General features: G+C 40.9%; 1 protein-coding gene across 1 annotated transcript; it reads right to left on the minus strand.

Moving 5' to 3' along the window:
- Positions 1-27,604: 27,604 nt before the first annotated feature.
- On the minus strand, positions 27,605-46,946 carry ASB13 (ankyrin repeat and SOCS box containing 13). The gene is made up of 6 exons (XM_075273925.1): positions 46,785-46,946; positions 43,226-43,413; positions 39,202-39,352; positions 37,619-37,753; positions 32,266-32,457; positions 27,605-28,383 (listed from the first exon to the last, which is right to left on the minus strand). Exons 1-6 carry the CDS (start codon positions 46,849-46,851, stop codon positions 28,256-28,258), a joined length of 861 nt encoding a protein of 286 aa, XP_075130026.1. The 5' UTR covers positions 46,852-46,946; the 3' UTR covers positions 27,605-28,255.
- Positions 46,947-60,948: the final 14,002 nt, after the last annotated feature.

The following is a 60,948-nucleotide window of genomic DNA, read 5'->3' on the forward strand; positions in this document are numbered from 1 at the left end:
ATTAAATCTCCCCTCAGCCTTCTCTTCTGCAAACTAAACAATCGCAGTTCTTTTAGCCGCTCCTCATAGGACATGGTTTGCAGACCTTCCACCATTTTGGTTGCTCTTCTCTGGACTTGCTCCAATATATCAATGTCTTTCTTGAATTGAGGCGCCCAGAACTGTACACAGTATTCCAGGTGTGGTCTGACCAGGGAAGAGTACAGCGGAATAATGACCTCTCTTGATCTAGATTCAATGCTTGTCTTAATACATCCCAGAATTTTATTAGCCTTTTTTGCAGCAGCACCGCACTGTTGGCTCATGTTGAATTTGTGATCTACTATTATGCCCAAGTCCTTTTCCCCTATGCTATCACTTAGTGCTATTCCTCCCATACTATATTTGTTTTTTACATTTCTGTTACCCAGATGTAGAACTTTGCATTTGTCCCTGTTAAATACCATTTTGTTTGCCTCAGCCCATTGTTCCAGTGTGTCTAAGTCCTTTTGAATACACTCTCTCTCCTCTCTAGTATTGGCTATTCCTCCTATCTTCGTATCATCTGCAAATTTTATGAGTTCCCCAATAATTCCATCGTCCAGATCATTTATAAAGATATTAAAAAGTACTGGGCCCAGAACAGAGCCCTGCGGCACCCCGCTTTTGACTTTCTTCCAGTTCGATGTGTAGCCATTTAGTATTACTCGTTGTGCCCGATCATTAAGCCAGTTGTGAATCCACCTAACTGATTTTTTGTCAAAGCCATACTTAATCATTTTTTCAATAAGAAGGTTATGTGATACTTTATCAAATGCCTTACTGAAGTCAAGATATACTATGTCCACGGCATTCCCTTGGTCCAACCATTCAGTGATTTTGTTGTAGAAGGAAATCAGGTTAGTCTGACAAGATTTATTGGTCATAAAGCCGTGCTGGCTCTGGTTAATTAATGCCTTCCCATCCAGGTACCGAAGTAAATGTTCCTTGACAATTTGCTCAAAGATTTTTCCTGCTATCGAGGTCAGACTTACCGGCCTGTAATTTCCTGGATCGTCCCTTTTCCCCTTTTTGTAGATGGGGACAACATTTGCCCTTTTCCAATCTAAAGGGACCACTCCTGTTTCCCATGACTTACCGAAGATTATAGCAAGGGGTTCTGTTATTTCCTCTGCTATCTCTTTCAGGACTCTAGGGTGTAAATCATCTGGTCCTGGGGACTTGGTTTATAATTCTTACCTCTGCTAAATCTACTCTAGACTTTGACTTGAGAAAATAATTAGAGCAAAATATGCAACAAAAAGGCAGTATTTCTTAAAGAGGCTTAAAGAAGTAGTCCATAAAAAAAAAAGTATTATAATTTAGCAATATAGAAATATCAACACTCCAGACAGACGTTCATGTTAAAATCTGCACACATTTATGCTAGATTCTTTCAGTTGATTCCATCCTTCTAATCCCTAACAGTATAAGTATGCTAGCACATGAGTATATTAATGAAAAATACTACCATAGTACATACATGAATCATGAATCCTACTGTAAGTCAATTACTATAAGAAATATTTCTATGGTAACTACAGAACCCGTATTTTATGAATGTGTTTTCAAAATAACCCAGTTTTGTTTGAGTTGACCTTTCTGTCAAAAGTGTCTAATGCTGGTTGTTATCTGTAGAATGTTTTGTCTTCATGTCAGTATTGCATATTGAGGAGATGGAACAGAGAGATGTGCAGAATGAACCGATAAGAACAGTCCTTATAGGATTGAAGACTTGTCTAAAAATGCTGTACTGTCACCACACCTCTGATAGGATCTCGGTTTCATTTTGCACAAGGCAAGTTTCAGTGAAATCATAACAGAAACAAAAGTGACAGAAAAGTCCATTAACTTGTCAAACGCAGTAGTGAACCATTTAGAGAAAACATACAACGTCTGCAATAGTCAAATATGGGTAGAAGAATAACAGGACATGAACAAAGAGGCTCTCTTCAAGGTCAATAGGAGGTTTTTCTATGTCATTCTAGGTGAAAGGGTGGGGTTGGACCCCAACATAGTTACATAGTCACACTAGCGTTCTGGTCTCTTGACATTCGGGTCCACATGTGTACCTGAGAGAAGCTTAAAAAGCTTTTAATTTTGGATTATAGTCTATGGGTTTCCGCTAGATTTATAATGAAACTGGCGGAGAGAAAAGTCCTCCTTGCAGGACTTTTCTCTCTACCAATGTTAGGTAGAATTTGTGGCAGCGTTTTCAAAGGAGACTCCAACAAAGATGTAAACCTAGGCTTATATAGTTATCATGGTTGAAAAAAGATATATGTCCATCAAGTTGAACCAAGGCATGGGAAACATCATGACAGTCTATACATTTCCATAAGAATCAATGCTATTTTGCTCTTAAAAAGCATCTAATCCTTTTTTGAAGCTGTCAGCTGTGACTACCATTGATGGTCTAACCTAACAATACAGTACTGTGTTAGACAGGTGTGAAGAATGCTGCAATGTAAGAATGCTATCAAAAATAAAAGAGTTAATATTCTATTTTTGTCAACTAGCAAAATTAAGTGAATTAACAAAAGAGAAATCTAAAGCAAATCAATATTTGGTGGGACTACCCTTTTCCTTCAAAGACATATCAATTCTTCTATATACATCTGCAGAAGGATCTCGGCAGGATGGTTGTTTCTAACATCTTTGAGAATTAACCATAGATCTTCTGAGGATGTAGACCTGTCAAATCCTTCTGTCTCAAGCAATCCCAAGCTTGATGACGTTGCAATCAAGGATCTGAGGGAGTCCAAAGGTTCTTCTGCTACATAAAATATACCAGTGCTCTAAATTGTATAAAGTAGCGACCCAACTGCAGATTTTGCATTGAGACCAAGGAGCTTCAGGTATGCCTTTGTTTTATGGGGGGCATATTATCACTTCTAGGACTCCCCCTCCAAAGGGTGGTTATTAGATATGAGTGAGTACTGTTCGGATCAGCCGATCCGAACAGCACGCTCCATAGAAATGAATGGATGCACCTGGTACTTCCGCTTTGACGGCGGCCGGCCGCTTAACCCCCCGCGTGCCGGCTACGTCCATTCATTTCTATGCGAGCATGCTGTTCGGATCGGCTGATCCGAACAGTACTCGCTCATCTCTAGTGGTTATATATTTAAATATTTTTGAAAGCATTCTTAGTCTCTATTCAGATCTTGTTTTTTACATCTGTTATATACATCCATTTAAAGGATGCAATAAAAGAACGTAAACAGAAAAAAGAACGTAAAATTCCGCTAGTGGAAAAAAAAGCTAGTGGAACCAATTGAAATCAATGGGAGGCTTTTTTTTAGCGCTGAAAATTTAGCGCCAAATAAAGTGCCACTTTCCTCCGTGTGAATGGACCCAAATTCTGATGACCTATACTTAGAATAGGTAATTATTAGATCAGCAGTGGCTTGACACTCAGGATTCCCACAGATCACCTCTTTGAAAAAGCAATGGTGATCTAGTAAGTGCCGCTTCTGCTTCACAAAGCGTGTGATGTCATTCAAAAACTGCTCAAGGCTGATTTTAATTAGAACATAATATGGCTGAATTACACTTACCCTGTAGGATTTGGAGGCCTAGACCCAGAGAGAGGTGAGTCTTTGTATTGTAGTGTCCCACCCACGGTCACCTTGTCACTGCAGATGGGCGCTCACAATTTGATTAAAATATGCATTTTCATGTATTTATGTATACAGTAATACACAATGCTCTTGGTGCTAATAGAGTCCTGTTGCAACTTTTTCTCTTTTAAGGCTAGGACACCAAGATTTTAGTTCTGGAAAACCCCTTTAAGAAATAAATGTGTTCTTCAGAGTACACACAAGAAATTACCAGCTTAAGCAGACCTTGCATCAATGTAAAGTAATGACTTTACCAACATCATAGTAAATTCATTCACAGGGTTTTATGAAACTTTTATTAACCTTGGAGCCAATGCTGGATTTAAATCCCCAGTCTATGGAGAAGCCAGAACTTTTGCTCTTGCAGATAGAATTTCAAATTCAATGGCAGACAGTCTGAAAAGGCCTTTGTTTCTCTCTAAAAAAAAACAGTCGACTGTAGTGCACTGTACAAACTAGAAAATGAAGGCAAACTAGAAACATGTGCTCATAGAAAAGAAATCTCAGGCCACAGACTGTTAGCAAGCTCGGCGGAGGTGCGAGTGATTATAAACATGTGCTGACTTGGTCTTCAAAGACAAACAGCTCAAATGTAAGGAACATAAACTTGCTCACATCAACTTGCATGTACTGGTCTGAGGATTGAGGATTACAAGGCTAGGGCTGTTCCAATTTACAATGTTTTCATTAGTAAAAAGATTAACAATTTTTTCTGAGATTTATACAACTTGTAGATTTTAAGGAAGAAGAAAATGTGCCTTTTCATATGAAGAAATAACGTCATGGTACCAACATATACTTAGTGACATAGCTGCAAGGGGATGCAGAGATTCACACATGGGCCCTGATACCCAAGAGATCTCAAAAGCCGCTTTCACATAGGAGGGCGGCAATACTAGCACTAATAAGTAACAGATAAGTGAGTCTGGGCAGATTTAAGACTCCCAGTTTCTGACTTTTGTGTAGGATTATAGTACCTGCAGAACAGGGGACAGTAACACTGTAAGTTTTTACAGTGTAATATAGTGTATCACATTGAAAGCAATAGATAAAAAAGCCTCCCATTGATTTCAATGGGGAGTGCGCGTATGCCGGCACCCATAGAAATCAATGGGATCTGGTTTTTACGCACTCATTCTGAACGAGTTTTATGTTCAGAACGAACGGAGCTTAACTCCGTGTGAAGGCTCCCTAAGGTTAAATTGACATGGAGGAATTTACCGCAGATTTGGGGCTGGATTCTGCCCATTATTCTGCGGCAGATTCCACCCAAATTTGGCCTCCCCTTGTCTTCAATGAGAGGCAGAGATCGCAGCAGGATGCTGAAAAAATAAAAATTCCACTTGAGACTCCCTGCTGATTGGGCCAATTCATCTGGGACTAATCAGTAGTGGAAAGATGCGGAAAACGGCATCGGAAAATGAAGAGGAATTCCTCCTCATTTTCCACCGTGTGAACTTACCCTAAAAGCTGGGGCCCTCGTGGCATAAACTGCAGTGGCTTACAGTTCCTAAAAAATGGATTCTAGTATATCCCTTCCACACATTGCAGAAAAATAGACGGAGCGGACGCACTCCAATTTCCAAAAAATTACAGTATGTCAATTATACCTATGGAAACATTGGCGGTTTCTCTATAGGAAACCTCTGCAGACTTCTGTGAAAAGCACTGCGGGAAAAACTGCAATGCATTGCCACCATGGTTTTTCCAGTAGCGCTTTTTGGTGGCCTTAGCCTAACGCAGTTTTTGAAACTTTTTTTTTGTAAAAGCCAGGAGTAAATCTATAGGTGTAACGGCTGCACTGGGGCTCAGTAATAAAGCGGATCTGTGTCTAATCAGACATTTGATTAAATTAATGGTGAATATGGACAATTTTACTGTGGCTACCCCTGATTTGTGCAATAACCTCGTGACTTTTTGCATTATTCCTGTACTGAAACATGATATGTGAATTACATGGGGTGTATCTACCTGAATATGAAAACTAAATTTTCCTAGAAAATTAAACTTTCTACTTTTCATTGTAATCCCCCTTGACTTCAGCACACTTATTGCACTTTGCCTCCAGTGATTGGATGCCCTCAGAATAGAAGGAGACTCTTTTTCTGCTTGCAGAAAGCTGCTACCACCTCTTTGATTGCATTATCATTACAAAATTGTTGTCCACACAGAAATTTCTTCAGGTTACAAATAAGAGAAAGTTATCTCTGGGAGCCAGGTCTGGATTGTAGTGTGGATGGTTCAACTCCATGAAACCACATTCCAATAGTAGGTTGTGATTTGTGAGACTTGTGAGCTGGTGCATTGTCATGAAGCAGCAACACACCTGCCAAAAACTTCACCTGACAGTTCACTTTGATCGTGTCACATAATGTCTTAATTGTTGAAGTTTAGGTGTCTCCAGTAATTGCTGTCATCTGTGTCATGAATTCTAGTAATAAAACACCTTCTGTGTCCCAAACCTGTTCCCATGACCTTTCCAGCTGTACAAAACAATTCTTTTGAGTTAGTGACCCCTTGTGCTTCCATTGCATGGACTCTTAGTTTGGTCTCAGAATCATGGTAGGTGACCGATGTTTCATCGCCTGTAACAACCCCCGGAATAGAAGTCTCCTGGATATTCTCTAAGCGTGTCTAAATTCTCTAGGGTAAATTGCTTGCAACATGTTTTCTGCTCAGGCACCAACATTTGTGACACCCATCAAGAACTGACCTTTGACATCATCAAGACATTATGAAAAGTACTGGATACTGGGGCAACTGAAATGCATAATTCATAAGATATAACACTGACTTTGACTTGGTGATCTTCCAAAACACATTTTGAAGATTCTTCAATCTTGCACATCAAAATGGTTTCTATAAATTTATGACAGTAGTGTGGCAAAGCAAAGGTCTTAGTATGGATTACAATGATTAGTGTATGTTAGTCTATTTGCAAAAGAAATGAATTCTTCTACTGTTTCTAATGTGTATGTAATTCCATTCTCCTACATGATCTGATGTCATGCATAGATTGGCACAGGGTGGGCACCAGATGGCATAGTAACTAAGACTAGATTATGACAAAGCCATTTCTGTATTTCAGCAACTGTACCATCCATTGTGCACCCCGCATCTCTGCACAGTGAAATCTGGTTGGTGAATTCTACTTGTTGGCAGTAAATTGTAATAAACATTATTTGACATCAATAAAAAAACAAGAGTCTGTACATCTGTTCTGAGTTTAGAGGTTAAAAGCATTACATATCTATAGTAGAGACACCCAGAAATCACATTTTAGGAACTATACCAAAGATCTGCTGACTATGACTAAGGGCAGTGTCTGCCCAATACAGATTCCCATGTGTACATGGTTTTAATTACTTCAAATAAATGCTCCGTTTTTATTGCATCAAAGGTGCGCTGGACTTTTCTCCTTTTGCCAAAGATCTGGTTATAGGCTGAAAACCTGATTCATTCATATAGATTTCGATATACCATTTGGAAAATGTTACATTCATTATAGCCAGATCTTTAACAAGCTTGGGAAAACTTTTTGTGCCATTGATATGATGTAATGCTAGGTCAGTAATGTCAATAAGAAATTAAAGAAGTATTAACTTTTTTTTTACCTTTAATGTCGAAATTATCTGCTTTAGAAAACTAATCCTGCAGTGGGTTGACAGCCAGCACCATGTGACCCCACTGTCCATGGAGCATGAGAAATTGCTTTAGTACGGTCTACAAGGGAGGTAACTGCAAAACTTAAAAAAGGTTCACAATTCAGGAAATTTTTTTCAACATGTAAAATTCTTCATTTTAGAAGAGCTGAGTGTCTCTGAAGGAAACCAACATCTGTAAGCAAAGGAGTGCTCAGAAAATTCAAGTAGAAGTGTCAATAGTAATCCACAATATAAATGTGTTTAAGGCAGCGTAATGGGGGTAAAGCATACATCTTTTGGGCACAATACTAGAGATGAGCGAACACTATTCGAAACAGCAGTTTCGAATAGCACGTTCCCATAGAAATGAATGTACATAGCTGGCACGCAGGGGGTTAAGCAGCCGGCCGCCGGCAATGTCTGCGTGAATTCATTTCTATGGGAGCGTGCTATTCGAAACGGCTGTTTCGCAAAGTGTTCGCTCATCTCTACTTACATCTCTATGGCACTTCATGAATGGTACTATAACACTCTGAGATACAGTATTGATAGCAGGTTTAAATTGTGAGTTGCTGAAGATGGCTGGGCAGCATCTTTGTAGAGAGATATTTTGGCTATGAAACAGAGCTATTATAACCTCATAATGGCCACAAATGTATGTTGCTGGATTTTACACCTTTGCCATTGTAAATGTATGACCCAGGTATATAACTCCTGATCTTGCACTCTTGCCTCTGACAGCTGGGTTCTGGAGAAGACAGAAATGGTTTATAAATGCTTTTCTTCTTCTCTTTTTCACATTAAGGCAGTGAGCACAAAGCAGCGAATACAAGAAGCTGGAGATCTGTTGCCTTTATTGGACTCGTTGACCATGTTATTACCAAGTTCCCCTCGAAATGGCAGAGTTGTGTTAGCACAACTAGGTCAGCTCTGCCAGTGACTGTTGTCACTAATGCGTATTTGTGTATACTAGTGTTTTCACCAGCAACTGGGGCTCCTATGGATTTCACAGTTAGGGCCCGTGCACACAGAGTTTACGTGTGCGCATTTTAACATAATACACGTGTATAGAATACACGTGTAAAAATAGCAGTCCCATTGACTTCGATGGAATTTTTTACACGTGTAAAAAACACGTTGCTTTTTTGGCATGTTTTTTGACGTGTTTTTACACATGTAAAAAATTCCATTGAAGTCAATGGGACTGCTATTTTTACACGTGTATTCTATACACATGTATTGTGCTAAAATGCGCGCACGTAAACTCTGTGTGCAAGGTCCCTTAGAGTGGAAAACTTCATAATAAAAAATAGTGTGAAGTTTCTCCAGAGGTCTACTATAACCCCATAGAGGAAATATATTAATAAGTCACATATAAGGTAACATATAAGGTAACACTACATGCATGAGAAGATAACTCATCCTCAGTAATGAAATCATGACTAGTTTTCTGTCAATACTACAACTTATATTGCTTAAAATATGAATTGGGTATAAGAAGGCCCAAGATACTTAATCACTTACTGTATGTATGTAGGAGCTTACTGCATAGAGTTGATACATTCAACACAAGTATAAGGGAGCCTTCACACGGAGTTTACGCTCGCTCATTCTGAACGCAAACTCGTTCAGAGTGAGCGGCGTAAAAAACAGATCCCATTGACTTCAATGGCTGCTGGCATATGCATGCTACCCATTGAAATCAATAGGAGGCATTTTTACCTATTGCCTTCAATGTGACACGCGCATATCACATTGAAACCAATAGGTAAAAAAGCCTCCCATTGATTTCAATGGGGAGCGTGCGTATGCCGGCAGCCATTGTAGTCAATGGGATCTGTTTTTTACGCCGCTCACTCTGAACGAGTTTACGTTCAGAATGAGTGGAGCGTAAACTCCATGTGAAGACTCCCTAACACAGCTTACAAAAACCTCAACACGCTTCCTAGTGGTGACAGAATTTGATCTTGTATGTCTGTGGCTATGCAAGTCTATATCACAAAGCAGACCTCTAATAACTATAAAAGTTCATTATTTATTTAATCTACACAAAATGTTGGGCATAAAATTAACAATATGCTAGACATTTATTTTAAGGAGTTGATTTCAGTGCAGTATAAGACTGTACATACCGTACTTACATAGTATTTGGGGCACTTTTCATTGTAATGCATTTCCAAAGCAAACAAGTGTCATGAATTTGTTGTATTGTTTAGGAAACACATCACAGAGCACATCCCTGTAGACATGACAGGAAATATCAGCAGAGAACAATAGGAATCATGTGACTGATTTGGCGCTTCTCGTCACACTTTGTAGCAGAAGAATAAATATCACTTTAACCTTCAGGATTTCCTACCCACCCAAAAACAGTGTCTGAGTAATGTCGGCTGTGTGCTATCGCTGCTCTAATGAAGTCCAGTCACTGTATGACAGAGGGTCACTATGGAAGAGAAATTTATATAAAATAATATGGAATAGAATTCTGCAGAGCACCACAAAAGGTGATATTAGTGGAATCATTTCAGAGGACATCTGAGACACATACGACATGATGCTGAACCTTAAGATATGCGGTGTATAGAACCGGAACAACAGAGTTGAATCCACTGTGCAGCGGAGTGGCCATGTTGGTTACTTTAACTCAGTTCCTATGCAGTTGATCAGAGAGAACAATAATTAGCATGTGCTTTATGAGTTATGTCATAGTATACTGCTTTATATTTTGGCATGATTCATCATTTTTTTGATTTTGTGGCTTGCTGTCATGTCTCTGGCTATGAGCGCCTCATTGGTTGATATCTCAGCAATTGTGAGAATGTGCTCAAGAAGTGGAATATGAACAGAAGATGAAGTGTTGGCAGTACTGGACGCATCTTATCATTTTTTAGAGTGCTTGAAAGGGTCACTTTCACACGCTGTACTAGGATCTGGGTCACCACCAAGATAAAGTCCATGCCTTCTGCCAGATGTCCATTCAAAAATATTTGAAAGGCTGCTGGATTTGCTTTGGGTTCGTAACACCCACCAGGAAATAAATACCAGATGGTCAATTTCAGCTGAGCAACATCTCGTACTTACCTTTGCGTAATTAGTGACATTTTCAACTTTCTTTATCTCCTCATTAGCAAACATATTACCTTCATCAACGTTGTGTGGTACAACGTCATATGGATTCAGAGCTATGAAAAAATGGTTCTGGGTGCTCTGAGGCAGGTGGCAATACAGCCAGTTCTCAGGAGGTATTGCCCATGTTATAGACCTGGTCTTTTCAGCATCATCATCCTCTTTATCGTCCCGAGTGTCAAGGGTGCTAGAAAGGATGAAACCAAAAGTTTGTTAATCAATTATTAAGAAAATGATAACTTGTATACAGTATTTGCACTTTTCATTATGAATTAAATCAAAATTATAATGTGTTTTATACCTAAATATTAAGCGGACAGCATTCAGTGTACATTACAAATCTAGCCTTATCAAAAATTATTAAAATGATCACACGATTTTTACAAATAAGTCACTATACTAGCAATGACACACAGTAAATACTAAGAAATACTTACAATCGAACATCCATGATGACTCTACTTCAACCCTTTTCCACTACTCAATCTTGTCTTGAGATCATTCACTGTGAATTTAAGTACCGGTAATAGAATTGAAAATAATAAAATAATAATCAAAATGTCTTAGCAACTTAAGATTATACCCAGGGAACTATTATATGTGATATTATACAGTGGTGGACACAATGTGGGTGAAATTATACCCAGGGGTACTAATATATGCAACATTATACAGTGACGGATACATTGAAGGTGACATTATGCCCAGGGGCCCCTATATCTATGATATACAGTGGTGGATACAATGAGGACGACAATATACCCAGGGGTATTAATATATGCATTATACAGTGACTGACATGATTGGGGAGACATTATATCTGTGAACCCCAATATTTGTGACATGCAGTGGCAAACACAATGGGGATGACATAAAAAATAGGGCGCCACAATGACACTGTGGAGCCACAATGAACTACATACACGTGGGTCCCTGTGGCAGGCCCTTGAGCACAGCTATGCACAGGAGGTCACAAGGGATTACCCCAATGTGCTGATCGCTGGTCACTGAACTCTAGCCACGCTCTTATTACCATCCAAGTGCATTCCATTATTTTGGGGGGCCCATTCACTTGCAATGAGTGACTAGCGCCCTGAAATCAGCCAAAGAAAATACATGTTCCATACTCTCATAGATCGGTCACACGGACTGTTAAAACAGTTCTGTTTCTAGGCTTTTAATACAATGTTTGACGCAGTTTTCAGCACAGAGAACTTTACTACTCCAGGCTGTGATGAAAACTGTAATTTACATGATAATCCTACCAGATATACCAGCTTTTCCAGTTGTAATCCAGCTACATGGAAATTTAGTCCAATAAGTGAACTAAAATGCCAAAGCTAAAAAAGTAAACAAAGATAAAAAAATTACAATTATGGGAAGAACAGGGATGTTGGTTCTCTTATGAAGAAAAAAGTGTAGGTGAGATTACAGGAAATTCAGTGGAAGTTCAGTCCCTCAAATGTGAATGTGCACATACCCAAAGAACATTATTTTAAAAATTGTGTTTTAGTAAAGCAATATGATATGACAGCTGCTATGACAGTTATAGCTAGAAAGTACTTTGGAATACGAATATCCAAGTAGTAAGAAATACACAAAACTGCATGTAATGTGAAATTCATCAGAATTGGGTATGCACTGGAATATCGTCTGCATATCCCATTAGCTTTTTATAACCAAAAGGAGAGTTAGCACGTACAGTATTTACATCAGAAAGCAAATATTAACTTCAATGCTGCGGTTAATAGGAAATTAGTATGAAAACAACAAAAAGATGTATTTCTTCTCCCATGACTAGACATACAGTCCTATGAAAAAGTTTGGGCACCCCTATTAATCTTAATCATTTTTAGTTCTAAATATTTTGGTATTTGCAACAGCCATTTCAGTTTGATATATCTAATAACTGATGGACACAGTAATATTTCAGGATTGAAATGAGGTTTATTGTACTAACAGAAAATGTGCAATATGCATTAAACCAAAATTTGACCGGTGCAAAAGTATGGGCACCTCAACAGAAAAGTGACATTAATATTTAGTAGATCCTCCTTTTGCAAAGATAACAGCCTCTAGTCGCTTCCTGTAGCTTTTAATCAGTTCCTGGATCCTGGATAAAGGTATTTTGGACAAACAATTCAAGTTCAGTTAAGTTAGATGGTCGCCGAGCATGGACAGCCCGCTTCAAATCATCCCACAGATGTTCAATGATATTCAGGTCTGGGGACTGGGATGGCCATTCCAGAACATTGTAATTGTTCCTCTGCATGAATGCCTGAGGATTTGGAGCGGTGTTTTGGATCATTGTCTTGCTGAAATATCCATCCCCGGCGTAACTTCAACTTCGTCACTGATTCTTGAACATTATTCTCAAGAATCCGCTGATACTGAGTGGAATCCATGCGACTCTCAACTTTAACAAGATTCCCGATGCCGGCATTGGCCACACAGCCCCAAAGCATGATGGAACCTCCACCAAATTTTACAGTGGGTAGCATGTGTTTTTCTTGGAATGCTGTTTCTTTTTGGACGCCATGCATAACGCCTTTTTTTTTATAACCAAACAACTCAATTTTTGTTTCCAAAATGAAGCTGCCTTGTCCAAATGTGCTTTTTCATACCTCAGGCAACTCTATTTGTGGCGTACGTGCAGAAACGGCTTCTTTCTCATCACTCTCCCATACAGCTTCTATTTGTGCAAAGTGCGCTGTATAGTTGACCGATGCACATTGACACCATCTGCAGCAAGATGATGCTGCAGCTCTTTGGAGGTGGTCTGTGGATTGTCCTTGACTGTTCTCACCATTCTTCTTCTCTGACTTTCTGATATTTTTCTTGGCCTGCCACTTCTGGGCTTAACAAGAACTGTCCCTGTGGTCTTCCATTTCCTTACTATGTTCCTCACAGTGGAAACTGACAGGTTAAATCTCTGAGACAACGTTTTGTATCCTTCCCCTGAACAACTATGTTGAACAATCTTTGTTTTCAGATCATTTGAGAGCGGGCTGTCCATGTTCGGCGACCATCAAACTTAACTGAACTTGAATTGTTTTGTAGAAAGAAATGGTCCAAAATACCTTCATCCAGGATCCAGGAACTGATTAAAAGCTACAGGAAGCGACTAGAGGCTGTTATCTTTGCAAAAGGAGGATCTACTAAATATTAATGTCACTTTTCTGTTGAGGTGCCCATATTTTTGCACCGGTCAAATTTTGGTTTAATGCATATTGCGCATTTTCTGTTAGTACAATAAACCTCATTTCAATCCTGAAATATTACTGTGTCCATCAGTTATTAGATATATCAAACTGAAATGGCTGTTGCAAACACCAAAATATTTAGAACTAAAAATGATTAAGATTAATAGGGGTGCCCAAACTTTTTCATAGGACTGTATTAGACATGGGTAGAATTAGATTACAATCTTCTCATTTCTGCTTAATGTCTGGAAATCACTCATGCTCAGTTTTATTTGTATAACTTGCTATCCACTTGAACTCATACAACTTTCTCATGATTTTTCAAGTTTTTAACCCCTTCCCGCTGACAGCATATTTCGATTTTCGTTTTTGACTCCCCTCGTTCCTAACCCCATAACTTTTTTTTATTTTTCCACTCTCAGAGCCATATGAGGTCTTACTCTTTGCGAGACAAATGGTTCTTCATGATGCTTCCATTAATTATTCTGTATAATGTACTGGAAAACTGGAAAACAATTCAGAATGGTGTGAATTTGAAGAAAAATGCATTTGTGCGACTTTCTTACGGGTTCCAGTTTTACGGTGTTCACTGTACAGCCAAAATGACGTGTCATCTGTATTCTATGTTTCGGTACGATTCCAGGGATACCAAATTTATATGGTTTTATTTACATTTTAACCCCTTAACAAAAATCCAAAACTGTGTTAAAAAAAAATTTTTTCTAAAAGTTGCCATATTCTGACACCCGCATAGAGCATCTTTTTTTGCAGGGCCGAGTGTACTTTTTAGTTATACCATTTTTGGGAATTGCTTTCGCTTTGATCACTTTTTTTTCCAATTTTTATCAGAGGCAAAACAGTGAAAAACTGCAGTTTGGCACTTTTGACTTTTTTCCTGCTACGGCGTTTACCCTATATGAAAAACATTTTTATAGATTTGTAGAGCAGGCGTTTTTGGACACAGGGATACCTAATATTTAAGTGTTTCATAGTATTTAAGTACTTTTACATATGTTCTAGAGAAAGGGGGTGATTTGAACTGTTAATATTTTTAATTTTTTATTATATTTTTTTTTTATTTTTGTACATTTGTTAGACCACCTAGGGGGTCTTGAACCCCAGGGGGTTTGATCACTAATACAATGCATTACTAATGCATTGCTAATGCATTGCAATACATTGCAAAATATTGGCGCTTCTATTGCAGGCTACCTAGCGTAGCCTGCAATAGAATGAAAGGCTGGGGACTCTTCACAAGGCTCCCAGCTGTTATAGTAATGTGACGCAGGCTCCGGAGATTAATCCAGGTGCCGGTGATCACAGCAAAAATGGTGGCGCCCACGCGCTGCCAAGGAAATGGCACCTCGGTCAGCTTTGACCGAGGCACAGGAGGGGTTAATGCCCTTGATCGGTGTGGGCACAAACCGGGGGCATTAGCGATGGGTGTCTACTGTATAAAGCACTAAAGTACTAGTACGGCAGATGTCGAAAAGAGGTTAACTCAATATCTTAAAAGGGTTTTTACAATATAAAGTCCTATCTTTTGGATTGGTCCTTAATATCAGATTGATGTAAATCCAACACTTGACACCTCCACAAATCAGGTGATATTAGAATCTGTAGCCACCCAATCTAGCAGAGTATGAGGCCAGAAGTAGACTACCTCATACTCTAGGTAGTGTTTTTTCTTGGTTACTGCAACTCTAATCCCAAGAAAGTGAATAGGAGCTGAGTTGCAGTAACCTGACCGTTTACACACAATTTATTTGTTCAAGAGAATACGTTGCCATCTGAGGTGGCTTTATGTGGCTTACTCGCTTCTCCCCAGGCACAGCATGTTCCCATTACCATCCGCCTCATCTCCACAACAGTAGGAGGATGCTCAGGGCTGATAAGCCAATTTGGAGATGTTGGATGCCAAACAACAGCACATGTTGGGGTTATGTCTGCCTAAGCATGTGACTGTGGGTCACAAAGCAAGCAACTAGGCAGAGGGTAATGTTATGTGATGTCTACACTGAGCACGCTCTGCAGTTATTTGCACATTGCCATGTTTGTATTTATGCAGAATCAACATGCAGGGAGTTGCAGATCATTCCAAGACCCCTAAGTGTACAATAACAGTTGCTATCTTCCGGTTGATATGCTGGGTGTTTCTCTTGGCATATTGTATACATACTTGGCCCAGAATCGCTAAATCCTAGAATAACAAATATTATCTGCAAAATGGACATACAGGAACTTTGTGCTCCTCCGTTTTTAAAAAGAAACTAACACTTTGCTTTATCCTACAGATATTGAGTCCACTGCTACCCCACATGACCTCCTATCTGACAGGCGATTCAGAAAGTGTATTTCTTTGAATAAAAAGTCAGGATTCTCAATGCAATGCTATAGAAGGATTGAAGCTATTAGTAATATATTTATAGGCCTGACCTCCATTTCATTATACAACACTGTATCATAGATAAGTCAGAAGAGTGACACACAGCGCAGCACCAGACTTTTCCACACATTATTAATCAACCAATTTAGGAAAAGAAATAGGCAGTGTTTTTTAATAGGATATGCTGCTAGTGTCATAGTGCTAGATACTACAGATACTACAGGACACCTTCAGAGGTCTTGTGGAGTCCATAACTTGAAGGTATTTGAGCACAATCAGATGGGCTCAACAATATTAGGCAAGTGATTTTAAAGGGGTTGTCCCATAACAAGGATCCTATCTATACTGCTAGTTTATGTGGATATAAGACTTTTCCTAAATACATTGCTTTATCAAAACTGCTTTGTTTGGCTGCTATATTAATTTATTCACTTCATTGTTGACACTGGCCTTTAGGATTATCTGCTCATTTGTCAAGTGACTTAGCTGCTTGCTCTCAGGAGGGGAGGGAGGGGCTGACAAGCAATGGAGTTCCTCATATAGGGGAGGGGGGAGGTGAGAGCTCCGGGATTACTGTGCTGTCTATCTTCAGCTTTTCCACTTAACAGCTGGTTTAATTGAATTTGGCTGATAAGAGCTGAGATAAGGAGTCAGTTACCTCTGTATGTAATGCAAGCACACTCAAAGCCAGCTCTGCTACATCAATTTCCACATCAGCGTCATACTGTGGATCATAGCAGATAGCAGAGCAAGTGAAACCCCGCCCACCAATGTGAGAGAAATCCAGGAAGTGAAGAAAGTACAGAGCCTTCAGGCTGCAGAACAAGAGTTATGGGAATACCCCTTTAAAGGGGTTGTCCCATCACAAGGATCCTATCTATACTGCTTGTTAATGTGGATGTAAGACTTTTCCTAAATACATTGCTTCAGCAAAACTGCTTTGTTTGTCCACTATCTTACTTTATTCAATTCATTTTTGACACAGCCCTTGACTTATCTGCTCAAAAGTCAAGTGATGTATCTGCCTGCTGTCAGGGGGGAGGGAGGAGGGGCTAAGTGCACGGGAGCAAGCCTGTGTTTCTAGCTATTCCTGTGTCTACACCATGCGACCTAGCTTCTTGCTATCAGATAGGGGAGAGGAACTGCTTCCATTTCTGAACTTGTTTTCTGTTCTCCCAGTTATCAGGCTAGCTAATTCAATTGTGTTCATTATGGCAGAGACAGGCAGTCTCTGTATGTAACACAGAATGGAGTTGCTCCTGCCTGTACTTCAGAGTCCAATATTGTGCATATAGTGTTGTTTAAGGACCTTTGATGACATCACAGGCCCTTCAGCCACCCCATAGGATCACGCTATGCAGTGGGCGGAGTTACACGCTAATTTGGGGGCGTAGCTAAACGGCAAGTTGCATGTGAAACCCCGCCCACCAAATGATGCAAGAAACCAGGAAGAAAGAAGATTTTACAGCAGTGAAGACTGGTGAGTATGCGACGTGGGAATACCCCTTTAATGTCACCATATACATATATACAGATAGGGCAGTTAACCATAAATATTTTGTGGATGTAGACTTGTTAAAATCCTTCTGTTTCTTCATATAATCCCAGACAGATTGGATGATAAAAGGGGTGGTCACACCAAATATTGATTTGATTTAGAGTTCTCTTGTATACACTCCCTTAATTTTGTGAATTGACATAGACTGACTATTAAAGGGTTGTCCAATCTCAAGGATCCTATCTATACTGCTAGCTTATGTGTATTTAAGACTTTTCCTAAATACATTGCTTCAGCAAAACTGCTTTGTTTGGCCATTATCTGAGATTATTCACTTAATTGTTTACACTGCGTTTCCATAACCATGGACCTGGGGATGGTCTTATCTCTCCGCCCAGGACAAATGACATAGCTCCCTGCTCTCAGGAGGGGACGGAGAGCTGAGTGCTCAGGACTCGGGAGTAGCTTGTATTTCTGAGCTATGTAACTCTGTTATCAGGTTGGCTAATTGAATTTTGCTGATAAGGGCTGAGACAGGGAGTCTGTTACCTCTGTCTGTTACACAGACCTAAAACGGAGTTTATTGCAAGCTGACTCTTGGTCCTGTAGCATGTAAATTTTGAATTCTCATCACCTATCAAATCCAGCTCTGCTACATCAGCTTCATATTGTGCATCTTCCAGTGATACTGTGCAAATTTATTTACAACCACCCCTCATTACTGACTGCAAACATAGCAGATAGCAAAGCTGGCTTTGTCTGGGAGACAGCAAGTAAAACCCCGCCCAACAATTCACAAAGAAAACCAGGAAGTGAACAGAGCACACAGCATGCAAGTTGGTGAAACACGCGAGTTGGGAATACCCCTTTAACACTTTTGAAAGAATTCTAACTCTGTAGCATTTTTGTCCAGCCTAAAACTTTTGAATTAACTTTACAGCATATGATGGTAAAACTGTTACTCTGTTAGTAAAAGTTGTCATTTTTGTAAAAATGGTAGTCATAACATAATATAAGAGTGCCATGATCTATTTTACCAGTATATGACTATAAGTTTTATCTGGAAAACTACATCAGGCTGGGGGCCCCAGTGGGACAAATCATGGTGGTTTACAGTCAGGGCAAAGTGGATGGGATTCTAATGAATCCCATGCCCACTTTGCATTAAAAAACGTGCAGCGGTCCCGTTGCGATTTCCAAAACAGGAGTGGATTGGGAAATCTCAGCATGTCAATATACCTATGGAAACGCCGGCAGTTTCCCCATAAATATAATTGAAGCAGAAATTTCACAAAGGAAACCTCTGCAAACTTTCTTTCTCAAGCACTGCGGGAAGAACCATGATGCATTTCCGCCGCGATTTTTCCTGAAGCGCTTTTTGGCTGCGGGACGCTACGTGGGACCTTAGCTTCAGGCTAAAGCCTCACATTGTGGAAATGCAGCATATTACCTATGGAAACACTGACATTTTCACATAGGTATAATATAGGCAGAAAGTCCGCAGAGGAAAACTCTGCAGACTTTCTGTGAAAAATGCTGTGGAAAAAACAAAACGTGATATGTTTTCGTTACGGTCTTTTTCTCAGCGTTTATTGGCTGTGGCTCACCAAATGAGACCTTAGCCTTAAAGTTATTTATGTCTGTTATTACTCCATTTGGTTTAAAAATGTGATCTGACGATAAGTAGTGTACAGGGTGGGACTGGCTCACCAGAGTTCAGGAAGGTCTATAGTAAGTGCAGGATCTGACATATTAAGGCCGGGCCCCACAGGCCAGAAACGCCGCAATTTGCGACGTTTTACAGTATCTGCAAAGTCGATGGAATTGCTGTGTATAGACACAACAGTTACTGTGTTGGGGCCCTAAGGGAGCACTATTTTTGTGTGGGGAACTATTGTGTTCTTGGTCACTATCTAGTAGAGACAATTTTTTGTGCATAATTATAGATATCGGGGCATTAAGTATCAATCACAGTATTCACAAAGGTAACAGGGTGGACAGATTGTGTAGGAGGTGAGAATAGGTAGGATAGGTGCTAAACAAGTTAGGTGTTAAAGAGGACCTTTCACCATCAGGGGCAGATGTGTTTTTATATACCGCTAGAAAGCTGACAGTGTGCCTAATTCGGCTTTCCCTTTCTGTGCCCCCGGTGAAGAGCTATTGGTGCCGGTACCGTAGCTCTTCACCGTCAGAAGGGCGTTTCTGACAGTCAGTAAGGAACGCCCTCCCTCACAACAGCGTCTATAGCCCTCCCTTTCCTCACAGGACTCATCCATAAATGAGTTCCTCACCAATCAGCATCATCGTTGGGCGATAAGCAATGCCCCCTCTCACAGTACAGCACAATAGACACTACTGTGAGGAAGGGCGTTCCTGACTGACTGTCAGAAACGTCCTTCTGACAGTGAAGAGCTACAGTACCAGCACAGAAAGGGAAAGCCAATAGTGCGCTGAAATCAGCACACTGTCGGCTTTCTAGTTGTGTATTTAACTGCATGTGCCCAAATGGTGAAAGGTCCTCTTTAAGGATGTCAAAAGAATGGTAAATTCTATAGACATGCAGCTGAAAGAAGTTTTTATGACAGACTCAGACGGACTGATAAAAATCCCAATCGACTGGAAAGAAAAAGTTGCTGTAGAGTCACTTGATGTAACTACTGTGTTCACTTATATATTTTACAGAATGCCTATGTAGAACTGGTATCTTCCCCTACGTGGTCACTGTATGGTGGTTATATTGATCTTAGTATAGTGGATTTTATTTACTCTCTATCTAGTGGTATCTTGCAGTCATGGTGTGGAGGTAACATTTGATAACAGTATGGTGGTATTATTACCGTATTTTTCGGACTATAAGACGCACCTAGGTTTCAGAGGAGGAAAATAGGGAAAAAAAATTTTGAAGCAAAAACTGGTAAAATATTTAATATATGGGAGTTGTAGTTTTGCAACAGCTGCAAGGCCACATTGACAGGTGACCCTGCAGCTGTACGGGGATGCATAGAGCGTTTTTTTTGCAGGGCCAGCTATACTTTTTAGTTTACCATTTTGGGGGATATCTATTGCTTAGATCACCTTGTATTGAAAAAAAAACAGGAGGTGATTTAGAACTTTTATTTATTTCATATTTTTAAAGCTTTTTTTTTTTTTTTTACTATTTTATTCCCCCCCCCGGGGGCTTGAACCTGCGGTCACTTGATCGCAAGTCCCATAGACGGCAATACAACTGTATTGCCGTCTATGGGACATTCTGTCTATTAGTATTACGGCTGGTCATAGACCCAGCCGCAATACTAATATATAGCAGTGACAGACCCGGGAGCCTCATTAGGCTCCCGGCTGTCACCCGAACAGGTCGGCTCCTGCGATATCGCCGCGCAGGAGCCGGCCTGCAACTTTACAGGTACGGGGCCGGTGGGGACCGGCCCCGGGGGAGAAGGGGCCACGGATACTGACCCGGCATCCGCTGTACTAGAGAGGCGGATGCCGGGGAGGGATAGACGCCGGGGCCTGAGACATCGCTACGATCCTCTGCCCTGCATGAAGCCAGCGGCGGGGGCACGGAGGAGCCCCTGCCGCTGCTGGCTTCATGCAGGGCAGAGGAGCGCAGCGATGTCTCAGGCCCCGGCACCTGTAATGGCGTCTATCACTTGCCGGCTTCCGCCTCTCCATTACAGAGGATGCTATTAAGTCACTATGATATGGTATTATGTGGCCCTAGTGTTGAAGTGTTATTTGCTAACAGTAAGGTGGCATTATGCAGTCACTATGTGGTGGTAATTTGTGCCCTGGTGCAAAGGTATTATATAATAAAAGTAAAGTTTTATAATTCATTTTCTATTTGGTGGTAACAAGTGGTTCTTGTGCAGGGGTATTATTTTGGCATTATTCAGCAACTATTTTGTGGCAATAGTGTGGCAGTATTATTTGTTAATAGTACAGTGCCATTCCATTATTCAGTCACTAGGTGGTGGTAATATATGGTCTTGCTATGAAAACATTTTAGGCTCTTGTATAAACTGTATTATTATAAACCTGTGTACAGTACAAAACTTTTTGCTCAGCAAAGGATGTGTCTGCCTTTTTATCTGAACGCTGGAATTCACATTTTCTACTCACACAGTTTGTTGAACTGTACAGCTTGTCCTAGCACTGGCAGAGAACATACATACACAAGATTTTTCTCTTATCCGACTTTCAACTGTAAGGGTGAATTCATTTGTGACAGATTTGTTACCAAAAGTTCTGCAAATGTCCCATTCATGTGAATGGGTCTTACAGAACTTCATGTAATTGCAACCAAAACAAACCCTTTCAGATTAATGAAACCAATCTGCAGTTGCAGATATTTCTGTACCAAATGTGTGATGTGTGAATATATCATAAGGGCATGTTCACAAGGATGATGTACCATATGGATTTCAGTGCATACTCTGCGCTACAAATACAGTATGTATTATGTCTTGCATTGTCGCATACTATAAGTGGAATATTATATTATAAGTAGCATTATGAGTGACATAGAGGCAATGTTTACAGAAAAGGTTTGTCCAGCTCATTTTTATTGATGATCAATTCATACGGTAGGTTTCAATAAGAGATTATTGAGAATCTCACAGTATGCTTGTGTAAGTAGCCACAAGAAAATGGCTGCAGACATGCGCAGTTGGCTCTGCCCAAAGCCCGATGGCAGAGGCGACTGTGCATGCCCAGGATTTAGAAGACCAGCGCCAGAAGAGTAAGTAGTGGAGAGGTATTCCAGAAGATGAGGCGGTGCTGGAGATTTTTCAAGCAGCACTGAAAACGCCCCCAACTGCTGTTTGAGCACAAGGGAAAGCCCTCATTGGTGCGAGAAAAATAATTTGCATTCTAAAGAAAACTGGGAATATCTAACGAATGGCGGCGTGGACTTCTAAACGTAGAAGAAAAATAGCATTTCTTAAGGCTATTCCTACGTGTTAGTATTTAAAAAAAGGATTCTAATGATAGAATCCCTTTAAATTGTATGCTGTCTGTTTTATAGCAGCCGTGTTATGTAATTACAGCCTCACCCATAGAAGTAAATAGGAAATGGCTGTAGTTACATTGGGGTGCATATATGGGCTTTTACTAGTTTAAGGAGGTACAGAATTGCAAAAGATAGAAAAACACCGAGCACACTTTATAGTGTAGATAGTCGATTCACCTTTTTGGATAATTGTAATGAATGTATCAGACCTGGTGGCCTCTCACCTGGTTTGGTTGTGACAGCGTTCACAACTCCGTACTAAGGTGTATATGATACCAGGTATGGGGAGCAGCACGTCTCAAAGGCACCAGTTGTGTCAACCGGGGAAACAGCAGAGGAAAAGGGCAGGACGGCGCTCACAGGTCCAATAGATTTTATTAATAAGAAGAATTGCAATTCTTCTTATTAATAAAATCTATTGGACCTGTGAGCGCCGTCCTGCCCTTTTCTTCTAAGGAGGTACAGAGGGACATTATTTAAAAATGTCATGTATTGTTCATTTCCATGGGGATATTTATATTATATACTAGCATCTGCCCACGACTTCGTCTACGGATTGGAGTTGGCGCTGAGCCGCTGATATTTCAGCATTCGCCGTTGGTTATGATCCGCTGTGTGCTGCCACGTCCACTCCTGCGCACCCCTGTCCCATTTACTCCTCGCCTGTCCCCGCGGGCTTTTTACCTACCGGCTGCTCCTGGCTCCCCGCAGCCACCCTCGTCCCCCGCGCTCATGTCCCTTCATGCCCCCTCCTCGTCCCAATCCTCTCCGTGCCCCCACAGCGCCCCGGACCCCCACTCCCTCCTGCAGCACCCCGGGTCAACCACCCCACCCCCCCCTTTTTCTGCAGACCCCCCACCCTCCTATGGCCCCCACCTGTCGGGCACCCCCAAAAAAAACCTGGTTTAGCCCCCTCCGCAAAATACCCTAACTCCCCTGCTGGCGCATGCACCGTCCCACTGCCGAATGACACAGCGTACTCACCATAGCTAAGCTGGAGGGTCGGGAAGGCGCAAAACCAGTAAGCTGAGTGCGGCGTCGTGGACTGTCGCGGGCTGCCGAGGACTTATGGCGCTGTGGCCTAGGCTACAGCCGCAAAGTGGTGGCATCCCGGAAGACATTGTGTACGTCAGCAATGTACGCATGTGCCTGTAAATACAGTGTAGTTGCTGTGGCAGGCCGGGCGGTGTCGCGGATCCTGATTGCTCTGTGTTCGGCAAAGATGCCGGGTCCGGAGAGTGGAAGAGGTAGGCCGTTGGAGTAACTTTAACGTGAGCGGGGAAGTGTGAAAGCATATGTAGATGTTATTGCCTGGGGTTAGGGGTTAGCCCGGAGGCGGCAATAGGGAGTTTGTGGCTTGCTATGCTAAGAAGTGTGTGGGATTGCAGAACTGCTGCTTTGAGTTTCAGTGGCTCCTGCCAAGAACGTATGTCTGTGATTGTTCCGAAAAGTAGCCTAGCTTTCAATCCTGCCTGTGAACTATGTTTGTGAAAAATTTCACGCAAATCGGTTGAGCGTTTTTTGCGTGATTGAGGAACAAACACACAAACCCACAAACATCCAAACACAAAACTTTCACCTTTATAATATTAGTAGGATTTTATAATTGTGGGTTGCAGCAGGGTGGAGGACTTTTTGCAGGTGAGTATAATGTGGATCGAGTACCTGGAAAAGTGAGGAGCCGAAGATGTCTGTGTCACAAACTTTACAGAAACTGCCAGCTGTGAGTCACAAAATGTTTCCAGCAGAAGCAAGTATCTACCACTATACAGTCGCCATATAGTGATAATATCAGTATACCTGAGTTGAAGGTCCACTTGGATGTGTTTAACCCCTGTGCTAAACCCATAGCTATGCCTCAAGATAGAAGGTCCTCTTTTATAGAAATTAGCAGCATAGTAAAGGGGTTTTCTGGGCATTTTTTATACAGATGAGAAATCCACTGTATAGGTCATCAGTATCTGATTTTTCAGGGTCCGACACCCGGACTCCACACTAACCAGCTGATCTAGCTGCCTCTAAGTGCTGGAGGCTAAAGCAATGGACAGAGTTGGAAGCACCTCAGCTCTTATTCTGAAAAAACAATCAGAGCTGCAGTACAACTATGCCATTACTATACGATGGAGCCTACTTCCTGCACTATCCACTATATAGTTGTATTCAGAAGGACCCCAAAAATTAACTATTCATGACCTACCCTGTGAATACGACATCAGTATGATGAATGCCTTGGGGGCAAAGACTAAGGCCCCATGTAGCGAAGCACAGCAAAAAAAAAACTGTGGAAAAATCATGGAGGAAAAGCATCACATTTTTTTTTCCACACTGTTTTTCATTGCCATTTTGCAGACTTTCCTCTGCACACTCTCTGCCCCTATTACATCTATACAGAAAACGGCAGTGTATTCGCAAGTATAATTGACATAAGCATTTTTTAAAACGCAGCTTTCCCGATGTGGATTTCTTTCTGTAATGTCGGAATGGGATTCGCTGGAATCCCATCCACTTTGCAGGTACTGTAAAACACAACGTTTTCACAATGTGGGGCTTCAACTTAATATGGTATAAATTTTCCATGCACAGATTTAAAGTTCACACTGCAGTTCCTCCTATCAGCTGATCAGTCAGAATGCCCGGTTTCAAAAAACATCAACAATCTGATTTTAATGATTGGAATGATGATTTCAGAAAACATCTTTAAGCCAAAAGTCACAGATTTCTTACATGGCTATAAAAGCAGAATCTGAACATACCATCTATTTTTTTGCTGTGAAGAATGAGTTTACTGCCTATGTATTTGTATACAACATTCATAATCTCTACCTAGTCTATTAGTGCCATCTGCTGTCAAATCTGAACAATAAAGGTGCTCACTGTTACTCCAGATGAAAGACCTACCTGCCTTCCTACTTCCATATAGAGCCAAGTATAATTTAACACATGAAAAATATGGATATAAGATACATTCTATAAGACATTGTTAATCAAGAACTGGCCCAGATCCAATGCTCCTCTGAACTTCCATGATAACAGGAACTCTAGAAATCTAAAGTATTGTTTGACAGTTGTTCATAAGTTGTCTGTGAGAGAGAGTGACCCTGGGTGGGAATTGCATACCGAGGAAAACTGTAGTCATGTTGGAATTTCTTCCTTGCATGTAGCTGTGCCATTTCTGAAAGTATGTCAAAATTCTGCACATCTTTTGCACAGGATAGCAGTAACTTTTTATTAACAATGAATGCTACTCAAAATACTCAGGGTTCTGCTTAGTGCATTAAGTGGTTGTTCGTATGTTGCAAAATTGTTGCTCCATTCACTTCTATGGGATTGCCAGGGACAGAGAGGAGTGCTAACCTCTTCAGTTCCCTAAAAGTGCACACAGTTCTTCTCCAATGACAAAGCAAACTCAGAAACCCCTGATCTCTTGATCCTCCCAGTGATCAGGCATTTATCAGCTATCCTATAACTATTATTATACTTTTAGTTATACTGCATTTGTAAAGGCACTTTATGTACTTAAGGTACAATACAATACTTAAAAATGTAGAACTTGGTGCCTGAAAGTCTTGGAAATACTCTGCCAAAGCACCATGGAAAATCAAGCTAAATTTCCATAACAGCTTTCATTTTAAGCTTCATATTACTGAGCTCTATTGGCGCAGGCTATTCCCAGCTGTTCCATTTTAATGCATTTTTCTATTTTGAGTTCACTGTTTGAGAGGGGAGAGTTAGTGCGCTTTCTTCTGTAATTTTTTTTATGTGTTTTTTAAATTAATTATAGTAAAATATTTTACTGTGATTTAAACTGGTTTTCTAGCAAGGGTATCCTCTATCCATAGGAGAGGGAATAACTTGCAGATTGGTAGGGATCCAACTGCTCAGACCCACACTGATCAGAACAGGGAAGAAAAGTTGGGGCTGCACACACTGCTGCATTAATTTCAACGGGGGCACAGGAGATAGCTGAAGTACACTGCTCATATAACTCTGGTGCTCCCAGTAAAAATAATGGAGTGGTGACTGACCACTGCTCTGAGTGGCAGACCCTCACAGATCTGCAAGTAGGAAAAATCCTATAGGGCAAAAAAGTGCAGATAAAAGAGGACCTTTCACATCCTCATCAATGTGTGGTAGAAAACCAACAGTGCCCTGAATTCAGCGGCCTGTTGGCTTTCCCGCTATTCATCCCAGTGCTAGAGATATCAGAGCCGTTAATTTTGGCACCAATATCTCCTCATTAGGGTGGGCCTTACAGCCTAGCGTCATCGCTAAGCTGTGAAGAACGCCCTCTCTGACAGTACTCTTACATAAACTTGTAATGTCTAAGGACAGCCCTTCTGACTGTGGGGAGAAATCAATGCAAATTATCAGTACCAATGTCTCCAGCACCAGGGCGCATAATGGGAAAGCTAACAGTGCGGTGAGTTCAGCACACTGTTGGCTTTCTGGTGATACATAATAATACACATCGATAAGGACATGAAAGGTCCTCTTTAAAGGGCAGGTGTCAGATACCTTTTTCAGTCCAGCTGCTGTGAAACTACAACTCACAGCCTGTTGAATTCTCTTCTATGGAGGTTCCAAGAATAGCAGAGCAAGTACACATGTTGGGAGTTATAGTTTCATAACAGCTGGCGTGCCAAAGGTCATCTACCCCTATAATAGTAAGCCCTGACCTACTGGTTCCCTGTGCAACTGCACAGATTGTACCAATGGTATATCTGACCCCGCTGACAGCTGACTCCTGTATACTGCCCATATGTTGTATCCCAATATTGATGCGAGCAGTATTTAAACATAAATACTGGATCTGATGCTGCAATGCCTCCTAGTCCTAATTTCAAGGTACTATTCTGCTCTGCCCCTTAGTCCTTTATTGTGGGTCTTGCAGGGTGAGGTTTCTAGGCCCTGGTTCTACCTGGATTCTGTAGGGTCTACGAATCACTTTTGTCACCTACATTGTGCTGAATGTTGGTCTGTTTAATAACCATTTCTTAAAACAAAAGATATTTTAGATTAATAAGACTCATTTATCTATCTCACAATTTATGTATATGATCACCTGCAATAAAAATGAAGCCGATAGTCAATAAACAGGTGAAACTAAAGAATCACAATTTATTAGAATTGGTATCCTAGTTCTGCAGTGTTGTCAAGTGTTATCAAGTGTTATCAAGATAACACAATCAATATCCAATGCACAGACCAGATTATAGAAACTATCAGTAGATCTGCCATATTTGCCATGTTATGCATGAAACTACTGAGATTTAAAATATTACCCAGGTAGTTCATTTTGTCTAGAAAACCTCTGGAGCAAAATGGTTAAAATAATTTTGAAACTTTTAGCACCATGTACCAAACAGGATCAATAATTCACATAATTCACAGCTGTAGAGTAAGAGCTGTACAGAAGGATATGCTTATTTTAGTTTAGGCTCATATTAATATTTCTCCCAATAAGTTACATATTTTACCAAAATAAATATACAAGAAAAAAGACTTAACAACAAAATTACTCATGGAAAAATAAGGATCACCATCAAGCAATGGATGCTTTTAAGAAACAAATGACATCTGTAATTTCTTTGCCACTTGAAGAATCTGCAACAGATCATATTTCCAAAACATTCTTATAGGCTATAAAAATTGTGTTTATTTACTGTAGAGTCTAAATTGTATGCAGGATATTACATTATGTACAATATTAGTTGTAGGTTAGCATGCATGTACAGTAGGCCTGTTTGAGTCATTGAAACGTGAGATATTCTATAAGTCTTTGTGGAATATCTAATTTAGAAACCTTCTCTACTGCTCCTTGGCCGAGTGATTTTCTGAGCTGGAGTCTGCAGAGTTGTGACAAAGTTCTAGGAGTCTCTGAAATAAAGACAAAGCAAAATATAATCTGCAGTTTGTTCACAAATGCCAGTGATACTAGGTGTTAACTGCACAGAACTGCGTAGCTAAGGATAGGTTCACATCTATGTTCACTCAGTGTTCAGGGATTCCGTCCACCATTCCACTTGAAAAATACAGAGAAACTTTTCTCTCCGCATTTTTTGGGCGGAAACCTGGTGGACCCCATTATATCCTATAAGAACAAAAACGTTGATACAGGTGTGAACCTAGCGTATGAATCTATTCACATTTGCTCTATGCTCTTTTCGTCGGGGTTGTTTTTTTTTGTGACAAGAAAAACACAGTCCGCAGTTATTTTTTTTTTTTTCTCTGAGACATAAAGGAACATGAATATAAACTTTTATGACCCCATGGGGCAAATGGGGTTTTACAGAATTTGTGGGGATCTGTTTTGGTCTTGCTTCCAAAATGAAAAAGGAGCCATAAAGCTAAGGACTCACTTTTGAGATCTGTGTGATATAAATCAAGAAAAAGGTCAAATTGCTTTTCTAATGATGCATAATACTTACCAAATGTAAAGTTTACATAAAGATAAAAAACGCTGTTTCAGTGTATCTACAGAACTATATGATGTACACAAAATTGTTCTATATTGTCCTGTAATCCCTAATGCATATGGTTATGGACATAAAGCTTATAGTGGTCATTTAGTTTGCGCAATTTGATTTTCCCATTCCTGAGTTTTATTTATCTACAAGGTGTAAATAACAGCAATAAGGTGTGCAAAAAACGTGATTAACTCACCAGGTAAAGGGTAGAGAACCACTATCACCAGAAAAAAATATATAACCCCAGCACTGATGAAATATATCACACTTAAAACTTAACATTTAATATGTAAACCCCTTATAGATGTAAGTTAATGGGACCAACGCGGTTTACTCCTGAAAGGTCTATGTGCTAGAGGGCGGAGTTATACCCTTTTTAAGGGTGACAAAGTATTTGTTTCCATGCCACTGCTGTTTAACAAGACAAGCGTGATGCTATCTTTTGGTTGAGAGGAGATATTTTGACTAAACCAACTCCCCACACTCCTATTAACTGGAGTTTGTTATACCTATGCACCACTGTGCTATGGTTACTTACATATTTGAGAGGTGTTATTTTCCCTCATATTTTGAGACATATTTTTGAACACTATAATAGAAAGGTCCCCTGATGAGAGGTACCTATGTACCTTCAAATGCGTAGGGTTTTATAGAGTCAAGTGATTTGCAAGATATCAGCTTGGTACTGCCCTTGTAAGGGCCAGAGTTTTGGGGGTTCGCAGGGAAAGTTTCCCAGGGCAAGCTCTGGTGACGTTGGGGTAAGACTGAAACATATTGTACTTATATCCTGTGACGTTTAATACCAGCTGCGACCTTGTATGGGTATTGTATTGTACCATTGTGGTTTCCTCACATATGTTTTTTTATCTAAAGCAGTCCTGTTTTTTAGGGGTTTATATATTAAATGTTAAGTTTTAAGTGTGATATATTTTATCAGTTCTGTGGTTATCTACAAGGTGTGAAAGACATTGCTTAGAGAAGAAAAGCAGAAGTAGACTACTTTTTTACCCTCAAGTCTTCTAATTCTTGCAAACCAAGAATTAGAGGCATCTTACATTGAAACCAGAAAATATATAGGCTTTCTATCCTATCTATCTATCTATCTATCTATCTATCTATCTATCTATCTATCTATCTTTTAATTGAAGGGGCTGACTGCAGCAGCCACGTGAAGATGAACAGGACATTATCACTACAGGACAGTATGTAAGGACAGTATGAGTTTATTTTACAGCATTTCATACTCATAGACTAGTTTTGAACGATCTCAGGTAAACTCTTTAACCCTGTAGACATAACCTAGTTTGCACTCAAAGGGGTATTCCCATGAACATAACTATTTCTAAATTTGTAGATAATTAATAGATTAACCATTTTTGCCAATATAAGTAATTAAACATTTTGCAGAGTTTAAAAGATTTTCTCTAAATATCTTGTGGTCACAGTCTTGTGGTCTTGATCGGTTGCCAGTGGACACAACCATGAATGTATGAACTTTCTAAGGTGAGAAAATCCACCTTGATTTCCTTATTGTGGCTGGGATATCTTCTGAGACATGTAGTGTCCCTGCCTGATATCCCAGCTACAATAAGAAAATCATGGCTGGGTTGCTGACAAGTCCCAGACTATAGAAAGTTTCTGCATTTGTGGTCATATCCATTGGTAACCGATCAAGACAACAGACTGTCACCACTAAGATAGTTAGAGAAAATCTTTAAAACTCTTCAAAATTTTTTAACTACTTAAATATGGAAAAATACTTAACTTTTAATTATCTACAATAATAATGTGGAAAAGTTTTAGTTTTTCTGTGTCTTCATTGCAAAAAAACAATAACTTTACTATTTTTTCCACTGACATATACAAATCAGGGTTTATTTTTTAGCATGATCAGTTGTATTTACAGATGGCACCTTTTTGGGGTACATATAATGTTTTGTTCACACGGGCAAAGAGGGGGCGGATTATGGCACGGAATCCACGTCATAATCCACCCCCTCACAATGGTGGTTTATGGAGACTGCTAGCGTTCTTTTTTCCGCTAGCGGCATGTTGCCACTAGCAGAAAAAAGAAGCGACAGGACCTTTCTACAGGCAGATTCCGCCTCAGGAAGTCAATAGAAGTGAATGGGAGGCAAAAAACCGCGACCAAAAACCATGATGCGTTTTTTTAAGGTCCATTCACTGACTGGGAGGGAAAAACTGCCTGGCATTTTCTGAAGCGTTTTTACCAAAAACCGCCTCAAGGTCCAAAAATTCCTAATTAGGAAGCAGTTTTTTTCCAGACCAAATTACACCACACGGTATTCACGTGTGAACTTAGCCTTAATGATTATGCATTTCATTATCTGTTGGGTTTAGTTTTTATAATGTTCAAAATTGAACAAATGACATATTTCATGATGATTACAGAGATACCAAACTTATATCAAACCTTTTTATTCTTAGGCACCCCTCTAACTATGGGTCATGACATTTAAGAGGTTAATCTACCAGAACTGGAGTTACCTCCAACTGAGGCAGTAACTGCTGGATGCCTTGCTTTATATTACATGGTAGTGATGATGTAGAAACAGCTTCTGTGCCAAATCCAATGTAACAATGTACTTTTATGGCACTTAGCATTACTTAAACACAACATAATAGTACAGTGCTAAGTGGAAAATGGTTACATTTTGCCTTTAATAAAAGCCAATGGTTGCAAAATAGTACAAAGAGAAAATGGAAATATTGCACAGAGTAATTATTATTTAAGTTCTAAGTATTATTTTAAAAAATAAATAGCATAAGTGAAGATGATAAACTATGTAATGCATATCATTTGAGGAAAAATGCTTCTATTTTCACTTGTCTTCTTCTCTTTCTACCCCATGCACTGATCACCCTCTCAGTTTGCTCCGGATGAAATCTGTACACACAGAGATCAGGTTACAGCTGTGGGCCTATAGACTTCTATTGAGAGGGAAGTAGAGGCGTGAGCCACTGGAAGTAGGAAGAGAGACACACACAGTGGTAGTGGCTGCAGCATCTTGTAACTGTTTTATCTCACTCCAATGCTGGATTCACAACTATGCTGTGCTATAGAAAGCCCACTACTGCTTCTAATGGTGAAAATGATCTCTTCTCTATGTGCTGTGTATGAGAGACATTATAGCAGCTAGTCTACATCTAAAAGCTTCGAAACAACAGAGAGGTGAAACTTGTTGATAAATGCACAATAACATTCGTATCATTGGCTAAATATAGTCTGAAATGTTATTAAATAAACCAGGAAGTACTTTAGAGAACCTACTTTCATGATATTCAAAGCATTTTGCAGTAGGACTGTTTGGCCAGGAATAGTCTGAAGGTCTTTTCCCACGATTGTCCCTTGCATATACATTTCCTCCAAATTCTACTAGCATTTCAATAAGATCTTTATTCTTCACCTTGGCAGCATGATGTAAGGCTGTTTCATGAAGCTTTGCTGCATTCACATTTGCTCCTTTAAAAAAATAATCCAACATTTAACATTGAATGTACAGTACAGTTTCTAAATCTAATGGGTCCAATCAGTCATGTACCATTCGTGCAAAGGACACAGCTGGGACCTGTCAATGGCTGCAGCAGTTACCTGACACAAACAGACTGATGTCAGCCATGACCTGTAAACAGAAGAGAAGGAGCAGCCAGCACTAAAAATGGAGGACCTGTGAGACAGGTAAACTTTTATAAATTATAAATTTTATGTGTACATCCTTCTCCAAACACTCTAAAGTGGTGTTCACACTGTCTGCTGTCCGGGGAAACCGGACAGCAGACGGCTTGCAAGTGGTCGGCTTTAAAACCCATTCATTTGAATTTTTACGCGGACACAAAATCTTACATGGAGGACTTTGTGTCTGTGGAAAATAAACAGACACCAGGCAGAGAGGCTGAAAACGCTCACGGGCGGTCACCTTTGAAAACCCATTCAAATGAATGAGATTTAAAGCCGACCGCTCGCAAGCCGTTTGCTTTCCGGTTTCCCCGGGGTTTACCACGGACACCCCGTGCGGACAGCAGCGGCAGTGTGAACACCGCTTAAATGACAAGTTAAAATTATTGAAGAACAGCAGCAAAAGTTCGGCTCACCAGAAGAACAAATTTCCAATCCGAAGTTATATAAAAATCATTTCCATCTTTATTCAATATTCATGATAAAAAATGTGAAGTAGTCCCAAAGCATTGGCTAATGCTTTGGGACTACTTCACATTTTTTATCATGAATATTGAATAAAGATGGAAATGATTTTTATATAACTTCGGATTGGAAATTTGTTCTTCTGGTGAGCCGAACTTTTGCTGCTGTTCTCTATATATTCCAGTACAAGTCCGTCCGTGTTCTGGTCTCCCAGATGAACTCTGATATGGATTGGTGAGCTGAATATTTTTGTATTTTAAAATTATTGAAGTTTTAAATACTAATGGTACATATTCATTTTTTTTTTTAACTACATATAGATGAAAACATAAGTCACAGTGTAACAGCACCAAACATACTGGGAGAACTAGCAACTTGTTAATCCATTGAAAACTTTATTAGACAACAGCAATACACCACATATCAACTCACACAGGAGTCTCTCTCATATTGTATGCGCAATAGCCCTCTACACACGCTGTGAAGAGCAGTACTGGAGTGCCACTGCTTTCTTCTTTTGTGTGGATTTCTGGACATGTGTTACAGCATGCCGCCAGACTTAAGCCTGGTTTTCATCTACTTTCGGTATTCCGTGTGGGGAGTCCACATGGGGAGCCCCCGAACGGAATACCGAACGCATTGACAAGCAGTGAGCAGTGAAAGCACACGGATTCCATAGACTATAATGGCGTCCATGTGCTTTCCACGCGGAGTCCGCACGAGTCATGCGGACAGGAAAATAGTTCATGAAGTACTTTTCTGTCCGTATGTTCCATGCAGACACTGTGTAGAAAATACACAGACCCCATTATAGTCTATGGGGGCCATGTGCATTCATAAGCACTCTGCTTGCCTATGTGTCCGGTATTCCATTCGGGGGTTCCCATGTGGTCTCTCTGAATGGAATACCGAACGCAGATGTGAACCAGGCCTTACTTCTTCAGCATCTGTCAGATAAGTATCCCATCCTTATGTTATATTCTACATTGGCTATATACATATGGCACTTTGTTTATTACATGTGATGTTTTAGCATATCAGGTGAATACTAATCAGCACATTTTAATATGTTATATGATTGGTCTGCACTAATATATATTGTTCAGAGGTAGATTTTGTTACTAGTACTTGAGACAGACTCCTGTGTATGTTGATACGTGGTGTATTGCTGTTTCCTAATAAAGGAGTTTTCCATGGATTAACAAGTTGCTGACGGATCAATTTATATACAGTCCTATGAAAAAGTTTGGGCACCCCTATTAATCTTAATCATTTTTAGTTCTAAATATTTTGGTGTTTGCAACAGCCATTTCAGTTTGATATATCTAATAACTGATGGACACAGTAATATTTCAGGATTGAAATGAGGTTTATTGTACTAACAGAAAATGCGCAATATGCATTAAACCAAAATTTGACCGGTGCAAAAGTATGGGCACCCTTATCATTTTATTGATTTGAATACTCCTAACTACTTTTTACTGACTTACTGAAGCACAAAATTGGTTTTGTAACCTCAGTGAGCTTTGAACTTCATAGCCAGGTGTATCCAATCATGAGAAAAGGTATTTAAGGTGGCCAATTGCAAGTTGTTCTACTATTTGAATCTCCTCTGAAGAGTGGCATCATGGGCTACTCAAAACAACTCTCAAATGATCTGAAAACAAAGATTGTTCAACATGGTTGTTCAGGGGAAGGATACAAAATGTTGTCTCAGAGATTTAACCTGTCAGTTTCCACTGTGAGGAACATAGTAAGGAAATGGAAGACCACAGGGACAGTTCTTGTTAAGCCCAGAAGTGGCAGGCCAAGAAAAATTTCAGAAAGGCAGAGAAGAAGAATGGTGAGAACAGTCAAGGACAATCCACAGACCACCTCCAAAGAGCTGCAGCATCATCTTGCTGCAGATGGTGTCACTGTGCATCGGTCAACTATACAGCGCACTTTGCACAAATAGAAGCTGTATGGGAGAGTGATGAAAAAAGAAGCCGTTTCTGCACGTACGCCACAAATAGAGTTGCCTGAGGTATGAAAAAGCACATTTGGACAAGGCAGCTTCATTTTGGAAACAAAAATTGAGTTGTTTGGTTATAAAAAAAAGGCTTTATGCATGTCGTCCAAAAAGAAACAGCATTCCAAGAAAAACACATGCTACCCACTGTAAAATTTGGTGGAGGTTCCATCATGCTTTGGGGCTGTGTGGCCAATGCCGGCATCGGGAATCTTGTTAAAGTTGAGGGTCGCATGGATTCCACTCAGTATCAGCAGATTCTTGAGAATAATGTTCAAGAATCAGTGACGAAGTTGAAGTTACGCCGGGGATGGATATTTCAGCAAGACAATGATCCAAAACACCGCTCCAAATCCTCAGGCATTCATGCAGAGGAACAATTACAATGTTCTGGAATGGCCATCCCAGTCCCCAGACCTGAATATCATTGAACATCTGTGGGATGATTTGAAGCGGGCTGTCCATGCTCGGCGACCATCTAACTTAACTGAACTTGAATTGTTTGTCCAAAATACCTTTATCCAGGATCCAGGAACTGATTAAAAGCTACAGGAAGCGACTAGAGGCTGTTATCTTTGCAAAAGGAGGATCTACTAAATATTAATGTCACTTTTCTGTTGAGGTGCCCATACTTTTGCACCGGTCAAATTTTGGTTTAATGCATATTGCGCATTTTCTGTTAGTACAATAAACCTCATTTCAATCCTGAAATATTACTGTGTCCATCAGTTATTAGATATATGAAACTGAAATGGCTGTTGCAAATACCAAAATATTTAGAACTAAAAATGATTAAGATTAATAGGGGTGCCCAAACTTTTTCATAGGACTGTATGTGTTTTTGCTTTTTTTTTTTTTTTTTTTTTTTTTACTTTTAATTTCTGAATTCTAATACATTGTTATATCTCTGTGTTTAATCACATTGTTTCTGGTATGCCTTAATAGACTTTAGCCCAAGACACACTTGATCACATAGGTACTGCTGTGTTATCAAAATGATTTAAATGTATAGCACTGGGTGTTAAAAGTCACCAGCACTGAATATTTAGGTCTTGGAGGGGGAGAGGTTATCCAGCTTCCAAAAAGTATCTGCAAATGCACCCACAGCAGTGCTAAATACTCACTGTTCCTTTGTGAACCCTTTAATTGGCTTTAATTTACTTGCCACTCCTTGTATCACTGCTATTAAAGGGATCCTATCATTCAAACTCATTGTTTTCTCACCAACACGTCGGAATAGCCTTAAGAAAAGCTATTTTTCTCCTACTTTTCGATGTCTTCTCCGCGACACCATTCGCTTGAAATCCCGATTTTTGTTACTATGCAAATGGATTCTCTCTTAAAACTGGGGGCGTCCCCAATGCTGCGAGAGAACTCTCTCCAGTGCCGCCTCCATCTTCTTCAGCAACAGCCACTGCTGCGAGAGAACTCATTTGCATACCGACAAAAAAAACAGGATTTCAAGCGAAGAGCATTGTGGAGAAGACATTTAAAGATAGGAGAAGTAGCCTTTCTTAAAGGGGCTCTATCAGCAAAATCATGCTGCTAGAGCCCCACATATGCGTGCATAGCCTTTAAAAAGGCTATTCAGGCATCGGTAATGTTATATTAAAACTACCCCCCCCCCTCTCCCCCCCCCGTTTTAAAAAAATAACCTAAAAAAGAATGTGCTCTACTTACGGATCGTGCACGCTGGGCGGGCATTCAGGGTGTGTCTTCATCTTCTTCCCCGCCTCTTCTTCCTCCGATGTCCTCCAGTTCCGTCTTCTTCCAGCGCTCGCTCGCGGACACTGATATGAAAAAAAGGCCTGGGCGCATGCGCAGTAGCATGTGGCTTCTACTACGGCTACTGCGCATGCGCCCCAGCTATCACTGTCCATTTGCGAGCACTGGAGGAAGACGGGACCGGAGGACATCGGAGGAAGAAGAGGCAGGGATGCAGAAGAAGACATACCCTGAATGCCTGCCCAGGGTGCACGTTCGGTAAGTAGATCATATTCTTTTTTAGGTTATTATTTTAAAACGGGGAAGAAGTTTAATATAACATTTACGGTGCCTGAATAGCCTTTTTAAAGGCTATTCACGCATATGTGGGGCTCTAGCAGCATGATTTTGCTGATAGAGCCCCTTTAAGGCTATTCCAATGTGTTAGTGAGAAAAAAAATAGTTTGAATGATAAGATCCCTTTAACATGTAGTGAATCTGTGGCTAAACTAAATTTCTCATGGTTCATCTGCCTGCTCTCACTCTGGGTACTCCTCCCTTCTCCACTGCAATATAATCACTTCCACATCTGAAGTCACATGCTGCTGTGATGTTAATTTTCGTTCGCATGGGGTATTGACCTTTTCAAACGAAACATCAAAGCTGAGATCTATGACCTAAAACACATATTTTTAAAAAACTACATAACCCCTTTAAACCAATTTTGCTGATATCATCTGGATATCAAAACTATTGATATAAACCTACCTGCAGAGAGTAACACTTTAGCACAGTCCAAGTGCTCTCTTGCACAAGCTACATGTAAAGGGGTACCAAAATGACAATCATGAGCTTCTAGATTTGCCCCCACGTCTATTAGGAGTTTAACACATTCTTGGTTACCTATTACAAAAATACACAAATCAAGAAGACATAAAGTAAAGATTTAGAAACAAATCCAAACAATCGTAAAAGTGAACTTGTCAACAGATTTTAGTTACTAAAACAAAGCAAAGTACCCAGTGGCATTCATGGTAAGTTTAACATTTGAGGAAGGCAAAACACTTGAAGGTATTCCAAGAGATGAACTGCAAGAGTATCTAGTCTAGTAGAAAATAAATTAATAACGGATTACAAGCATAGAGAACAAGTTGTGTGTTTTACTAACAATCTTAGTTTCTTTGAAGACATTTTGTGCCAATCTAGATGTTAGTTATGTAGCTGATGTGATACAACTTGATTTTGTAATGGCATGTGATAACGGGACACACAAAAGCCTTGTTCTAAATCTACAGATTCAATAAACTGGGGACAAAGTATGCAAATGGTCAAAGAACTGATTAGAAGTCAGAAAACAAAGCCATTGAAAATGGTACAAATATAAACTGGGGTATAGTCAATCGTACCACAAGGGTATGTGTTAGGCCCAGTTCTCTTTATTAATAACGTTATGGGTTAGATTAGCAGTAAAGTGCCTTTGGTAATGATACTTAAACTAAGCTAACCTGTAAAATATTAAATAAAGAGCTTGATAAGCAAGCAGCATGGGTAAGAATGTCAAAAAATGTCAAAAAATGCAAAGTAATGCACCTAGGCTTCAGTAACTGTATTACTGTGGCTATATTACTGCAGAAATGCTAAACGAAACACCACTAGGGAATAACAGAACAAAAAAAGGATTTGGATATTTTGATTTCAAGTAAGCTAAACAGCAGCACTCAGTGTCAAGCAGCAGCTGCAAAAGCTGTTAAGATTTTAGGGTGTATAAAGAGAGCGATAAAACCCCACGATCCTATCGTAATATTATCCCTCTATATATTCCTTGTAAGAACACACCGGAAATATGACCAAGAAAAAAAACTAATGACATTACACTTGGAGGTCCCTCTAGTTATTTAAGTACACTAGACTAGTGTATCATTTCATTGTGGAATCACCAATCAGGAAAAATCAATGGTGCTCTGCCATCCAACAATGTGCAAGCAATCCTAAGAAGGATTCCTTCTAAGAAGCAAATAGGAAAATTAGAGAGAGTTCAACGGAGGGTGACTAGATCATATAAAGGGATGGAACATTTCACTTATAATTAGGGCTGGGGTGTGAGACAAAACAAAGTTATTAATTATACAATCATGAATATTATTTAATAAATTAGATACATTTTAGATGTAGATGCATAATGGAATTGGATGTGAAAAAGCATGAAACAAATGTAAATGATATGATAACTGAATTTGTAATTCCTACTTTGAAAGTTGTTCCCATAAAGTCTTTCCTACGAAAAACCCCAAGAAAATGAGGATAAATGTACCACTAGAGACTATTGATCCATATACTAAAGATACACTCACCACTCATGCATGCCTCATGAAGAGGAGATGCAGTAAAAAGTGGAGGGTTCACTTTAGCTCCATAGTCCAGGAGCACCTTTATACAATCCACACTGCCTGCAGCAGAGGCATCACAGAGGGGAGTACTGCCGTCAATATTTCTGGCATCCACCTATGTGAACAAGACAAAACACATCCGTAGAGACAATGATATTAACGTAAGGCTGGAAGGTTCTATACTTACTGTGTTTAGGGCATTGGTTTCACATATAATGGGGGAATGCTCCTAATTTATGCCTCTACCAAATGCATCAGCTCTACTGCATACATTTAAATAGGTTGTCAATAGACCACTATTGTTAATTACACATATACCGATTAATACTTTTTTATTTTTTAAGTATCTAGCTGCATAGGAAATCACAACTGGTTAGTCTTAGTAAAGGACAATACAAATTATTATACATATATATATATATATTTACTTTGCGCGTCATAAAAGCTTCCATTGATTTCAATGGGAGCCTGGATCGTATACGGTGCGTTATTTTGCGGCCGCAAAATAACGCAGCGTATACGATCCAGGCTCCCATTGAAATCAATGGGAGCTTTTACGGCGCGCAAAGTCTCACACGCCGTATACGTGCCACATCACGCGGCACGTTACTCCGTGTGAATGGACCCTAAGTCGTCACAATATTAGTCTAAAGGGTTAAATTTATTGAAAGCAGGATCTAGTACATGCCTTTAGCCTGGATACAAGATGAGATATGGATGGGCATGGAAGCACACAGGAGCCCACATATGTTGCAGATGGGACTATAGATCCTTCACACTCATAGGTTGCTGAAGTTAGTGCCCTAGCTGGTCATGGACAGACGGAGGTTTAACAAAAGGTACTACTTCTTTAAAATTCAATTGTTATACTGTATAATGATTATAATGAAAGTCAAAGAACAGATGCAAAAACTAATGCAACTGAAGGCTATCTGTTTACACAAAGATCAAAGTTTTTAAAAAAAATTATTTATAGATCCTTTTCTGACCATTTTTTTTAGATGGACACAAAAGTATGGTATGCGGTCTAGGGTTTGGAAAAAAAATAAAGAATAATCAGGATCTGTGACAACTGGTTGAAATCAGGGCTGTGGAGTCTGAGTCATTGAGTCGGAGTCTAGGCCAGTTTTACGGACTGTGACTAACTTCAAATAAAATTATTATTTTTAATTATATCACACAATCATTTATATAATATAATTAATTAGATACAGATATTGTTGCATATTTACTTCCAGAAGAATTCAATGACTTTTTGTAAATTAGACTAGCTTTGCAGCTTCTTTCAGATAGTGGCTGTCAGCACTTTATGAAGTTAGGAGTCAGGTTGTGGAAAAATAGAAGTTAGAGTCGGTGGTTTGGCCACAGCCCTGGCTTAAAGAGAACCTTTCACCAACTCCACCAATTCAAGTTCTTAGCATCTGTCATTAGCTGCTGCTCCACTGATTTCAGCACAGTTCAGTTATCAAATCTTTATGGTGAAACAACCAAAAAAACATTGTTTCGGCACTTTAGATTTTTTTTTCTTGCCACTGCGTTCACTGTACAGGATATATTTTTAAAAATTTATTAAAAATTTATAGACTGGACGTTTCAGTCATTTTCTACATATTCTAGGAAAAGGGGGGTGATTGGAATTTTTTATCCTTTTTTTAAAAAACTTGTATAGTGTATTTGTTAGATCGCCAGAGGTCCTGAACAGCCTGTAATAGAAGTATATGCCAGACAAGCCTGGGCGCCTTCAATAGACTCTCAGCTGTCAAGGCAACAGATAGCTGGCCCCAGATTTCGTTCCAATCTTGTTGCAATCCTACCTAAAATGAAGGCATCCATGCGTCACTAGGCCTTAATGCCTGCGATCAATATGAACACTTATGGGCATTAGCACCTCAGCAGCTATGGCAGCAGATCAGCTACTGAACAGTCGCCATATTTAAATACAGTGGGGCAAAAAAGTATTTAGTCAGTCACCAATAGTGCAAGTTCCACCACTTAAAAAGATGAGAGGCGTCTGTAATTTACATCATAGGTAGATCTCAACTATGAGAGACAAAATGAGAAAACAAATCCAGAAAATCACATTGTCTGATTTTGTAAGAATTTATTTGCAAATTATGGTGGAAAATAAATATTTGGTCAGTAACAAAATTTCATCTCAATACTTTGTTATATATCCTTTGTTGGCAATGACAGAGGTCAAACGTTTTCTGTAAGTCTTCACAAGGTTGGCACACACTGTTGTTGGTATGTTGGCCCATTCCTCCATGCAGATCTCCTCTAGAGCAGTGATGTTTTGGGGCTGTCGCTTGGCAACATGGACTTTCAACTCCCTCCAAAGGTTTTCTATAGGGTTGAGATCTGGAGACTGGCTAGGCCACTCCAGGACTTTGAAATGCTTCTTACAAAGCCACTCCTTCGTTGCCCTGGCGGTATGCTTTGGATCATTGTCATGTTGAAAGACCCAGCCACGTTTCATCTTCAATGCCCTTGCTGATGGAAGTAGATTTGCACTCAAAATCTCACGATACATGACCCCATTCATTCTTTCATGTACCCGGATCAGTCGTCCTGGCCCCTTTGCAGAGAAACAGCCCCAAAGCATGATGTTTCCACCCCCATGCTTTACAGTAGGTATGGTGTTTGATGGATGCAACTCAGTATTCTTTTTCCTCCAAACACGAAAAGTTGTGTTTCTACCAAACAGTTCCAGTTTGGTTTCATCAGACCATAGGACATTCTCCCAATACTCTTCTGGATCATCCAAATGCTCTCTAGCAAACTTCAGACGGGCCCGGACATGTACTGGCTTAAGCAGTGGGACACGTCTGGCACTGCAGGATCTGAGTCCCTGGCGGCGTAGTGTGTTACTGATGGTAGGATTTGTTACATTGGTCCCAGCTCTCTGCAGTTCATTCACTAGGTCCCCCCGCGTGGTTCTGGGATTTTTGCTCACCGTTCTTGTGATCATTTTGACCCCAGGGGGTGAGATTTTGCGTGGAGCCCCAGATCGAGGGAGATAATCAGTGGTCTTGTATGTCTTCCATTTTCTAATTATTGCTCCCACAGTTGATTTCTTCAATCCAAGCTGGTTGCCTATTGCAGATTCAGTCTTCCCAGCCTGGTGCAGGGCTTCAATTTTGTTTCTGGTGTCCTTTGACAGCTCTTTGGTCTTCACCATAGTGGAGTTTGGAGTCTGACTGTTTGAGGGTGTGCACAGGTGTCTTTTTATACTGATAACAAGTTTAAACAGGTGCCATTACTACAGGTAATGAGTGGAGGAAAGAGGAGACTCTTAAAGAAGTTACAGGTCTGTGAGAGACAGAAATCTTGATTGTTTGTAGGTGACCAAATACTTATTTTCCACCATAATTTGCAAATAAATTCTTACAAAATCAGACAATGTGATTTTCTGGATTTGTTTTCTCATTTTGTCTCTCATAGTTGAGGTCTACCTATGATGTAAATTATAGACGCCTCTCATCTTTTTAAGTGGTGGAACTTGCACTATTGGTGACTGACTAAATACTTTTTTGCCCCACTGTACCAAACAAATAGTATTTCGGATATTGTGAAGGGCTTAAGCTCTGTAATGTCAGAAGGACAGTGTCAGGTGGGGGGGGGGGGGGGGCAATTCATTGCTCCAATTAAAGGCAGCAAGTGTCAGAGCTCACCCATTGCCTGCTCCTACCTGACACTGCCCCTGTTCTGACAGTGCAGATCCAAAATAGCATGTCAGGCACCAAAACTAACAGCACTGATTACTTGGGAACAGTGGGGGTTAGAGAAAAAATTCAAACTATGCCGAAATCAATGGATCAGCAGCTATTAATTGATGCAAAGAGCTGGACTTGTTGAAGGTGGTGAAAGGCTCGGTTTAAATCAAGATCCGGAGAGATTACTGAGCTCCTGCTACATAGCACTGGAGGACCTATGAATTTTATTTTATTTACATGATACATTTAGTAAATTAATCCATAATGATACAAACCTGGGCACCAGCAGCAAGCAGCAGCTTTACGCATTGAATGTGGCCTTGGAGACAGGCTTCATGCAGCGGTGTGATGGAATCCACTGTAACCAGATTCACACAAACTCCACTTTCAATCAGTTGTCTAAGCTGTAATGTTTGACCAAGTCTGGACGCATCATGGACTGGTGTTCTATCTGCCCAGTTTCCTGTATCAGGACAATCAGTACGTTACAAATGATTATTCAGTAGGAATCAGATAAGGTACAGTATTTTGAATTTACAAAAAGGAATGCAATATTAAACTTGTCTACAGTGCACAATCATTACCTTCAAGCAGGTAGCATCTTTTGGATTATTCATAAACTTACCCAATACTACCAGTTTATAATTTAACCAATCTGAACAACATGTAGTGTCCATGTTCACTACTAGTTTACTACAGTAACAATCCAACCACAGAGAATGTATTGCAGAACACCATAAAATTAGCAAACTATTTTAATTATTAACTCATTTTTTCTTATAACAACTGGACAAGAATGTCATGTGTAGGGCAATGATAGTAATGAACTTACACCATCATCAGAATGATTTCCTAAGACAAGAGATCTGTAATAAGGAAGAACAAAGTAAAAAAAAAAAAGTCTGTATGTGGTTTTACTATGAAAGTTCTGTTAACAGAATCTTTATTCTAAGTGAAAACCCCTTTTACACAAACGTTTTTATGTTAAAATCCCCAGAAGGACTACAGTCAAATTCACATAGCCTATTAACGGTGAAAACCATATAATTGTTTGACAAAAACAAGATCAAGTTCTGGATTCTTAGAGGTGCAAATGTCCCATTATGCATCTTGGGCTTAGGGGTCCAAACCCATGTAAATTACTGCTACCCACAGCCAGAATGAGTAGAGGCAGACAGTTCACTTGAGTCTGCTTCAGGCCTTCAATGCATGTACATTGTACCCAATGAAGTCAAGATCAGGGCATGCACAGCGAAGCAAGGCGTTCTAACATTAACCAGAACTGGGAGGCTAAAGCGGACTTGGTGAGTAGACCACGTGTGCATTGAAAATTCATTCACTTCATTCCTGCAACAGGCATCAGTAATTTACACAGGTTTGGGACGATGTAATGCTTTAGGCTTAGTTCACACATAGTTTTTTGGTCAGAATTTTGAGGCTGAATTTGCCTCAAAGTCCTGACCATAAAGGCAGCTCCCATCGAATTCAATTTAAGCTGGTCAGTTCTTTTTTCCGGGAGTGACATGCTCATTCTTCAGGCGGATTCACCTCGCCTGAAGACACTCCCTGCTCCCGACTATGGCCCATTCATTGGGCCTAATCCGGAGCTGAGTGCGCGACTGAATGCCAGTGCACTGCACCGGCATCAAATGACAGCCACCCGTTTTTAGTCCGGAAACTGAGGCGGCCCCCGTCTCAGTTTCCGGACCAAAAAACCTGTGTGAACCAGACCTAACGGGTCAGCCCTTTGAACCTTTGGCTGTTTAGTGATTACATCGTTGGCTATGTAGCAGGAATGTGGCTGTGTATTACGGCAGATCTGCTGATGCTGATACTAATACTATAGCAAAATGTTTTCAAAAGGACCTCTCACCACCCCCAACAATTCAAGTTCTTAGAATCTGTTAATAAGCATTGCTCCACTAACTCCAGAGCAGATGGAATTTTTCTCTAGTACACGCCATTCCCCAGCAACAAGCACAATTAGTTTTGATACTTGATGCCCTATTTAAGCTTTGTAATGTCAGAAGGGCAATTTCAGGTACGGGGTGTTATTCAGAGCTCCAATCAGAGGCATCCAGTGTCAGAGCTACAGAATCACACCCCTTGCCTGCTCCTGCCTGACACCGCCCTCGTGACAGTAAAAAATTTAAAAAGCATATCAGGCACCATAGCTAACAGCATTGATTGCTAGAGAATGGTGTAGACTAGAGAAAAAAAAATATCACTGTGTCTGAATCAATGGAGTAACTACTATTAATTGATGTAAAGAGCTGGACTTGTTGGTTGAGGTAAAAGATCCTCTTTAAATGCCTCCCATTGATTTCAAAGTGTAGCGCCCTTAAGCCGGCACACATTGAAGTGAATGGGATCTGTTTTGAGCGCTCACACTCTGACACGTGTATACGTGTCTTAATGCGGGGTGCGTTACTCCGTGGGAACGGAGCCTAAAATTGCAACCTTGCAATTAATGACAGTGAATGCCCATATACTGGAACTTGAGAAATCCAAAACTGCTGAATTTCAATGTGATCACATTTACTATCATTAGTTACTATTTTAACAGCAGGCCATAACATTATTGTACCATGTGCCCTTATCTTAAAGGGGTTTTACGGGCCCAAAAATTATTTTTAAAAAAGGTCTGTTAGTTCTATCAATGGGTTAATAAGTGCACCCAGATACCTTTAGCAGTGTTTTGAGTGATTTCTGGCTCTCTCTGGGAGCTTCTGGTATCCTCTGCATTTGTTTACATGGGTAGCTGTCTGCTCTCTTAGCCTGCAACTACCATGATGCATTGTAGTTCATTCAGATCCGCCCTCTCAGCCCCCCCCCCCCCTCCACATTTCTCTAGCTAGCCCACAGACTATTAGCTCTACCTAGCTAGATAACTAACTCAGTCTCCCAAACCTCACCCCATCATACTTACCTGTCTTCTCGTCCTGGAGATGACTTTAAGGTGCCACTGCGCCCTCTTCTGCCTGCCCCTGGGATGCGAAACTGGCGCCTGCACAATAAAATACCAGCAGAAGTAGTCACACATGCGCAATAGAGCGCTGCCTCTTTTTGCCTCTGCCGGCATTCTATTGCGCGGGCACCAGCTCCCTTGTGAAGGAAGCGACACGCAGCAAAAGAAGAGGAACTGAACACTAGTGAATATGAGGAGGACGGGGAGGGAGAAGAGTACTGGTGGCCTCCTGTCTCTGGAAATGCCGAAACGTAACGTCACCAGGAAATCACAAAATGAGCATGAGGCGGTCACATGACTGCCCCAGGCATATGGGGAAATATACTTTTTTTTTTTTTTAAAGGGAGTATATTAGAAGTTAGGCAGGGAGGGGGTTTAGTTTAGGGGTAAAGTTTTAATTCATCCCTGGACAACCCCTTTAGCGCTAATACTATACGGTGCCACAACAGACGTTGCACAACCGAAGGTCACAGCTTTGCTTTCTTTGCGAATTATGAAATCATGTTATGGTATTTTTTTATTTTTTGCAACGATTGTATTTCCAATTTGCAACACGACCCCAATCTCTGCAGCGCTACACTGTGATCCGCAAGCATATGTCACCAGGTAGTCACACAGACAAGAATGACGTTGAGCTCCTAGCAGAACAGATTTCCTCGCTATGTAGCCATTACTATGGTCTGACTAGAGAGATGCAAGCGATGAAAACAAGCCCTGTATTATGCAACACTAGCACTGAATCCTCCAGTCGGCCCCATGTTTACCAGCGGTGCCCACACACAAGAAGATATGCGCGATTCACGGCATCACGTCTGTACTAAACTCACAATGGAGATTACTGTGTGAATGAGGACACAAGCGCCTACCGATGTCTCCGATTACTGGGCCCCTCAGAGCAGCCGGCGCAGTGAATGGGGCCGCTCCGGTCTCCATGACAACGTCGACCTAGATTTACTAGGCATTTAATAAGCTTCCTGTACGGAAAGGCCAGAGCAAAACAACTTCTCAAAGGATCTCGGGAAATGTAGTTTTCCTCTGTGACGTGGCGAGGCAGCAGCCCGGCCGCTTGTGACTCATAGGCCACGCGTAGGAATGTCGCTGCTTGACTTGTGTTCATAATGCTGTGCGTATACGGTCACTGCAGAATGACCGTGCTGTGGGGCGCTCCGAGCATGCGCTTAACTACTTCTGCTCTCATTGCACGCTGGGACTTGTAGTTTAACAGGAGCAGGTGATTCTCTTCACACGGCTGCAGCTTAGGACAGGCCACAAGGGGGTAGGTGAAACCCTCGGGGGCCCCTAGCCCTCCAAGTCACTACACTACAGTATCAGACACACTCTTTGACAGCATGTAAGAGACTACGAAGAATATATTACAAGCTACTCAGTTTATTATATAGAAGCATTGGGTTGCTGATACTCTCCACCCTCCTGGGCCCCGATTCCTTACTGCTATATGACCAACTAGCCTCTGCCTGCCGCCTTTATTCAGCAAATTGCTGGCGTCGATAGTTTGCCTGCTCCGACATTTCGGCAGATAAGCTGGCCTGCTGCTGAACTTGTTCCTCGCGCTGTGCCCATGATTGTTTCAGCATCTCAGCAGCTCACTGGGAAGCCATACAATGAGCGTGTTGATCCGCATACTCTGGCATTTCGGCAGCTCTCAAGCTGGCCTGCTGCTGAACTTGTTCCTCGTACCGTGCCTGTGACTGTTCCGGCATCTCAGCAGCTTACTGAGACGCCATATAATGAGACTGTTGTTGGCGTCGATGATCCCCCTCAGCTCCGCTTGAGGAGAACTTTGTGACTTCTGGCTCCTTCATAGCTCTCGTTGCTTTACAATTTTGCAAAAAATTACATTTTCTTTCTCCCAGCTTGTTTAAAATTGGCGAACTGCCAATTTTGGATTAAAGGTGTTTTCCCATCCAGTGTGTCAGCATGTCGTCTGAAGCTGATCAGATAATATGCAAATCCATGTACACAGTTTAGGAAATGCTGACATAGAGAGATAACAGACTTGGGACTTGAGATAAACTGCAACAAGAGCAGTTTAATAGAGTATGTGAACGTAAATTCATAACAGTCGTGAAGCCATGTCATTTACCGGGATAAAAAGTAACCTATGTTTTAATCGTGGTTACAGTCTATCTGTGTGCCAAATTTCATTCAAATCCATTCAGCTGTTTTTGTGTGATTGAGGAACAAACAATAATATTAGTAGGATAGTAGGATTATCTTGCTTAGAGTGCTATGAAGACCCCTAATCTAAGGCAAGGACTAGGTAGCATTCTGAAAAACGTGAGGCAAGTAATATTTAGATTTAAGTGTATAGTTGGCCCCTAGAATGAACACCATGTGTGGTCCAAAGGCAGCTGTCTGGAGCCTTCTGTTGGAAATGTGTATCAGATCCTTACCATCAACATTGAAATGTTATTATTTGACATAAACCATAACAAGGAGCTTCAGCAAATGCTAAAACAGAGGAGATATATATTTTTTTATTACCGTATTTTTCGGACTATAAGACGCACTTTTTCCCCCCAAATTTCGGAGGAAAATGAGGGTGCGTCTTATAGTCAGAATGTGGGGGGAGGAGCGGATTTACAGCATGGCCACGCTACTGCCACCGCTGGTTTTCTTCAGCGGCAGGAGCGTGACAATCTGCAGGCCCCGGCAGCTAAGACACTCCCCGGCATCCGCCGGTCTATTACAGAAGATGCCGGGGACTGTCTTAGCTGCCGGGGCCTGCAGATTGCCACGCTCCTGCTGCTGAAGAAAACCAGCGGTGGCAGTAGCGCGGCCATGCTGTAAATCCGCTCCTCCTCCGCAGGTCCCGGCAGTCAGTTAGCCCCGGGGCCGGTCCCCACCGGCCCCATACCTTTAGTGATGCAGGCCGGCTCCTGCACGGTGAGGCCGCAGGAGCCGACCTGTTCCGATGACAGCTGGGAGCCTAATGAAGGCTCCGAGGCCTGTCATAGATATATATTACTATCGCGGCTGGTCTATGACACTCCGCGATAGTAATGTATAGAATCTCCCATAGACGGCAATACACTTCTAGGTTCAAGCCCCCTAGGCGGGGGATAATAAAATAGTTAAAAAAAAAAACACTTAAAAAAAATATAATATAAAATAAATAAAAGTTCACCTCCTTTCCCTAGAATACATATAAAAGTATAACATTACTGTGAAACATATATATTAGGTATCCCTGTGTCTGAAAATGTCCGCTCTACTAATATTTTTATGTACAGTGAACGTCAAAATCAAAAGTGCTAAACCGACGGGTTTTTCTCTCTGTTTTGCCTCTGAATTAAATAAAAGGTGATCTAAGCAATAAACATTTCCCAAAATGGTATAACTAAAAAGTACACCTGGCCCCACAAAAAAAACGCCCTATACATCCCCATACAGCTGCAGGGTCACCTGTCAATGTGGTCTTGCAGCTGTTCCAAAACTACAACTCCCATACATGAAATATTTTACCATTTTTTGCCTGAAAATTTTTTTTCCCTATTTTTCTCCTCTAAAACCTGGGTGTGTCTTATAGTCCAGTGCGTCTTATAGTCCGAAAAATACGGTATGTTAGGCTGAGGAAGGCAAAAAAAAGTAAAAAAAAACCCCCAAAACACTCACTTGCCCCCAATGTTTCCCAGCTTGGTCCGGCCCTGCTGCTCTGGTCTTTTCTTGCTGTGGAAGTCCCCGACACATGTGACCACTGAGGCCAATCGTTGACCTCAGCGAAGGACATGGGTGTCACTAAGGAAATGGACCCAGGACATCACAGTGCAGTGGGGACTTAAGCCGCAAGAAAACATTGCAGGAGCAGGATGTAGATGTAAATTTGGTGTGTCAAAAGTTAGCACACCTCTAAGGGAAGATGGACAAAATCTGACCAGATGTCATGTGACTCGTTAGGGTTACAAAGTCTCAGGTGTGAATGAGGAACACATGTCTTAAATTTGGTGTTATCGCTCTCATGCTCTCTCATACTGGTCAATGGACGTTCAACATGTCAACTCATGGCAAAGAACTCTCTGAGGATCGAAAAAAAGAATTGTTGCACTATATAAAGATGGCTTAGGCTATAAGAAAATTGCCAACACCGTGAAACTGAGCTTCAGCACAATGGCAAAATCCTTAGAGTGGTTTAACAAAACAGGTTCCACTCTGAACAGGTCTCGCCAATGGAGTGCCCATTCTCAGCATCATATCCAGAAGTTGTCTGTGCAAATGTATGAGTGCTGCTGGCATTCGGATTTGGGGGGATGGGGGGTCAGCCTGTCAGTGCTCAGATCATACGCCACAAAATGCATCAAATTGGTCTGCATGGCTGTCATCCCAGATACCTCTTCTAAAGATGATGCACACGAAAGCCTGCAAAAAGTTTGCTAAAGATAAGCAAACTAAGGATATGGATTACTGGAAGCATATCTTGTGGTATGATAAGACTAAGATAAACTTATTTGGTTGAGATAGTTGTGTATGGCTGCAACGAGGTGAGGCGTACAAAGACAACTGTGTCTTGCATACAGTCAGGCATGGTTGTGGGAGTGTCATAGTTTGAATCTGCATAAGTGTTGATGGCTGTGGGGAGCTACAGTTCATTAAGGGAACCGTGAATGACAACGTACTGTGACATACTGAAGCAGAGAGTGATACCCTCCTTTCGGGGACTGCAGGGCAGTAATCCAACACAATGTCACCAAACACACTTCTAAGGCGACCACTGCCTTTCTGAACAAACTGAGGGTTAGGGTTAGTTCACACAGGGGGGCGGTATTGCGGGTTTTGGCACCGAGAGTGACGCAGGGAGCCGCGTCACTCTTGGGTCAAAACCCGCCGAGTCGGCTCAAATGAATGGGCCGACTCCGGAGGTTGCGGGCGCCGCGGCTCACCGAGCTGCGGAATCCGCCTGAAGAAAGGGAAGCCCGCTTCTTTTAGACCACAATTGTGAGGGGGCGGATTATGTCGTGGATTGCGTGCCATAATCCGCCCCCTCTGTGCCCGTGTGAACGGGCCCTTAAGCTGCTGGACTGTCCAATCATTTCTCCAGATCTAAACCCTATTGAGCATCTGTGGGGCATCTTCAAATGGAAAGTGGAGGAACGCAAGGACTCTAACATCCACCAGCTCTGTGAAGTCATCGGAGTAGGAAGATTTCTTTTGCAACCTGTGATTCCCTAGTTAACTCCATGCCCAAGAGGGTTAAGACAGTGCGGGAAAATTATGGTGGCCACACAAAATATTGACACTTCGGACACAATTTGTCCATCTTCACTTAAAGGTGTACTCACTTTTGTTGCCAGGGGTTTAGACTTTAATGACTGTATGGTGAGTGATTTGGATCGCACACCAAATTCACACTGTTATTCAAGCTGAACAATGAATACTTTTGATTTTATCAAAGCGTCACATCTTCAGTGTTGTCCTATAAAAATATATAATGAAATAATTACAAAAATGTGAGGGGTGTATGGTGTATATATATATTAAAGGGGTTAAGGATTGAGCGATCATACTATACTTGAGTTTGGGGTTGCAAGAAGAAGAAGACCTGAGAAGACACAGACTTCAAGGCTCGACTTTAGCAGGGCAGACTTCAAGAGCCTGAAGGCAAGGGTTAGCAGAATTCCATGGTGCAAAATTCTTAAGCACAAAAATGCACATGAAGGGTGGGAAATCTTCCGTAGGGAAATCATTAAAGCACAGGAACTAACAATACCTAGAAGGAAGAAAAATGGGAAGCACCTAAAAATATCAGGATGGATGACCAAAAAATTACACAACCTGCTAAAAAGGAAACATACAAAAAGTGGAAGATGGGAACTATACCTAAGGAAGAGTACACAGCAGTCTGCAGACTCTGCAAGACAAGCATCAAAGGAGCTAAGGCTGAACACGAATTGAAGCTTGCAAAAGAGGCAAAGAGTAAGGTAAAAGGATTTTGGGGATATGTTAAAAGCAAAAGAAAAGTGAAGGAGACCATTGGAGTCCTGAAGAATGACAAAGGAGAAACAGTTAACATGGTGGAACAGCAGGTGGAGCTACTAAATTCATATTTTGTATCCGTCTTCTCCCAAGAAACTAATGGAAATATCGACATTAATGGTTATGGAGATGAGGGGAAGGAGGACTCCAAGCTGATTATAAGCGAAGGTCTGGTAAGAGAGCACTTAGCCAAGTTACAGGAAACCAAGTCCCCAGGACCAGATGATTTACACCCTAGAGTCCTGAAAGAGATAGCAGAGGAAATAACAGAACCCCTTGCTATAATCTTCGGTAAGTCATGGGAAACAGGAGTGGTCCCTTTAGATTGGAAAAGGGCAAATGTTGTCCCCATCTACAAAAAGGGGAAAAGGGACGATCCAGGAAATTACAGGCCGGTAAGTCTGACCTCGATAGCAGGAAAAATCTTTGAGCAAATTGTCAAGGAACATTTACTTCGGTACCTGGATGGGAAGGCATTAATTAACCAGAGCCAGCACGGCTTTATGACCAATAAATCTTGTCAGACTAACCTGATTTCCTTCTACAACAAAATCACTGAATGGTTGGACCAAGGGAATGCCGTGGACATAGTATATCTTGACTTCAGTAAGGCATTTGATAAAGTATCACATAACCTTCTTATTGAAAAAATGATTAAGTATGGCTTTGACAAAAAATCAGTTAGGTGGATTCACAACTGGCTTAATGATCGGGCACAACGAGTAATACTAAATGGCTACACATCGAACTGGAAGAAAGTCAAAAGCGGGGTGCCGCAGGGCTCTGTTCTGGGCCCAGTACTTTTTAATATCTTTATAAATGATCTGGACGATGGAATTATTGGGGAACTCATAAAATTTGCAGATGATACGAAGATAGGAGGAATAGCCAACACTAGAGAGGAGAGAGAGTGTATTCAAAAGGACTTAGACACACTGGAACAATGGGCTGGGCAAACAAAATGGTATTTAACAGGGACAAATGCAAAGTTCTACATCTGGGTAACAGAAATGTAAAAAACATATATAGTATGGGAGGAATAGAACTAAGTGATAGCATAGGGGAAAAGGACTTGGGCATAATAGTAGATCACAAATTCAACATGAGCCAACAGTGCGGTGCTGCTGCAAAAAAGGCTAATAAAATTCTGGGATGTATTAAGACAAGCATTGAATCTAGATCAAGAGAGGTCATTATTCCGCTGTACTCTTCCCTGGTCAGACCACACCTGGAATACTGTGTACAGTTCTGGGCGCCTCAATTCAAGAAAGACATCGATATATTGGAGCAAGTCCAGAGAAGAGCAACCAAAATGGTGGAAGGTCTGCAAACCATGTCCTATGAGGAGCGGCTAAAAGAACTGGGATTGTTTAGTTTGCAGAAGAGAAGGCTGAGGGGAGATTTAATAGCAGTCTACAAATATCTGAAAGGTAGTCACAGTGCAGAGGGATCTACCCTATTCTCATTAGCACAAGGAAGTACAAGAAGCAATGGGATGAAACTAAAGGGAAAGAGATACAGATTAGACATTAGGAAAAACTTTCTGACAGTGAGGGTAGTGAGAGAGTGGAATAGGCTGCCACGGGAGGTGGTGGGCGCTCCATCAATGGAAATCTTCAAGCGGAATCTGGATAAACATATAGCTGGGATGATTTAGGAAGACCTGCACTCGCAGGGGGTTGGACCCGATGGCCCTTGAGGTCCCTTCCAACTCTACCAAAAAAGTAAAAAAAAAAGTAAAAAAGTTAAGGAAGGAAATGTGATGTTTTGGTTAAATCTTAGTGCACTGTGTCCTTGCACAGATGGAGTCCTGGGTTTGATTCTGACCAATGGCAATATGTGCATAGAGTTTGTATGTTCTCCATGTTTGTGTTGTACACCAGTTTCTTCCCACACTCCAAAGACATACATAAGGAATTTAGATTGTGAGGAATATGTGGAACATTGAGTGATAATAGTACCAAGCAAGAAAAAACAATGTCCACAGCCCAATATATTGAAAGTGCAAGGAATATGAAATAATCTTGGGCCTCTTGCTGCACGGACAAAACACCTCCCGGTATAGGCAAGTTACAAACATATAAAGAAAGACAAAGTCCAGAACAGACGGTCCAGGTTAAAATTAAAACTTAGCTTTTCATAAAATTGGTAAAAATCCATAAGCGTGGCACCAAATACAAAATGTATGGATGAGAAGACTTACAGAGACATGATGGTAGTGAATAGCACGAGGGGCCGGGATCAGTAAGTGACGCTGCGGGCCCCACAAACACTATTATTATACTCGGGAGTTTTTTCAGTCCCCTGAGTATAATGATCAAAGGCCCGGGAGAGGTAAAAGAACATAAAAAATAGTGTTACTTACCTCTCCAGGCAGGCTTTGGGCCTAGTTGTGTGACGTCCATGATGTCACATGACCAAAACCTGCGTCCCAGGTCATGTGACGTCCTGGATGTCATTGAAGATGGCCGACACCACCGAGGAGTGCAGCTGAGCCGGAGATAGGTAAGTGACAGTGTTTTTTATGTTGTTCCCCCCCCGGTATCTGATTATTATACCCTGGGGCCTGAAAAGACCCCAGGGTATAATAATTGTTCGTGGCTGTTCACAATGGGGCAAAATACTGTGTATAGAGGCCACTATAGGGCATAATATTAAGTGCAGGGGCCATTATGGGGAGTAATAGTATGTGCAGGGGCCACTATGGGGCGTAATAGTGTGTGCAGGGGCCACTATGGGGCGTAATAGTGTGTGTAGGGGCCACTATGGGGCGTAATGGTGTGTGTAGGGGCCACTATGGGGTGTAATGGTGTGTGTAGGGGCCACTATTGGGCATAATACTGTGTGCAGGGGCTACTATGGGGCATAATGGAGCGCACAGGAATGGGGGGGGGGCGGTCAGGGTCTTCGGCGTCGGTCAGGGGGGTGCCCCATGTCAAAAGTTCGCCATGGGGCCCTGCCATTCCTAGTTATGCAGCAACAAGAAAATGGCTGCTTACTTACTGTGTAAGTGACCATTTTTCTTGTGGCCGCGGGCATGTGCATTAGGCTCTGCCCGAGGCCTACAATTTTCAAAGCCTGCGCCGGAAGAAGACACAGGAAGAGGATGTTCCTGAAGAAGATGGAAGCAGCGCTGGAGAGTTCTCTGGCAGCATTGGGCCCGCCCCCAGTGCTGGGAGAGAACTCATTTGCATACCGGTGAAAACCGGTATTTCTACGGAACAGCGGGGCGAGGAAGACATGTAAAGGTAGGAGACGAATATCCTTTCTTAAGGCTATTTCAACGTGTTAAGGACAAAAAAATTACTTCTGGATGATAGGATCCCTTTAATCACACAAAAAAGAAAGTTTAAACAATTCCATATATAGTCAGCTACTACCGCTCATGGTGGTGGTCTCCTGGCAGCGAGCCAAGCATATGCTCTTCTTTACACAATGGGGTCTTATCCTGGGTGCAGCCACCATCTTGTATTTCAGTTTCAAACATAAACAACTATATCTAGCATTCAACTTTTTAAGGATAACAACCTTTTTCATACATTATGAAATTACAACCTTCAGACAGTATATGGGGGCATGGTTTGATATACCATTACAATAATATGCAGCGAGTTAGCATCAGATCTCATGTACACACTTTGTTTATTCTGCACAAACAAGAACTAGAGCTTTGCTTAACAGTCAACACACTCAAGGATTCATATAAAACAAGTCAAGGTTTCATTTTCTCTTTATAAAGCAGTTGAAAAGATCATCAAGGCAGGAGAGCACTACTTCTATACAGGGTTACTATCAGAGTATGTTCACATGTAGCAGACATATTTCAGATTTCTCCCTAGAAAATTGTAAGCAGATAAAATGCTGCGTATTACATTAGAGAAAAAAATCTGTAGAGTAAATTGGCCTTTGCTGTAGATTTTAGATCTGCAGCATGTCAATTGGTGTATTTTCACAGAAAATGTCATAGTTTACCATACATACTGTATAATCTGGATAAACCCACAGATTACAAAATAAACTGTGCATCAGGCCCGCCTAGATATACTCTTATAGATCTGCGCTAGTCAGTGCTAACTAGCTGAAAGTATTATAACACCCTGGAGCTCTGTTGTGTAAATTTGGTGGAGGGAACTAGGCCTAAAATGGTGGGTGGCTTCTTCCTCACTTGTCACAGTCGTATTCGCACTAAAACCTCCCACAAGCCCTACAGCAGTACCATGTTGAGTGGTGGTTTGGAGTGCCTTTGAAGTGCAAGTAAAGACAAAGGTAACAGATGGACAGGCTTTGCTCTCAGCTCACTTTACTTAAGCAAGCAATTTTTTGCCACACATAGCAGTCAGTATCTAGAGCTGTGTACAGTCAAAGATGGGAATAGCATCTGTTCTTCAATCTCTCCTCTAGTTTTCTGTACTTTTTCACTGTGGCAAATATGAGGTGACCTTGTCTTCGAGTCCTCTTTTCTGGGCCCCAACTTGGAATGAAATGTTTACTATATTGTGTGGTTTGGTACAATCATGGAGATAACAATTTTTTTCAATTCAAATTTTTATTGCAGTTTTACAATAATACAAAAAATACAAACATACAAACAAAACAAAGCAGGCCGGAGACACCCAGACAGACCCAGCCAACATGGCTACAGAGATATTACGAAGAAAAGGATGAAAGAGTGAAAGTGGAAGGAAAGGAGAACTAGAGAAAAGGAAGAAAGGCAGAGGAGAGATAGTAAGACGGGAGAGAGAAAAAAAGGGGAGGGGGATAACTAAAGGATGTGAGCAGTGGCGGAACTGCAGGGGTAGCAGCTGCCACAGGGCCCGGGACGTTAGGGGCCCAGCGACAGCTGTTACCGATGCATTTTTTTTTTCTTAATAGGCCGTTACCGGCTGGAGTTACTCTAGCCGGTAATGGGCCCTATTTACTTACCAATCCTGGCAGGGGCCGGAATCAGTGACGCCTCGGGCCCCACAAACACTATTATTATACTCGGGGGTCTTTTCAGACCCCTGAGTATAATGATCGGAGGCCCCGGAGAGTTAAGGGAACATCATAAACACAGTTACTTACCTCTTCGCACTCCATACAGGCATCGGGCCTAGTTGTGTCATGTGACGTCCGGACGTCATTGAAGATGGCCGACACCACCGAGGAGTGCAGCGTAGCCGGGGATAGGTGACCGTGTTTTTTATGTTTGTATCCCCCCTCGGTCTCCGATTATTATACTCTGGGGTCTGAAAAGACCCCAGAGGATAATAATTGTTCATGGGTGTTCATTATGGGGCATAATACTGTGTGCAGGGGCCATAGTGGGGCATAATACCGTGTGTGCAGGGGCCACTATGGGGCATAATAGAGTGCGCAGGAATGCGGGAGGGGGGGGGGGGTTGGTCGAAGTCTTTGGTGTTGATCAGGAAGGAAGGGGGGCCCATGTCAAAAGTTCACCACGAGGCCCCGCCATTCCTAGTTACACCACTGGGTGTGAGTAGGGGGCGAGCAAAAAACAAACCATTTAAGGGCCCCAATAACATAAGGACAGAGATTAGCATAACAGTATCAATATCACCATGGCTGACGTTGGAAACCCTGCACAGGGTATAACGCTCGGTGATACCAAATTTAAACAGTTTGTTTTGTTTTAATACCTTTGTAAAAATCCAAAGCTTTGAAAAATCAATTTCTTTGAATCAGCATATTCTGACACCTGGGTTGGGGTGGGCCTACTGCTGGTTGTAGGTACAGTGGCTGGATGAACCATGGGTATGTAATGCTATATACTTACACTTGTATTACCTCTCTCTCTTCCTGGATGTGCAGCTTCTCTTAGGATGTGAGACTGGGTTACTCTTTCTGGCTTACATGCTACCATTGTTATTATGGGAAACATTATTTACACACATGTAGATTCTTGATCTAATTGTTTGTATACTTTTATATTACTTTTTTGATGTACATCTACTTATTGACATTGATGTGTGTATGTTCTCATCCCTAGTGTTGCACTGCGATTGTACACCTGTACCTTCCTCCTTGGCCCTTATTTATTCTCATGTGTTGTGTCCCTCCTTGTTTGTTATTATGTTTGAATAAAGTACGGTATTTTATAAATTTTCATTCTTCTGTGCTTCGCCTTTTTTTTGTGCTTCTATTTAGTTGGTTTGAAGTACTTTATCCACTTATAGAGATGTGTCTTATAGCACTTAGACACTGGTTTTTCATTTTCGAAATATTTACTGTTTGTGCTGTTTTTACTTGTATGGTTTATTTAAAGGGATATTCCCATGTACATAATCATATCTCCATATCTATACTTGTAGATAATTAAAAGTTAAACATTTCTGCAAATATAAGTAATTAAAAATTCTGCAAAGTTTTAAATATTTTCTCTAACTTTCTTAGTGGTGACAGTCTGTTATCTTGATCGGTTGCCCTGGATTCGACCACTAATGCAGGAACTTTCTATGGTCTGGGACTTGTCAGGAACCCCGCTATTATTTTCTTATTGTCTCTCAGTTATCAGGTAGGGACACTACATGTATGAGAAGATATCCCGGCCAGAATAATGAAATCATGGCTGGTTTTCTGACCTTAGAAAGTTTCTGCATTAGTGGTCGTATCCATGGCAACCGATCGAGATAACAGACTGTCACCACTAAGAAAGTTAGAGAAAATCTTTAAAACTCTGCAGAATTTTTAATTACTATTTGCAAAAATGTTTAACTTTTAATTATCTACAAATTTAAAAATAATTATGTAGATGGGAATACCCCTTTAATGTTCTGACACCTGTACATTTTTTAAAATATTTCCATGTATGGAGTGTTTTTTGGTGGAGTTTTTAATCACATAATTTTGGGGATTGTCTCTCATTTTGATAACTTTTTATACATTTTTTTGGGAGAAACAGAGAATTATGGTGGGTCTGCTGTTTTGATTTTCCTGCTACATTGTTCACCATATGAGATAAATATTTTTGTATTTTTATTGTTCACTCATTTTTGGACATAACGATAACTAATGTTTTGCACTTATGTTTGTGATCTAGGGAATGGGGGTTGAAAATTTTAAAATATTTTTAACTTTTTTTTTCAGTTTTATTTTTAGACCTTCTTAGGTCTGCATAGGATCTGCTGAACTATTTAAGTTAAAGATTATTTTAGAAACAGCATCAGGAATTGTCTAAGAGCTATTGAAAATAAGTGAATGCCACAGAGAAATATGCATATAATTGAAAATTTAGAGAGAAAGTGGTAAATCAAGTTGAAATATAACTAGGTTAATTAATATATTTAGGTGTGGTAAAGTCACTGGGAGTTATAGACTGTGGGATAGGGTCCCAATCTGTAGTCAGTATATATAGAAGGATCCCACTGTTTTTTCTGATTGCAATTCCGATTTATTTCACATAACAGGAATTCGTTACAACAGATGGTATATGTGTAAACGTTTTCGGCTCAAATAAAGCCTTCCTCAGACTCAGTTATTGAGGTTAGTATAGTGCGAATAAGCTGCAAGGATGTACTGTAAATTTCTATAGCAATCGTGGTAGAATTCTCCCTGGGGTTAGAGGTCTAGAGGTAATCGAATCCCAAAAGGGTAGGAGATTATTCTAGGGTCTCCCCTGGGGAAATCCTTGTCTGGGGTGTCAGATATAGGCCGGCTGTGGTGGAGCCTGGAGTAAATATCCTGTATGGTCACAATAGATGTCGTAATCCTATGGATCCCCAGGAGTTGTCCTGTGTGGTGTTGCTCTATGTTGGTAGCATATAGTGGCTTACAGGCTGCCAACAGAGTATTAATTACTGATGTAGATAACCCTATATTCTTCAGTCTTGACCCCTCACAAACCAAGCTGAAATATGGAGTTTGCTCAACGCTAATTAGAACAGACCTTTCTGGATTAACATATTCGGGTACTGAGGAAGAGGCCAATGCTCATTGTTCAAAATTTGAAATAATAGAGGAAACCAAGCCCTCTGGGGCCATAATGGTGCTATAATTATCACTGATGAACTTTCTAGTAATATTTTCTTTAGAAGTCTGTGGATATTCTGGACTGTAAAGAAACTTATGGAGAATGCGTCCACTGCATAGGGATGACCTTGAGAATTCAGAGAACAAAACACTGTAAGTTTTGCATTGTTTTTGGTTGCATTAAGTCCACCTGTCTGTTAGAAGATGAAAATATGTGGGATTTAGTTTCTCCTCTGATGGTCTGAGCGTCGTCCAGCTCAAAACATCCATTCTGATATTCAGAGTTCCTTTTATATGCAGAGCTCTTAAGTCCAGCAGGGAAGATTCTTCCAACTGAAAAATCTTCTTGCATTCTGTCATCAGTTACTTGATTTGGGTTCCACCCTACTTGTTCAAGTAATAGGGCACTACTTGGTTGTCTGAATTAGGATTTGTACTAGATCAATGGTTATACAAATTCTAACAGTCTATTCAGTACGACTACCAGCTGTGCATCCACCTGACTTCTGCACAACACAACTGATGGTTCCAACCCCATTTATAAGGCAAGAAATCCCACTTATTAAACCTGACAGGGCACACCTGTGAAGTGAAAACCATTTCCGGTGACTACCTCTTGAAGCTCATCAAGAGAATGCCAAGAGTGTGCAAAGCAGTAATCAAAGCACAAGGTGGCTACTTTGAAGAACCTAGAATATAAGACATATTTTCAGTTGTTTTACACTTTTTTGTTAAGTATATAATTCCAAATCTGCTAATTCATAGTTTTGATGCCTTCAGTGTGAATCTACAATTTTCATAGTCATGAAAATACAGAAACTCTTTGAATGAGAAGGTGTGTCCAAACTTTTGGTCTGTACTGTAAATACCAAAGTGCCAACATGACAATATTAACATTTTGAAAATTTGAAGAACTGCGTCTGTCCATTTTGTCTGCCTTGTGCCCAAAAGGTTTGCAGATGAGCACACCAACCTCTCTGGGAGCTGTCTGTGGTTATGATGACTGACTAACTGAACTGGAAACTTTTTTCCTTCTTTAAGTTGCGTGGAATCAGCCACCATTTTAATTTT

The sequence above is a fragment of the Leptodactylus fuscus genome, chromosome 5 (assembly GCF_031893055.1).
Source record: "Leptodactylus fuscus isolate aLepFus1 chromosome 5, aLepFus1.hap2, whole genome shotgun sequence".
Classification (NCBI taxonomy): Eukaryota; Metazoa; Chordata; class Amphibia; order Anura; family Leptodactylidae; genus Leptodactylus; species Leptodactylus fuscus.

Excerpts from the sequence above, each read along its gene's own strand:
- ASB13 (XM_075273925.1), bottom strand. The coding sequence starts at position 46,851 with ATGGAGACCGGAGCGGCCCCATTCACTGCGCCGGCTGCTCTGAGGGGC. Across the intron at positions 37,754-39,201 it reads TCATGAGGCATGCATGAGTG|GTAACCAAGAATGTGTTAAA; the intron begins GTGAGTGTATCT and ends TTTTTGTAATAG. Across the intron at positions 32,458-37,618 it reads TAAAGTGTTACTCTCTGCAG|GAGCAAATGTGAATGCAGCA; the intron begins GTAGGTTTATAT and ends ATTTTTTTAAAG.